This window comes from Helianthus annuus, chromosome 9, assembly GCF_002127325.2.
Source record: "Helianthus annuus cultivar XRQ/B chromosome 9, HanXRQr2.0-SUNRISE, whole genome shotgun sequence".
Classification (NCBI taxonomy): domain Eukaryota; kingdom Viridiplantae; phylum Streptophyta; class Magnoliopsida; order Asterales; family Asteraceae; genus Helianthus; species Helianthus annuus.
Window position 1 is genome coordinate 163,678,112 of NC_035441.2, and position 72,089 is coordinate 163,750,200.

The 72,089-nt window shown below is 38.1% G+C and overlaps 3 protein-coding genes across 3 annotated transcripts; 1 reads left to right on the forward strand and 2 right to left on the reverse strand.

Annotated features, from left to right (window-relative positions):
- The first annotated feature begins 42,077 nt into the window (after positions 1 to 42,077).
- Positions 42,078 to 45,758, forward strand: LOC110879348 (interferon-related developmental regulator 1). Its single transcript, XM_022127792.2, has 13 exons — positions 42,078 to 42,421; positions 42,868 to 43,036; positions 43,203 to 43,283; positions 43,365 to 43,447; positions 43,528 to 43,643; positions 43,735 to 43,845; positions 43,934 to 44,043; positions 44,142 to 44,451; positions 44,551 to 44,628; positions 45,015 to 45,065; positions 45,162 to 45,248; positions 45,324 to 45,401; positions 45,487 to 45,758. Exons 1-13 carry the CDS (start codon positions 42,409 to 42,411, stop codon positions 45,529 to 45,531), a joined length of 1,332 nt encoding a protein of 443 aa, XP_021983484.1. The 5' UTR covers positions 42,078 to 42,408; the 3' UTR covers positions 45,532 to 45,758.
- Positions 45,759 to 52,958: 7,200 nt separating this feature from the next.
- Positions 52,959 to 54,497, reverse strand: LOC110879347 (UPF0481 protein At3g47200). The gene has a single exon (XM_022127791.2). It carries the CDS (start codon positions 54,495 to 54,497, stop codon positions 52,959 to 52,961), a length of 1,539 nt encoding a protein of 512 aa, XP_021983483.1.
- Positions 54,498 to 55,323: 826 nt separating this feature from the next.
- LOC110879346 (UPF0481 protein At3g47200-like) lies at positions 55,324 to 57,153 on the reverse strand. The gene has a single exon (XM_022127790.2). It carries the CDS (start codon positions 57,125 to 57,127, stop codon positions 55,502 to 55,504), a length of 1,626 nt encoding a protein of 541 aa, XP_021983482.1. The 5' UTR covers positions 57,128 to 57,153; the 3' UTR covers positions 55,324 to 55,501.
- Positions 57,154 to 72,089: the final 14,936 nt, after the last annotated feature.

Genomic DNA, 72,089 nt, shown 5'->3' on the forward strand with positions numbered 1-72,089 from the left:
TATACCGAAGTCAAACCGTAGTTACGACGGTTGAATTTTTAGCTATATACTAAGCAAAAACTAAACTCCAAATGTTCTAAACAACTTACAGAAGTTTGAGCACGATTTAGATGGCTAGAAGAAGTCTTGGGAGCTTCAGAAATGATCAGAGAAGTTGTTTTGAGTTATGATTAAGTTGTGAACTTAATATGGCCTTTTATAGTAGTTTTCACCACAACTTTTTGACACACAAGTCCCCCAACTATCCACAACCTTCCAACATGAGTTCCTAATGCTTAGGGGTTGTTTAGGGACCAATTGGCAGGGTTTAAATGCATCTCATGGCGTTTAGAAGGCTGAACAGCCAATTTGAGCATGTTTCTGCATCTGGGCGCCTGACGCGGCCCGCATGGAAGATCCATGCACTTTGTACGCGGGTCGCCTGAGTTCAACATCAGACGCGTACAATTTAGGAGGCTCGCGGCCCGCCTCAACTTAACCCAAAACGCAACGCGGCCCGCGAGAGGGTTATTTTTCAAAGATTTTAAATCTTTTGTAATGATGACTAAATCTTTGTAATAAATAACAAAATCTTTAGTAATTATTAATGAAATCTTTAGTAATCATTAACTTGACCTTTCGGGTTTTGAAGGGGTAACAAAATCTTTAGTAATTAATAATGAAATCTTTAGTAATCATTAACTTGACCTTTCGGGTTTTGAAGGGGTAACTTTGCGATTTGGCCCTTGATTATTTACAACTAAGGGCCTTGTGTTATATACTCGCTTAGTTAAGTCCCTGGTTAGTTTATTTAATTATTCTGAAAGCCTTAGCTTTCATTATTGACGCTTTTAACCCTTCCCATACGAATTTGATCGTAATTTTCTCGTTTTAAAGCGGAACTTCGCGGAATTTATGCAGTATATTCTAGTGAGCGTATAATACTGTTACAAAGCCTCGAGAGCGTTAAAGGGTCAATCAGAGGTATAATTAAACATGTTGACACGGTTAACCCCTGTAGCTTGAAATCTCTCACTTTCTTCCGCGTTTCGCTTCCGTACGATCCATGATTTATTCGTTTGAAGGTACAAGCACCATTTAGGGTTACTACACAGTATATTTACCCTTGCTTGACATTTATAACCCTCGAATTTATATATTTTCAAGGTTTGTCAAAGTTAGTCCTTTATTCAATATCAAATGCCACGTGTAAACTAATGACACGTGTTAACACATTATTGGACACAAAAATTCGAGGTGTTACAGTAATCAAATAGGTTAATATAACCTTCGTTCCAGATTAGGAGCCCCGGTAAAAGATACTCGCACTTGTTTGAGTAGATTATACGGCTGAGTATACAAATCTTGCATTTTAAGCTCAGGTAAATACTTTTAACTTATTGTCACACCCCCAAAATCCACCATGCGGAGTACCACCGCTTGGAGGCGTGACATGACCAGGATCGAGCCACCAATCATATTGAATAATGTAATTAAGTAAATGAAATCAACCACAATACGATTGATGACCAAAGCTGGTTAACTAAGTTTAGTTTAAACAGCGGAAGCATAAACGTAAATCCAAAAACATAAGTCCATAGTTTATAAGCTGAAGTTCAAAACGCAAGTTTAATAAGTTCAAAAGGAATTAAATATTAAGTACGCGACATAACAGTCTGTACCCCACAACGACTCCTTCCTCGTGCAAGCTCCAAGCATTTAGCGACCTGTAAGGCATGTAACAACGAGTCAACAACAAAGTTGAGTGAGTTCACGTTTGGTTGTTTAGTTTTAAGTTGTTTCCGAAAACGTGGTTTGTCTTTCGTTGGCGTAATTGCCGTGGGGGTTACCCCGTAGTTGAAAGTAAGATTAACAAGTTCATTCTTTATTACCCAAACCATATCCATGATTAGTGGGGGCTTCCCCATGTGAACTACTAGACCGTATGATATCGACTACTACGCAAGTAAGTTGTGCCCTACATCAGTGTCTATCATCACTGATGGTTTGCCATAGTCCATTAGTACACGCCCGTCCAACTGGCACGGTGTGAGGTTTGTTAAACCTAATAGCGCTATTAACTAATGACCCGCTCGCCATTGGCCTCGGCGATTAAGTCGATATAAAATGAGGGACTTATGATAGAGTTTTGTCTAGTAAGTTTAAGGTTGTTGTCCTACCCAGGGAGGACGAACGTACGTAGTTCTCCCAAAGAGAATACGCAGGATTAATAATGGCATCCTACCGGAGGAGGATGGCCATACATATCCTACCTAAGTAAGATATGTAGATTCCGTTTTAATTCTTTAACCCATTCCCAAACCACCGGGAATCCCATGCCTTAGAAAGTGTGTGAACTCCCCTGGGTTTGCTCGGTTAGATTCTCAAATATAGCTAACAGTCAAGGTCGGTCAATCACGTCCTAATATGATTACCAGTTAGTCATTTAGTGGTTTTCAGATAGAGCACAAAGTTCCTACACGTATCTATCACATAACATGCATTACTTTAACGGTTTATGCCCATGTAACCTCCCCATCTATTCCCATTCACAAATAAACATACGACATTGCACATAACACTTTTATTGGCACATAACATGTTAGATCATTCACAGATAGCATACTTGACATTTAGACACGCAAATTACTACTTATGTCATTTCAACTTAAATATCCAAAACTAGGCTGTTTTCGAGCATTCTAATAAAATAGTTATCTTATTTCAAAAATTCCCAACTTTTTATAGAAGGTGCTAAACAATCCAAATATTATTGTGTACAAATCTCGGGATCTAATTCATCACCAATATTTTATTAAAAATCATTTTCCGGACTGCACTCAGATTTATCTTTTTCTGACTGCAGTCCACGGAATAATTCATTAAAAATTCATTGTAAGTCGGATTGACAAAATTCCAGTGGGAAAATTACTACGACATCAGTGTCCATCTACAGTACCAATTTCATGATCCAACTCTACACAGAACTCAAGTTATGACAGAAAACAAAATGCATATTTTCAGCAGTAAAAATGCAGCTCTAGCTGCTGTTACAAAATGACACTTTAAAAATAGTAAACGAAGTCCAAAAATTACGATTCCAGTGCCATTAGAACCGTATTTTATAATACATAAATCTAGACTTCAGAAAATACATTTTTCATTAAGTTACAGTTCTGTTACAGTCAACTGAAGTTGGCTGTAATTACCAAACAACCTACTGTTTCAGCTTCTAATTTTCTAACTTGTGTTCGATTGATTCCGTTAACATGTTTAGTGATCACAACAACATCAAACATCAATATTAACAAGTAGATCAGCAAGTAATCAGCAACATAATCAAGACAACTTCATATTATCATCTTCATTATATTTCCACAAATATTTCATTACAAAGTTAGTTTATATGCAAGACTTTGTTCATGGTTCTTTAGTGTTTATGGATTCTCATCATCAAATAACTATTAACCACTCTAATAACATGAAAAATGAACGGATCTAAGTTCTTACCACTAGTTCAAGACTAGAGAAGTTCGAGTGTGGAAAAGTGGTGGTTAATAGCGAATGAAGGAGGTCTTTGAACTTCCGAAAGCTCCTAGCTCCCTTGTGTGACCTTTTACACCTTTGTATGTATGGAGATTGGATGAAGTTGGTTGAATGATGATGATGGTGATGGGGTTTGGGTTCAGCCGAAATAAGGAAAGGAGGGAGAGAGATGAGAGTTGTGATGGTGATGACAAGAATGAGTGGTTAACCCTTGGTGCCTTTTTATAGACCAAGTTTATCCTTTAACCATTGTGCTACATGTTCTAATATCCACCAACATAATCTAGTAAATAATTTAAAGAAATCAAGGGGTGGGGACCACCCTTGAACGGTGTACATGGGGGGGGGGTGGTTTGGTTGAGTTCTAACTAGTTAGTTAGTGCTTTAGTTAGGAAGTTTAAGTGTTTAGTTTGTGTCTTGTGAGTGTTATTGAGGGTTGTCACATTCTCCCCCTGTTAAGAAAATTTCGTCCCGAAATTTAGCACGTGGTTACTGAGGAAGCTAGTTAAGTTGTGTAGGTTTCCTGATTTTCCTGGGGTGTCACATCATCCCCCTGTTGATTTGGAATTTTGTCCCGAAATTCTGCAGTAGCTTCAGTCTCAGTAGTGGTTGTGTTTTTCTTAAACAGTTGGGGATACTTGAGTTTCATTTGGTCTTCTCGTTCCCAGGTATACTTTGGGCCACGACGGGAATCCCAACGAACTCGGACAAGAGGTATCCTGGTGCGCTTGAGAATTTTAACATCTCGATCCATAATCTCTACTGGTTCTTCGACGAATCGCAGCTGGTCGTCGATAGTGAGCTCCTTGAGAGGAACTATGAGGGTCTCGTCTGACAGACACTTCTTCAGATTTGACACGTGGAATACGTTGTGAACTCTGCTGAGTTCTTCAGGTAGATTCAACCTGTAGGCCACCTTGCCAATTCTTTCAATGATTTCGAATGGTCCGACATAACGCGGATTTAGCTTGCCTTGTTTGCCAAAACGAACTACGCCTTTCCAAGGTGAGACTTTGAGTAGCACCCGATCCCCAACCTGGAACTCGAGTGGCTTTCTTCGCTTATCGGCATAGCTTTTCTGACGGTCACGAGCTGCCGCCATTCGTTGTCGTATCTGAGCAATTTTCTCGGTTGTATCTACTACGAGTTCTGGGCCAGTGATTTGGCTGTCACCAACTTCTGCCCAACAAAGAAGTGATCGGCACTTCCGTCCATACAATGCCTCGAATGGAGCCGCCTGGATGCTGGTGTGGTAACTGTTGTTATATGAGAAATCCACTAACGGGAGATGCTTTTCCCAGCCGTTACCAAAATCGATTACACATGCTCTAAGCATGTCTTCAAGGGTCTGGATGGTGCGTTCAGATTGCCCATCCGTCTGTGGATGATATGCCGTGCTCATGTCTAAACGTGAGCCAAAAGACTTGTGCATGGCTTGCCACAGTTCAGAGGTAAAACGCGCGTCACGATCAGAAATGATGGAGGTTGGCACTCCGTGCCTTGATACCACTTCCTTTAGGTAGATGTCTGCTAGGGTAGAAAACTTATCCGTTTCCTTGATAGGCAGAAAATGTGCGGACTTGGTCAGTCGATCCACGATCACCCAAATGGTATCATTACCGCTTTGAGATCTAGGCAGGCCAGTAACGAAATCCATGGAAATTTGCTCCCATTTCCATTTAGGTATCTCTGGCTGTTGGAGTGGGCCTGATGGTTTCTGGTATTTGACCTTGACCCTAGCACAGGTCAAGCATTTACTGACGTAGGTTGCTATGCTGGCTTTCATACCAGGCCACCAGTATGTAGTCTTTAGATCGTGGTACATCTTATCCGAACCAGGATGTACTGAATAACGAGACTTATGTGCTTCATCCATCACAAGCTCGCGTAAGTCTCCATACAGCGGAACCCAGATGCGTCCGTTAACATAGTAGGCGCCGTTTTCCTTTTGTTCTAGCCATTGCCTCGATCCTCGTAGGGACTCAGCCCTGATGTTCTCTGCCTTCAATGCTTCAACCTGAGCATCGCGAATCTGAGCGGGTAGGTTAGATTGGATGGTAAGCTGTAACGCACGTACACGCTTATGTATAGTATCCTTTCGACTGAGGGCGTCAGCCACAACATTGGCCTTGCCCGGATGGTACTTGATAGCACATTCATAGTCGTTCAAAGTTCGACCCATCGGCGTTGTCGCATATTCAATTCCTTTTGCTTAAAGATATACTCGAGACTCCTGTGATCGGTGTAAATGGTGCACTTGGTACCGTACAGGTAATGTCTCCATATCTTAAGCGCGAAAACAATTGCTCCCAATTCCAAGTCGTGTGTAGTGTAGTTCCTTTCGTGAACTTTAACTTGGCGCGATGCATAGGCAATGACCTTGTCACGTTGCATCAACACGCAACCAAGTCCATGAATGGAAGCGTCACAATAAACCACAAAATCATTTGTGCCTTTAGGCAATGCGAGGATAGGCGCGCTACAAAGTCTATCTTTTAAGTGCTGAAACGCAGATTCCTGTGCATCACCCCAACGATAGGTGACACCCTTCTGAGTCAGTGAAGTGAGAGGTTGCGCAATCCTTGAGAAATCTTTGATGAATCTTCGGTAATATCCTGCCAAACCCAAGAATTGGCGGATTTCTGTTGGTGTACGGGGTGCAGGCCAGTTCTTGATCGAGTCAACCTTTGATTGATCTACATGAATCCCATCCTTGTTTATGTCACACCCCAACCAATGGCGGAAACATCGGGATGAGACGAAGTGTGAAGATTGCTAGAGACATTATAACGCTATTTGTGACAATATTTAATAAACCGATTTCATTTCATAAAGTAAATTGTCAACATTACAAGAAATTCAAATACAACAAGTTCAAAGAAGTACATAACAACATAAGCAAAATTGGTACAACATATTAAACCTAAACGTCTATATGTGTATCTAGGCATCAACGCTACTTCTTTTCATAGCATCGTCATCATCAACCTGTAACATGTTTAAAATACAATTCAATGCAAAAGCAAAGGCGAGTATACAAGTTTGATACGTACATAACAAAAGATAAGTTTTAAACAATTCCTCATAGCAAGCATGCGATTCAAGATAAACAATAAATTTGGCATGTGTCTAACATATCAAACCAATAATGAAACGGAAGATGCTCATGACATAACCACAAGTTTACGGGCGGGTCGTTAATCCTATAGCGCTACATATGTCACGGTTAGGCTTGTACGAAGTTAATGATAAGTTTAACACATAAGTATCACCCAAGTTTAAAGTATCATGCAATCACGTATACAAGCACGTTATAGGAATGTTTGTGTGTTTAAGCAAAATGTTCATGTGTAAGTTTTTAATAAGTAACATGTTACACCCCAAAAGTGGTAAAAGTAAAAGAGGGGAATACAAGTATACTCACGGTTTTGCAAGTCTTGAACTTGAGAATCCGATAGTAAGTTGGTTGTTGGATTAGCTAGTTGGAGCACCTTGTCCTTCTACACAAATGAACAAAGTGTATGAGTTTGGGGATTCGGAAGATTAAGGATTCGAAACTAAAGTGACATGAAAATATTATATCAAAATAATCATCTCCACACATAACACTCGTATGACACTTGGTAACCCCAAGGGTTATAATGTTTTCATGAGTTGAACACCCATAAGAATCATAACAAGGTTTAGGTCCTTAGATGATGTCCTACTACTTTGACAAATGAACATAAATTCAACATCAAAGGTTCGAATGTACATAGATATTATTTAGGTTGTATAGTATATATTATTAAGTCCAAATGTTCAAGTATTTCAAGTATGAGGTAGAAGATTGCATCTTCATTTAGGTACCTCAAGATGTGTCATAGAAATCATGTAGGAGATAGGAAGAACAAGCTTCCATTTAGGCACCTCGTATATGTTCACCACTACACTTGTTATAACAACAAACAAGGAGGGCCATGAACTAAGATTAGTACAATAATGTAAACAATCTAAGCTATGAGAAATCATCAAATCATGTGGGGATTTTATGTTGGAAAAAGCCAAGTTGTTCCATAATCACTCCTACATCAAGTTGAAGCTTGAACATGACTTGTGGGTTTAAAACCCTAATCAAAATAGAATTTATTTGAGGTTTAACCTCTGATGTTGTATGTCTCAGCCCCGTTTTTAAGCTTAACTAACCATAGAAGTGGTTATAAGCATAAGCACGTGGTTTAAGTGAGTTTGACTCATGTTTAAACAAAGATTAATGAAAACAAACTTGAACAGTGGACTTTGAAGCCTTTTTGCCGGAGTTCCAGGGACTTGTTTGCTGTGAAACACCCTTAGAATCGAAGCCAAGGTCAAGCCAAGTGTTCTGGAAAAAGAATGAGCGAAAACGGTTGAGAAACGAAGAAGTTATGCATACTTTTGTGAAGAGATGCAATTTTGCTCGAACTTCTGCTTTGGCAGCTTGTTTATGACGATTTGAGAGTGATTTAATTGTGTTTGCAAAGTGAAATGAACTTGGAGAAGGGCTTGTATTTATAGGGAAGAGTTAGGGTGGCTTGTAGGTGAGTAATTAATGCCTAAACCAAGTTTAAAAGTCAAAAAAATAAGAAAAACGGCCCAAAAATCGCGTCTGATGGAATATTTGCGCGCTGGGCTTCCTGGGCGGGCTTGCTGAGGGAGTGTTTAACAATTAAACAGGGCCGGATTTGTTTGAAAAGAAGTCGCAGCTCAGTGGTTGGTGCATTTGTGTTTGGGGTGGCTGACCCGGGTTCGAGTCCTGGCTTCAGCAACCTTTTTGTTTATTTTTTTTTACTTAAAACCCTATATTCCCATTTATTACATAATTTACCTCTGCACTTTAACTAACCATGTTATGTTATTTAAAGTAGAACTAACTAACTAACTTGGTTATCCATTCTTTTAATCATTTAGTTTATTTAAATAATTTGATTAAGTAATTTAACTAGGTTATTTTTTTAAACCTTAAAATCTAACGGAACTAACTGGATTAAAATAAACTTTTAATTAGCAAAATTAACTAAATAACCACATTTTATAAACTTTAAATTAGGATAAGGAGTATCTAATGGTTAATATATTTCACGAGACTTCCAATCTCATTATCAATTATTCTAACGAACATCAAGTGTCGGTAACCAACAAATTAAGGACCCTTGAATAATATTTCGTTCAAAAGGTGTACGAGTTTCACGTATTTGCAAGATTGGAACAAAGTTTCTAAGAATTATGAATATGCAACAAATGTTTCATGAAATTAAAGGTATGAGCACGTAATAAGTATATTTAACACGAAATTAAAGAAATACGAGTTTTATTTATGAATCAAGTCTCCGATTTTCAATGATCACAACGAAAGAACGATTACAAGAGCACAAGACTTCTAAAAATAGAAATACGAGCAAGACTAGCTATAAATGGAAAGTACAAATAAGCAGGGCGTTACAGTCTCCCCTCCTTTAGGGAATTTCGTCCCGAAATTGAGGAAGACTTAGGGAAAAGATGTGGATATTTCGTCTTCATATCACTCTCGAGTTCCCAAGTAAATTCAGTGCCACGCTTTCCTTCCCATCGAACCTTGACAATAGGAATTCGGCTGCGTCTCAATTGCTTGGTTCCTTGGTCCATGATTTCGACCGGTTTTTCCACAAAGTGAAGCGTTTCGTTGACTTGTAAGTGTTCGAGAGGAACGCGAAGTCCTTCGTCAGCTAGACACTTCTTCAAGTTGGATACGTGAAAGACAGGGTGGACATTGTTGAGTTCTTCCGGCAGGTCCAGTTTATACGCAACCTTGCTAATCCTTTCGAGGATTTTGAAAGGACCAACGTAGCGAGGTGCGAGTTTCCCCTTCTTGCCAAATCGAACTACACCCTTCCAAGGGGATACCTTGAGAAGCACGAGGTCACTTGTCTCGAATTCCAAAGGCTTGCGATGTTTGTCAGCGTAACTCTTTTGTCGGCTCCTGGCTTTCAATAAGTTGTCTCGAACCTGTAAAATCTTGTCCGTCGTCTCTTGTATAAGCTCGGGACCGGAGATTTGAGCTTCACCAATCTCGTGCCAACAAATAGGCGAACGGCACTTGCGACCATACAATGCTTCGAAAGGTGCCATTTGAATACTCGCGTGATAACTGTTATTGTACGAGAATTCGACCAAAGGCAAGTGTGTATCCCAGTTGCCGCCAAAATCTATTACGCATGAACGAAGCATATCCTCTAAGGTTTGGATAGTGCGCTCGGTTTGACCGTCTGTCTGAGGATGGAAGGCAGTGCTAAGGTTAAGTTCAGTACCCATAGCAGATTGGAAGGTTTGCCAAAGGCGAGACGTAAAACGAGCATCACGATCGGAAATGATATCGATGGGAATACCATGACGACAGATTATCTCCTTGGTATAGACTCTAGCCAATTTCTCGACTTTGAAATCTTCACGAATGGGGAGGAAGTGAGCTGACTTGGTCAATCGATCAACGATCACCCAAATACTGTCATATCCGGTAGAAGTGCGTGGAAGCTTGGTGATGAAATCCATGGCATTGCTCTCCCATTTCCAAATAGGAATTCTTGGTTGTTCGAGTAAGCCAGAAGGACGTTGATGTTCAGCTTTCACCTTTGAACACATGAGACATTTCGAGACAAAAGTGGCTATATCCTTCTTCATTCCTGGCCACCAATAGGATGTACGCATATCATGATACATCTTGTCAGCACCAGGGTGAATAGAATATTTCGTGTCATGTGCCTCCTTCATCAGGAACTTTCGAAGATTATCACGATTAGGAATCTAGACACGATTGAGATAGTATAAAATACCATCGGATTTGGACACGAGGCTTCCTTCCGCACCACATTGCATCTCGTTGTAGAGGTTACCCTCATTAACAGATGTGTATTAAGCGTTGTGTATGCGGTTCTGAAGATCGTGGACGAGCTGGAAACAACGAATGCTTTGGACATGAGTTTTACGACTAAGAGCGTCGGCTACTACATTCGCTTTACCTGGATGGCATTTGATTTCGCAGTCGTAGTCATTTAGTAGTTCCACCCAACGACGTTGACGCATGTTCAGTTCTTTTTGGTCAAAGATATGTTGAAGGCTCTTATGGTCGGTGAAGACTACACACTTAGTACCATATAGGTAGTGTCGCCAAATCTTCAACGCAAAAACAACTGCGCCAAGTTCAAGGTCGTGAGTAGTATAGTTTTTCTCATGTATTTTGAGTTGTCTTGACGCATACGCGATGACCTTGTCCCGTTGCATAAGCACGCAACCAAGACCAAGTCGGGAAGCATCGCAATATACGACGAAATCGTTGTTTCCATCAGGAAGGGTGAGGATAGGAGCATTGCATAGCATGTCCTTGAGCGTTTGAAAAGACTTCTCTTGTTCGGGACCCCAAACAAAAGGTTTCTCTTTTTGAGTCAAGGAGGTCAACGGGACGGCGATTTTCGAGAAGTTGGAGATAAAACGACGATGATAACCAGCAAGACCAAGAAACGAACGAATTTCGGACGGAGATTTAGGTGCGATCCAATTCTTTACAGCTTCGATTTTAGCAGGATCAACGTGAATACCAAGCTCGTTGACAGTATGACCGAGGAATTGAACCTCTTTTAACCAAAATTCACACTTGGAGAATTTGGCGTATAGATGTTCAGTACGAAGAAGTTCGAGGATAAGACGCAAGTGTCGTTTATGCTCTTCTTGCGTCTTAGAATAGATAAGGATATCGTCGATGAAAACGATCACGAAACGGTCCAAGTATGCTTTACACACGTGGTTCATCAAATCCATGAAAACAGCAGGTGCGTTGGTCAAGCCAAAGGGCATGACCACGAACTCGTAATGACCATAACGTGTACGGAAGGCGGTTTTAGGTACATCTTCTTCGAGAACTCGAAGTTGATGATATCCAGAACGAAGATCGATCTTGGAAAAGCAGGTCCCGCCTTGCAATTGGTCGAAGAGGTCATCGATGCGAGGAAGGGGATATCGGTTTTTGACAGTGAGCTTGTTGAGCTCACGATAGTCAATACACATACGGAAAGACCCATCTTTCTTTTTGACAAACAGAACGGGAGCGCCCCAAGGAGAAGTACTAGGGCGTATAAAGCCTTTATCAAGAAGCTCTTGAAGTTGACTCGAGAGCTCTTGCATCTCAGAGGGTGCTAAACGGTAAGGAGACTTAGCGACAGGCATAGCGCCAGGCACTAAATCGATGCGAAAATCAACAGAACGAGCAAGAGGCGGACCAGGAAGATCGTCAGGAAATACGTCGGGAAAATCGCGTACGACAGGGACGTCACTTATGCTTGGGCTTTTGTCCTTCTTTTCCACAATGTGGGCGAGAAAGGCGAAAGTACCCTTGCGTAAGCATTGGTTCGCTTGGATACACGACATAAGCTTGAGACCTTGAGAAGGTTTCTCGCCATACACGTGTAGAGAATCACCGTTTGGAAGGGGGAGGCGGATGAACTTTTCAGAACAAACAACTTCAGCACGAACTCGCCTAATCCAGTCCATACCTACTATGACGTCGAAACTACCCATTTGCATGGGTATGAGGTTAATCGAGAACGTATGATCGTTGAGAATCAAAGAACAATTGGAAAGAACGGAATCGACAGTGACAGTTTTACCATCGGTGACTTCGACAGCGAAAGATTTGGCAACTTAGAGCGTTTACACATAAGCAAGGATTCGAATTCTAATGACACAAAACTCTTATCGGCGCCAATATCAAATAGACAAGAAGCATAAACATGGTTCACAAGGAACGTACCAGTAATGACGTCGTTCGCATTTTGAGCCTGAGCAGCAGTGATGACAAAAGCTCGACCCTCGCAGGCTGTTGGGCCTGTTGCTGTTGTTGCTGAGGTTGTGGTTGTTGCTGTCGCGGCTGGTGTCGTTGAGGGCAGACGTTGGCCATATGGTTGGTATCACCACATGTGAAGCATGCTCGCACAGGAGCGACTTGATTTGGAGCTAAAAGGGCTTGGTTCTGATAAGCCTGTGGTGAGACGCGGCAGTATGGAGAAGTATGCCCAAGTCGGCCACACTTGACGCACTTTCAACACTGAGCGTTTGGAGGGTGATGGTACTGGCATTGACCACACTTAGGTTGCGTTCCAACATAATTTATGCGTGGAGTTTCCTCGTTGGCAATAGCATGCATGGCTTGTAGGGGTTGTGGGTTTGGCGGAGTGACAACCGCGCAATTTTGGCTTGAAGCCTTCCGCTTCTTGCCTCGGTTTTTCTTAGAGGATTCGGCAGTGGGTTCAACGGTAGCTTGATGGGCGGTTTTTAATGGGGTTTTTGAGGTGTTTTTACGCATGACATGGTTACTGTTCAAACGGGCAGCTAAACGATAGGTTTCCTCGATAGAGGTTGGGCTAGCAGCTTCCATGAGGTTCATGAATGAATCAGGGCAACAGTGGATGTATTTGTTGATGGCTTTTTCAGAAGTATCAACTTGGCTAGGACACAGGATGCTAAGTTGTTTGAAACGAAGGGTTAAACCATCATTGTCGTCCCCCACTTGCTTTAGGTACCAAAACTCACTCTCTAACTTCCTTATCTCATGCGGTGGGCAAAACTCCTCTTTCATGATTCTTTTCACTTCGGTCCATGGCAACGCGTGAGCGTCATCCTCACCCCTTATACCTCGTTCAGAGGTCCACCAATCAAGAGCCCTTGATCGGAATACCCCTGTGGCATTTTGGGTGCGAAGGTCGTCAGGACAACCACTTTGACGAAAGGTGATTTCCATGGCATCAAACCATTAGAGTAGTGCGGTAGCACAATCTTTTCCAGTAAATTCCAATGGTTTGCAAGCCATGAATTGTTTGAAGAGGAAAGGTGTCTTTGGTTTATCCACTTTGGAGTCCACTGAACCATGAGGGGAATTGGTGTCGGTTTGAATGCGGCTAACAATGTCGGGTATAACTCGAGCCATTTGGTCAACCATTTGTTCAGAAATGAGCCCAACTAGCTCTTGTTTGGAGATGGATTTGCTGTTGGAACCTTTCTTTGACTTGGTCTTCCTTGATGAGCTTAGAGATGCCATCTAGAAGTTCGAAAGAAAAGGAAGGATGAGACTTGATCATAAAGTTTAAAACAAGGTTTTAACATGTAAAAGCATGTATGAGTTCATGTATCATGTAAAGTTCACATAAAGCATAAGTTTCAAACATGTATTCAACAAGTATAACACGTATGATTGCGTATAAAGAGTATAAATTTAGTTTGTTCACGGGGATTATTTGTCACACCCCCAAAATACCACTTAGGGAGTGTCCCTGATAGGCGTGTGACGTACCAGCAATGAGCCACTAATTACATGGAACCCATACGTGTTTCTAAAATAAAGTTCTTGAATAATAATTAAACACCATCCAAGTTCAAAAGAAAACCAAAGTATTCAGCGGAAGCAAAACCAAACGAAGTTAAATAGTTTAAACCCAATATAAAGTATCAACAAATCAGAACACAAAACCCTCCAATCGACCCATGAGACTCCAGCTACTCCAGACAGCAAGTTCCAATGCAAACAGCTAACGACCTACAAGCATGCAAACAAGTGTGTCGGACTACGCTGGTGAGTTCAAGGTTTTGTTACCGAGTTTAGTTTATCAGAAGTATATACAAAACAGTTTATCAATTTGATTTGATGTTGTTATTAACTCGATTATCGAAATGGCTACAAGATGTGTTTGCCCAACCCCAATGTCTCTATCAAAACATTGGTCATGCTTTAAGGAAATTAGTTCACGCCCGACCTCCCTGAGACGGTGTGAGGGTGCCAAACCTAATAGCGCTATCAACTAATAACCTCGTTGCCTTTCCGGCAACTGTCGGTAGATGTAAGGGGTCTTATATGATAGATACTGAGTAATAACCAACATCCCAATAACCTGCATTCCCCCTGGAACGTTACCCAATATCCCTTCCCGGGATGCATGCTTGGAAAAGAGCAGTGAACTCACCTTTGGTTTGCTCGGTAAGACTAGTTACTTGTTTATAGTTGGTCGACCAAACCCTAGTATGGTTACCATCATAAATCAGTTGTGTAGCACTTAATCTTTTATTCTATACACATATTACACAAGTAGCACCGCATAATATCACACAAACTATAACATTTGATCATACAACCCAACAATCTATAGCATACATCATGATATTATGTAATAAGTGTCTTAGATCCCTCATACTGTTAATTCACACGGTTTTATTTTAAGTACAAGTTCACAACCCTAAACATCTATCATGTAAACAAATACTTATGCTAGTTCAAAGCCCAAAACCGAGTGTACAACTTGTAATGTGAAGCCTAACACCATCGGCCCAACTTGAGTGCACAATAGGGCTCCAGTGTGTTGTTTGACGTTTAATGTGCAACCCAAGATTGGTTCGTGGCCCATACACCAACGTGTGGCCCAACCAGAAGCTCAGCTCAGATATATAATCTGTGCGATTGGGCTTGATTGTGTGATCCATATACACCTGTGCGATGCCAGTTCCCCTTTCCCAAAATCAATCAGTTACAAAGTAAACTACTAACTCCTTAATTATTGTATAATCAATTTATTTTCATGATTACTCGGTCCACTCATAACCTCTATCAATCCCCAAAAAAAAACACATGTAATCACACAAACTAAGCATCATGCACTCCACATCATAGGACAGTTGTCACTTGTATCGATCAATTCACCACTAACCCCTAACCATAATCAACCGGTAATTATCGAACTAATCGAAGCAGACACGATATACAAATAACACAATTAATGATGCATATTCCTAAATCATGCACAAGACTAATCATTATACAATGGCTCACATCACTATTTGTATTATCAAACAAATAAAGTGGTCGACAACCTATTAATGCCTTCAAGTTATTATTGGACCACTTTATGTAGTGGGTTGCAAGTCTATCCACATGATGCATTCATCTCACAGATCACATATATTCATCAAATATCATCAAACAATTTGGTCATGCAAGGGTTGTCGAACTTATTATATGCGCATGAAGCAAGATCATCATCATAACAAATTCCCTAACATAGGTGTCTTAACTATCATACATGATTCGACCAGTACATCACATTAAACAGTTTAGTGACATCAATTATCCATGCAACGCACATCAATATAAATAGCGATTCATGGTCACAACAACAACAAACATATTACCAGAATAATTAACCATACTAACCGAATTATAGGATGCTGAAATATAATGATGATGACGATCACGATTGGGCGTTCAACTGTTGCCGCACGTAAACTATGAAGGAGTAATAGGGTAGTAATAGGGTTTGTTGTATGGATATTGTGAGATCCTTTTTAAAAAAAGATCACGTAACATCCTATTATAACACCAATTAATCATGAGTGGGCCGGAAGTCTTGATACGCATGTAACTTGGGCCGTGATTACTTTGTTGGGCCGAGATCACATATGAGAACAATTTTTAACATCCTAGTGTGTAATGGCCAAAACATTACCGGGTTTAAAGTGTGTAAAGGCGGCCCAAAAGGTGTACAGCCCAAATGCCAATATAATAATTACGAGTTATCGTACAACTAGATTTAAGGGAGTTATACGAACAAACGTTTAACACAACGAAGGGGGATAACGAGGAGTTAAGATCACAAAGGAAAACATCACTAACCTTGAGAATTCGGGTTGTCACATCATCCCCAACTTGAAAGAAATTTCGTCCCGAAATTTGACAAGTAAGCACCAAAGAGTGAAACGAGAAATCAAGATTGTTGCGAATTTTCCTCAGGTGCCACATCATCCCCAACTTGATTGGGAATTTCGTCCCGAGATTCGCTAGTGTTACCAGAATTAGACTTGTCATTAGGAAAAAGTTGAGGATACTTAAGCTTCATATGATCTTCTCGTTCCCACGTGAACTCCGGTCCACGCCTTGAGTTCCAACGAACTCTCACAATTGGAATACGACTGTACTTACGCACCTTGACTTCCCGGTCCATGATCTCTATCGGCTCTTCGACAAACTGCAACTTGTCATTGATCTTCAGCTCTTGAAATGGCACGATCAGTGTCTCATCGGACAGACACTTCTTCAGATGCGAAACGTGGAAGACATCGTGAACATTACCCAACTCAGCAGGCAACTCAAGCTTGTAAGCGACTTTACCGATCCGCTCCAGGATTTTAAATGGCCCAACATAACGCGGATTAAGCTTGCCACGTTTCCCGAAGCGTACAACACCCTTCCATGGCGATACTTTCAACATAACACGATCACCCACTGCAAACTCTAACGGTTTTCTACGCTTGTCTGCGTAGCTTTTCTGTCGATCACGCGCTGCTGCCATATGATTCCTGATCTGAACAATCATTTCTGAAGTTTCAAGAACAAGCTCAGGGCCTGTGATCTGGCTATCACCCACTTCAGCCCAACAGAGAGGAGAACGACATTTCCGCCCGTACAATGCTTCGAACGGAGCTGCCTGAATACTAGTGTGGTAGCTGTTGTTGTAGGAGAACTCGATCAGTGGCAGATGTTTCTCCCAGCCCTTACCAAGATCAATAACGCATGCCGCAGCATGTCCTCGAGCGTCTGAATGGTGCGCTCACTCTGACCATCCGTCTGTGGGTGATAGGCGGTACTCATATCGAGTTGCGAACCGAACGATTTATGCATTGACTGCCACAATTCAGAAGTGAAACGCGGATCCCGGTCCGAGATGATGGAAGTCGGCACCCCGTGCCTAGAAACTACCTCCTTAAGATAAACTACTGCAAGCTGCGAGAACTTATCTGTTTCCTTGATTGCTAGAAAATGCGCTGACTTCGTGAGACGGTCAACAATCACCCAAATAGTATCGTTTCCAGCCTGAGTCCTCGGTAAACCAGTGACGAAATCCATAGCAATCTGCTCCCATTTCACATGGGTATCTTTGGCTGCTGAAGTAGACCCGAGGGTTTCTGATATTCCACCTTCACTTTAGCACAAGTCAAACACTTACTCACGTATGTCGCTATGATAGCTTTCATATTCGGCCACCAATACAAGACTTTGAGGTCCTGATACATCTTATCAGACCCCGGATGAATAGAGTATCGTGACTTGTGCGCTTCATCCATCACAAGTTCTCTGAGATCACCATACAAAGGAATCTACACTCTTTCCATAATATAATAGATACCATCAGATCTCTGCTCAAGCTGCTTTTTCATACCCCGCAAACCCTCAGCTTCAATGTTTTCTTCCTTTAATGCCTCAGCTTGAGCCGTACGAATCTTATCAGGTTTGAATGAATAGTGAGTTGTAATGCGCGAACATGTTTAGGCTTTGTCTCTTTTCGGCTAAGCGCATCAGCTACCACATTAGCTTTACCCGGATGATACTTGATAGCACACTCATAATCGTTCAAAAGCTCTATCCAACGACGCTGCCGCATATTCAATTCCTTTTGTTCGAAGATATGCTGAAGGCTTCTGTGATCGGTGTAAATGGTGCATTTGGTACCGTACAGATAGTGCCTCCAGATCTTCAACGCAAATACCACAGCTCCTAACTCCAAGTCGTGAGTCGTATAATTCTTCTCGTGCACCTTCAACTGTCGAGAAGCATATGCTATCACCTTGTCGCGTTGCATCAACACACAACCGAGACCCTGTATCGAAGCATCACAGTAAACCACAAAATCTTCCGTACCCTCTGGTAGAGACAAGATCGGTGCGCTGCATAATTTCTGTTTCAAATGTTGGAAAGCATCCTCCTGCTTCGCTCCCCAAGAATAAACTACGTTCTTCTGCGTCAAGGAGGTAAGAGGTTGAGCGATCTTTGAGAAATCCTGAATGAACCGACGATAGTACCCTACAAGACCAAGAAATTATCGCACCTCCGAAGGATTCTTCGGTGCCGCCCAATTCCTAATGGCATCGATCTTAGCAGGATCTACGTGTATCCCCTTTTCATTAACAATATGCCCAAGAAAGTGTACTTCTCGAATCCAGAAATCACACTTAGAAAACTTCGCGTAAAGCTGCTCCTTCCTCAGGAGTTCCAAGATAAGACGTAGATGTCGCTCATGGTCCTCCTCGCTCTTGGAGTAGATCAAGATATCGTCGATGAAAACAATAACAAAGTCGTCAAGATACGGTTTGCACACGCGGTTCATGAGATCCATGAAGACCGCTGGCGCGTTAGTCATCCCAAACGGCATGACAAAAACTCGTAATGCCCATAACGCGTCCTAAAAGCCGTCTTTGGAACATCCTCCTCTCTGACTCTCACCTGATGATAGCCCGACCTTAAGTCGATCTTCGAGAAGAAACTGGACCCTTGCAACTGGTCAAACAAGTCGTCAATGCGCGGTAAAGTGTAGCGATTCTTGATTGTCACCTTGTTAAGCTCACGATAATCTATGCACATCCGAAAGGACCCATCCTTCTTCTTCACAAACAGTACTGGGGCTCCCCAAGGCGAAGAGGTAGGTCGGATAAAACCCCTATCCAACAGCTCTTGGAGTTGATTCGACAACTCCTGTAACTCTCCTGGCGCAAGACGATAAGGAGCACGAGCAATCGGGGCTGCTCCTGGCGCGAGGTCGATCTGAAATTCCACCTGACGATGTGGAGGTAAACCAGGGAGTTCTTCAGGAAATACATCGGGAAATTCACGAACCACTGGAAGGTCCTCAATCCTTCTCTCATCAGACTGCGAGTCAGAAACAAGAGCTAAAAGAGCAGGGTAGCCCTTACGTAAACACTTCTGAGCCTTCATTGCCGAGATAATACCCACCATAGCACCACTATGATGACCCTGAACCGATAAGGATACTCCGCTAGGGAGTGGAATACGCACGATTTTCTCCTTGCAAAGAATTTCCGCCTGGTGCTTGGACAGCCAATCCATGCCAACGACTACGTCAAAACTTCCAAGAGTAACAGGGAGTAGGTCAATGTCGAACACTTGACCCATAAGATCGAGTTTACAACCGAACAGGACATGAGAAGCCTCTATCGATTTACCATTAGCTAGTTCTACTATATGTTTAGTGACAAGAGGCGTAGGACTCAATCCTAAACGACTACTGAACTCCAAAGATACGTAACTGTAATCGGCACCAGAGTCGAATAAAATAGAAGCAAAGATGTCGTTTATCAAAAACGTACCAGTCACTACGTTGCCATCATTCCTAGCTTCCCCAGCTCCAATAGTGAACACCCTCGCGTGTGCACCATTTCCTCCATTGCCCCCATTGTTGTTGTTCTTGTTGTTATTGTTCCCAGCATTGTTGTTGTTATTGGCATTCTGATTCAGCTGAGGGCAATCCCGCTTGAAGTGGCCCTCGTCCCCGCACTGGAAACACACTTTCTTAACACCCTGATTCTGCTGTGGTTGTTGCCTTTGTTGTCGCTGGTGCTGCTGGCTTTGATGCTGCTGCTGCTTTGGCTGTGGGGCTCTACAGTCTTTGGCCTCATGGCCCACTTTCTCACATCTACGACAAGTTCGGAGGCACTGTCCATAGTGATGATAGCCACACTTGTTGCACTGTGGCTTCTTTCCAACATAGGAACCCTGATTCTGATTGCTGCCCTGGCCTTGATTAACTGAAGAAGACTGACTAAAACTGCGGTTGTGGTTGTTATCGGACCTTTTCTGGGATTGACCTGCACTGGTTGCTTTATCAGTATCGTTCCACTTGTGTTTATTATCACTAGCAGGTGTGGTGGCTGTAGCAGTCGAAGTAGTAGCAGAAACACGTGGCGGCAAATTGTTACGTTCGACCTCTTGGTCAGTAATCTTATGTGCTAAACGAACGATACGGGGCAAATTGTCTAGGTTTGCAGCAGTAACGTACCCCTTAACAGCTGGTGTTAAGCCCTTGAGATACAACTCGATTCGCCGGGGTGGAGGTCGAGACAGGTTAGGGCACAAAGTTGCTAAATCATTGGACCTCCTCGTGTATGCTTCAATCTCAGATCCCTCCATTTTCAGATTATAATACTCGTTCTCCAGTTTCTGAATCTCATCATGAGGACAATACTCCTCCCTCATCAACTCCTTAAAGTCATCCCAAGTGGTGGCATTCACCATTTCGATACCCAACATCTGCACCTGGGCATTCCACCACGTCAGGGCACCATCATCAAGCGTGCCCGTAGCATACTTCACTCTGTCCCCAGCAGGACAATTACACATCGCGAATACCGCCTCTGCCTTCTCAAACCATCGCAGGAGTCCTACAGCCCCTTCAGTCCCACTGAAAGTCTGTGGCTTGCAATCCATGAACATCTTGAACGTACAAACAGGTGGAGCAGGTGGATGGTTTTGGTTCGCAGGTTGACCTAAAAAGAAAGAACGTACAACACACAAGTAAGATTCGAGTACACGACACAAGGATAGAAAATAATTGGCACATATCGTACCAGCCTGGTAAGCTGCTAGAGCTTCAGCTACGCGAGTGTTGATCAGGTTGGTTAATTCGGCCTGCGTCATAGCAATGTGGCCACGTCCACCACCTCGGCCTCCTCCACGTCCACTCATGGTTCTAAATAAGAGAAGGGAACTATCTTAAGGGTCGAAACGAGGTAAAAGTCAAGTTTCACATTAAAATCTACAACTATCAAGTTTACACATAATAGGGCAGAATCCTACTCACGTTCGTTAAGCCTCACTGGGACTTACATGCACCCCACTTTATTATTATGTGTGCACCCATAATAATAAGGCGATTTGCATGCTCATTTCAGTGCCTCTTAACTTGCGCTAAAAGTTTCCCCCGCATTCAAATAGCCAAGTGGGTAGTATAGGATTATGATTCACAAAATTCAAAGAGTAGTGTCACAGTATCAAGTCACCATGGTAGCTAATATATCGTTTCGTTCAAACTGTAAGTGTATGACTACTAAACAAGTAATGCATGAAGTAATTAGAAGACGAACCTTGCAATCTGGAGCTGAGTGTCATGGTCGATTTTCGAAGTTTTTTGGTTATAGTCTGGTTTTATATAAACATTTTAAAACCAAGTTCACTAAAACCTGGCTCTGATACCAAACTGTCACACCCCCAAAATACCACTTAGGGAGTGTCCCTGATAGGCGTGTGACGTACCAGCAATGAGCCACTAATTACATGGAACCCATACGTGTTTCTAAAATAAAGTTCTTGAATAATAATTAAACACCATCCAAGTTCAAAAGAAAACCAAAGTATTCAGCGGAAGCAAAACCAAACGAAGTTAAATAGTTTAAACCCAATATAAAGTATCAACAAATCAGAACACAAAACCCTCCAATCGACCCATGAGACTCCAGCTACTCCAGACAGCAAGTTCCAATGCAAACAGCTAACGACCTACAAGCATGCAAACAAGTGTGTCGGACTACGCTGGTGAGTTCAAGGTTTTGTTACCGAGTTTAGTTTATCAGATGTATATACAAAACAGTTTATCAATTTGATTTGATGTTGTTATTAACACGATTACCGAAATGGCTACAAGATGTGTTTGCCCATGTAACGCACCGCTCTTTCCGTAGTTCTATTTTTTTAGTAAAATTGTATTCGCCTCCTATTTTTAGAATTCACAATCGAAATCGGATTAAAAAACGAATTAAAATGGTAACGATGAAATTTTACGCGACTTTCACCGTAATCGACAAACGAACGCGCCCAACGCGACTGCCGACGCCACTTTTCATAAATTGATCCATTTTATTTATTACACTTAAAATAGTATGTACATAATATATTTATATTATGCTAGATATAAATCACAAGAAAAAAAAAGAACAAACCATCCATGCTTGCGGCCTTGATCAGCCATTGGCTGATTTGTATTCTAACTCTTAACTAACACATATTTACTTGTATATTTACTCAAGAATTTTTAAATACTTTTAATATACATCGTGGCGTGCTTGAATTATAGAATATATTATAACTAAATAGAAGTTGTCACACAAAAAAATATATATAAATAAAGCTAAAGCAAACTTGCAGCCGCAAGTTAGCAACTCCCACCCACTCTATCTAAAGCCCAAACTCAGCCACATCTCGGAAATCGTTTGGGTATACCAACGTTTAATGTTTATGCATTAATACATAGAAACCTTTTGGAAACTTGATGGCTTCCAAACATATAACCCATGGCTTCCAAACATATAAACCACCCCCTCCTCTCCAATCAAGAACCAAGCCCCTTTGTGAACCGACTACATTGATGTGTGACCAATTTCGGGAACCTTTAAAACTTCCAAAACTAGCATCTATGGAGTAATATAAATCGAGCACACAGGTTCCATTCAAGCCTAGCCATTTTATCACCACCTCACCCTCACTCGTATGACGTGAAGCCGCCGCCGGAGCCGGACCGGAGAGGAACTGGACGCGGCATCGTTTTGTTCACCGAGCACGTCGCATTGTTTCGAAGTTCGCAGAAATATATTACAAGATCGCATCACTGTTTCGATCACCAGACTCACCGGAGAAACCCGCAAACCATCGGAGTTCAGTCGGGGTGAACCAAGCACGCCGGAGTTTTACGACGGAATCAACACGTCAACTCTTCGGTATACTTTTCCGTTTTCATGTCATTTGTTTTATTTTATTTTTTTTATATTTTTTTTTACACAAGGAAAGCTATAATAAGAAAGCTTGAATTGGAAAAAATGGTGAACTGGTCTGTTCGATGGGTTTAAGGAAGAAGATTTCATATTTTTAGTTATTTATTTCTTTTTTTTTCTTTCTTTTTCATTTACTGATAAAACCCTTCATAACAACTTTATACCCTTTTATCATCCTTTTACCCTTATATTCCAACCTATAAAATCAAAAACATAAGTATATTTTTTCTTAATGTTAATAAATTAATTTGTAAAACTTAAATTATTATTATTATTATTATTATTATTATTATTATTATTATTGTTTGACATATCAAATATTAACACGTTCGTTACATGTATTTTAATTATCTGGGATAACACGTTTGATTCGTTTTCTTTTATATCAATAACCTCTAAACTAATAACATTTAGCGAACTGTTATCTTTTAATAAAATCTAATGTTAATAATGAGTTAAATTATAATATATAATTAATTTGTAAACAACAAAAACTAGGAATTTTATTATAATCATTAACTAAATCGCTACGTGTTATATTTCATATCTAGGATAATCACTCTTGTTCGTTATTTGGATTTCTCTGAATCTTTACTCGTGCGATAATTCAAGAAATTCTCATACGCAACCAATGTGAGTATACTCGATCCCTTTTTGTTTTAAACACTTTTGGGATGCAACATGTATTCTATATCAAAAACACTTGACACTTGAAACTTATTTGAGACATACTCTATCCATTTAAACATGAAACTTGTGATACTTGAGACTTTTATGCTATGTGAACGTTTAATCCCTGTGTGTAGTTCCGCCTTAACAATGGTAGCGCTATAGGGGTAATGCACCTCCCCGTTAGTCTTTGGGGTATTGTTAGGATGAGACATATAACCTCCCGTTAAACTTTGGGAAAGGCACTTAACACATTGGAAACTTGGGCTATCACTTGGACTGCGTTAGCTAGCATGGTGAAACTTGTTATATGTTTTCGTGTTGGATATGAGTCTTTAAACGTTTAAACTATTATGCTATGTATTCAAACTTGTATACTCGCCAACATTTTTTGTTGACATTATTTTAATACATGTTGCAGGTTGATAGTCGCAGGGAATCAAGAATCAAGCTAGGGTGGACTTAGAAACACACCTAGTTAAATAAACAATGTTGAAACTTGAATTGATTGTATTTATGTTTGAATCTTGTATGACATTTTAGCATTTATGAAATTTGATTTAATTCATATTGTCACAATTAGTGTTATGATGCTTTTGAGCGATTTGTTCGTCTCATCCCGATGTTTCCGCCATCGGTTGGGGTGTGACAGCCCAACCCCAATGTCTCTATCAAAACATTGGTCATGCTTTAAGGAAATTAGTTCACGCCCGACCTCCCTGAGACGGTGTGAGGGTGCCAAACCTAATAGCGCTATCAACTAATAACCTCGTTGCCTTCCCGGCAACTGTCGGTAGATGTAAGGGGTCTTATATGATAGATACTGAGTAATAACCAACATCCCAATAACCTGCATTCCCCCTGGAACGTTACCCAATATCCCTTCCCGGGATGCATGCTTGGAAAAGAGCAGTGAACTCACCTTTGGTTTGCTCGGTAAGACTGGTTACTTGTTTATAGTTGGTCGACCAAACCCTAGTATGGTTACCATCATAAATCAGTCGTGTAGCACTTAATCTTTTATTCTATACACATATTACACAAGTAGCACCGCATAATATCACACAAGCTATAACATTTGATCATACAACCCAACAATCTATAGCATACATCATGATATTATGTAATAAGTGTCTTAGATCCCTCATACTGTTAATTCACACGGTTTTATTTTAAGTACAAGTTCACAACCCTAAACATCTATCATGTAAACAAATACTTATGCTAGTTCAAAGCCCAAAACCGAGTGTACAACTTGTAATGTGAAGCCTAACACCATCGGCCCAACTTGAGTGCACAATAGGGCTCCAGTGTGTTGTTTGACGTTTAATGTGCAACCCAAGATTGGTTCGTGGCCCATACACCAACGTGTGGCCCAACCAGAAGCTCAGCTCAGATATATAATCTGTGCGATTGGGCTTGATTGTGTGATCCATATACACCTGTGCGATGCCAGTTCCCCTTTCCCAAAATCAATCAGTTACAAAGTAAACTACTAACTCCTTAATTATTGTATAATCAATTTATTTTCATGATTACTCGGTCCACTCATAACCTCTATCAATCCCCAAAAAAAACACATGTAATCACACAAACTAAGCATCATGCACTCCACATCATAGGACAGTTGTCACTTGTATCGATCAATTCACCACTAACCCCTAACCATAATCAACCGGTAATTATCGAACTAATCGAAGCAGACACGATATACAAATAACACAATTAATGATGCATATTCCTAAATCATGCACAAGACTAATCATTATACAATGGCTCACATCACTATTTGTATTATCAAACAAATAAAGTGGTCGACAACCTATTAATGCCTTCAAGTTATTATTGGACCACTTTATGTAGTGGGTTGCAAGTCTATCCACATGATGCATTCATCTCACAGATCACATATATTCATCAAATATCATCAAACAATTTGGTCATGCAAGGGTTGTCGAACTTATTATATGCGCATGAAGCAAGATCATCATCATAACAAATTCCCTAACATAGGTGTCTTAACTATCATACATGATTCGACCAGTACATCACATTAAACAGTTTAGTGACATCAATTATCCATGCAACGCACATCAATATAAATAGCGATTCATGGTCACAACAACAACAAACATATTACCAGAATAATTAACCATACTAACCGAATTATAGGATGCTGAAATATAATGATGATGACGATCACGATTGGGCGTTCAACTGTTGCCGCACGTAAACTATGAAGGAGTAATAGGGTAGTAATAGGGTTTGTTGTATGGATATTGTGAGATCCTTTTTAAAAAAAGATCACGTAACATCCTATTATAACACCAATTAATCATGAGTGGGCCGGAAGTCTTGATACGCATGTAACTTGGGCCTTGATTACTTTGTTGGGCCGAGATCACATATGAGAACAATTTTTAACATCCTAGTGTGTAATGGCCAAAACATTACCGGGTTTAAAGTGTGTAAAGGCGGCCCAAAAGGTGTACAGCCCAAATGCCAATATAATAATTACGAGTTATCGTACAACTAGATTTAAGGGAGTTATACGAACAAACGTTTAACACAACGAAGGGGGATAACGAGGAGTTAAGATCACAAGGGAAAACATCACTAACCTTGAGAATTCGGGTTGTCACATTATTATTGTGTTTGATTGCGATGACGTGCGAAAAGAGTTTAAAAGTTTGAAATGAACGAACGTTCAAGTATAACATCACATATAAATTGAGATACATAAAAGAGAGGCTCAATAAAACATTGGATTGTTTCGGGTAGAGAAACGTCGACTATTCCAAAGTGGGTCGAAAGTCCTTTCGAATTAGAGAAAACGTGCTTTGGCCTATATGTAAGATACTCTCGTCGAGAAGCGATTAACGGTATCTTACCCTTCCGGTTGCTACACATCTCTAAATGATTGAAACATTCGGGACTTTGGCGAGAATAAAATCGAGGAATGGGACTTAATCGACGAGATGCGGGTTTCACCCCTAACTTGACGATTTCGTACCCTAAATGTGGTTGGTACTCGTCGGTCGAAATAAAATTTTGACACTTTGACGAGGGTCCACTAGAGTTGAAATGGAAATTACCATTAAGTTGTGGATGTCACTCCTAGCTTAATGGTGAAATTTCGTGCAAAAATAGACTAAAGGTAGAATGAGAGTCGTTTACCAAATTGTGGGTTTCACACCTATTTTGGTAAATTCGTCTCGTTGATGTTACAAGAATATCAAATAGCATAAGTGTATTCGTGTTAGCCTTAGGAAAGGCACATAATTTTAATCAAAAGTATAGCTAGGAAGCATGCATGGTAGAGTACAAAAGTTTTAAACAACAAATAAGAGGCAAAATTCCTAGAACTATAGATTAGGGCAAAATCATGGCAATTTTCCTAATTCCCTATAGTTATGGCTCTGATACCAATCTGTCACACCCCAACCAATGGCGGAAACATCTGGATGAGACGAAGTGTGAAGATTGCTAGAGACATCATAACGCTATTTGTGACAATATTTAATAAACCGATTTCATTTCATAAAGTAAATTGTCAACATTACAAGAAATTCAAATACAACAAGTTCAAAGAAGTACATAACAACATAAGCAAAATTGGTACAACATATTAAACCTAAACGTCTATATGTGTATCTAGGCATCAACGCTACTTCTTTTCATAGCATCGTCATCATCAACCTGTAACATGTTTAAAATACAATTCAATGCAAAAGCAAAGGCGAGTATACAAGTTTGATACGTACATAACAAAAGATAAGTTTTAAACAATTCCTCATAGCAAGCATGCGATTCAAGATAAACAATAAATTTGGCATGTGTCTAACATATCAAACCAATAATGAAACGGAAGATGCTCATGACATAACCACAAGTTTACGGGCGGGTCGTTAATCCTATAGCGCTACATATGTCACGGTTAGGCTTGTACGAAGTTAATGATAAGTTTAACACATAAGTATCACCGAAGTTTAAAGTATCAAGCAATCACGTATACAAGCACGTTATAGGAATGTTTGTGTGTTTAAGCAAAATGTTCATGTGTAAGTTTTTAATAAGTAACATGTTACACCCCAAAAGTGGTAAAAGTAAAAGAGGGGAATACGAGTATACTCACGGTTTTGCAAGTCTTGAACTTGAGAATCCGATAGTAAGTTGGTTGTTGGATTAGCTAGTTGGAGCACCTTGTCCTTCTACACAAAGGAACAAAGTGTATGAGTTTGGGGAATCGGAAGATTAAGGATTCGAAACTAAAGTGACATGAAAATATTATATCAAAATAATCATCTCCACACATAACACTTGTATGACACTTGGTAACCCCAAGGGTTATAATGTTTTCATGAGTTAAACACCCATAAGAATCATAACAAGGTTTAGGTCCTTAGATGATTTCCTACTACTTTGACAAATGAACATAAATTCAACATCAAAGGTTCGAATGTACATAGATATTATTTAGGTTGTATAGTATATATTATTAAGTCCAAATGTTCAAGTATTTCAAGTATGAGGTAGAAGATTGCATCTTCATTTAGGTACCTCAAGATGTGTCATAGAAATCATGTAGGGGTAGGAAGAACAAGCTTCCATTTAGGCACCTCGTATATGTTTGTCACACCCCAACCAATGGCGGAAACATCGGGATGAGACGAAGTGTGAAGATTGCAAGAGACTTCATAACGTTATTTGTGACAATATTTAATAAACCGATTTCATTGCATAATTGATTTGTCAACATTACAAAGAAATCAAATAACGTCAAGTTCAAAAGAAATACAATACAACATAATCAAAATTGATACAACGATTAAACCTAAACGTCTATATGTGTATCTAGGCATCAACGCTACTTCATTTTATAGCATCATCATCCTCAACCTGTAACATGTTTAAAATAAAGTTCAATGCAAAAGCAAAGGCGAGTATACAAGTTTAAGCATAAGTATAAGTATAAGTATAAAAGTTTAAAACGAATCCACATGGCAACTTAGTTTATACGAGATCAACCTAAACATGGCATGCAATATTTCTAGCCAACCTCTGTTTACGCAAGAAAGTTTAATTAATTCAACATGACCCAAGTTTAAGGGGGGCGGTGCGTTACTCCTATTGCGCTATACATGTCGAAGGGAGGCTCGTGAGAGCTAATGACTAAAACATATCACATAAGTATGGTCCACGTAAGCATCAAGTATCATAACATAGTATTCATGTATAAGGATTGTTTTGTGCATTGCATAAAGAATAAGTTTAAGTGTAGTTTAATAGTAAAACATGTTACACCCCAAAAAGTGGTAAACATAAAAAGGGGGTTGCGAGTATACTCACATAATTGCTAAGCCTTCCGATTATCCAAGCGTTGACGAGTGTAAAAGATTAGGAGATTGGAACAACGAGGTCACCCTATATGGGCAAACGATGGCGCATGAGTAAACGAAATTTCAAGAGAACGAACGAGAGTGTTTAGCCTAGATATTTAAAATATCACGAACTTGTTATTATTTAATAGTTACATCCTTAACTATTCAGATATGTTATAAAAGAATTAATATAAAACATTAATTATTTAGTTTTTAAAATTAAATTTTATAGTATCTTATCTTATTAAAATAAAAGAACACAACAAATGGAATGTCATCAATATTTACGAAACAGTTGGTAGTGTAAGAATATGTTTGTTTCTAAAACAAGATTTGTATTATCATCTTCATTACCAAACCAACATAATGAGAAACAGTTGGTATTTGTTTTAAAAACTTAACTTTACAATAACAAAATCTTGATTTTATTTAACAATTAACAGGTTGTCACCTTCGTTGGTTTAAGATATGGATGGATTCAACAGAATCCTAAACATAGTTCTAAAATATGACAGTTTCCATTTTATTCGTTTGCGGATAAATACTAAACGAAAAGGAGTGTTTCAACTCTTAGCTTGGATAATAGAATTTCATAATAAGATAGGTATTGTGTTTATATTAGAACGACAGTTATCATAAAGCATTGAACGAGGAAGAACAAGGAGCGAGAACAATATACCGAACGGAATAAGGAGGTGACTCCCGTCGTGCCTTCGGTTGTCCTCCGACGAACTCCGATGCGAACCTTAAACTAGACCACGAAACCCCGATGACGTCCACGAAACTTGCTGACCATGATAACTGAGTTGACCCGATACACCACGAATAGCCAGACACACCCGAGACTGAACGGAAACTGAACCCGAACCGGGTCTCGACAGGCTGACCCGAGACTGAACCCGAACCGAACCGCCACCTTGCATCATCATCACCTTCGACCTCTCACCTTGGTCTTCAGCTCGTCCCGTCACCGGAGAAGCGAAGGGGTGAGAATGAAGGTGTGGGGGTGCGGGTGTTGTCGGAGAACCGCGCCGGCAGTCGCCGGTTATTTCGGTCGCTAGAACACGAACGGTAGGAGGGAGTGGATGTAGTGTGAAATAACACTGATCTTTTGTAGGTGGTGATTGAGTATAATGGGTTTGGGTTGGTTGAGTATTAATGGTAGTTAGGTGATTGAAATAATAAAAAAAAAGACAATTTCATCAGCCTTGAAGGTTGCGACTGGCTGGCTTTAATCAGCCGAAATATTGTTATTTTCTTTGTTTTAGAACATTGACTTATGTGCCATGTAATGTATAATATTTATAATATTTATAGGTGAGGAATTAATGTAAGTTAGGTGGCTAATTGAACAACAAAAAGGAATTAAAGGCAGCCATATGTTTCAAATTTACACAGCTTATTTATTTTTATATTTTTATTTCTTTTTTTTTTATCTTAAGTCCCTAAGTTTGACATAAAGCACATAGAATGTAATTTGTGCATGGAGAATCATAAGTGAAATAAGGAAAACTCAACAGTTGGTCGGCCATGTGATGCCCTCATACTTTCTTTTGTTTATTATTATTTTTTTTCACTTTGTTGATATAAAAGTGTACATTTTGTGAGATAAGTACATATACATATTAATGCTATTAAGTATGCATTACATACACTAAAATAACATATTCTACTATTAATACTAGATAAGTGATTTACTAAGCTTATATATATATATATATATATATATTAATGTTTAATTTATAAGAAATTTAGTATTAAGTTTATATATAAAAAAAGTATAGGTTGTGTATTGTAATATCAAACGTTTGCATAAATTAAACGTCTAAATTCATGTATTTCTTTACGAGAAGCACAAATATGTATCGAATGTATGTATCAAATGTATAAACGGATTTAAATGTATAAAAAAATAGGCACATGAATAATCTTTCTAGTTAAAGTAAGTTTTGAAAAGCGAGGCCTTACAGTCTCCCCTCCTTTAGGAAATTTCGTCCCGAAATTTATTTAAGAGGAATACTTTGAAAAGACATTTTTGGCAAAAAGAATGATTTTCTAAGATTGAGGCTTGGAATTTTTGAAATGTGTGAAAAAAAAAGTATGAAAATTGAGGAACAAAAAGATAGGTTTGCAAAGGAGTTCGTTTGTCTAAAATGATTTGAGGTACCAAACATAATTGGAAACGTACAGTTGCGCATATGGAATTGAACGATTGACTCTTAATAAACGAATGCAAGCATAGGAATGGCATATGTATTGGATAGACGAAAGTAGCGTGCTTAAGGATGAAGTCTCGTCATGGATAATCGGATATAATGCGTTTGTGAGTTGTTTTGTGAGTTGTTTGAAGTTTAAATTAGGTCCAAAAGGTCTGCAAAACACTAAATTTCTCATGGCACGTTTTACGAAATTTTGGTAACATGATGAAAACACATATATATAGGAAGTACCAACGGCGTATTCACCGTGTTTTGACCACATTACGCCCGTTTCGTATTCGGTGTCATGTTACATTCTGTGTCTCACCATACACAGTAGTACACTCTAAGGTTCTCATGCGCTTATCACTATAATCCCGTGTGCACCCGCGATTATATTGATCGTCGCATAATCCGCATAACTTGTACTAGTTATGTATGAATTAGGGTATACATAATTTAAAAAAAAATTAGAATGTGTACGTGTAAGAATGTGGTATCTAAGCAAGTCCATACTTAAGTATGCATGGGACCCACGTAAGCGAATCCCTCGGATTCCACTCGCGTACGGGTACGAACGTATGTATCATGAGTATGAATGAAAATATAAGCATAAAAAGTATGAATATGAGCGTAGGTACAAATAAATAAAAAAAAATTACGTATATGGTATGTGTCAAAACATAACAAATTTAGGCATATAAAACGTTTAAGAAATTTGAGTATGTAAGATGATATAAACAAAAGCGTCGCGAGGTATTGAATAAAACGTGTGTGATGATTTACATGCATAGTTGTTTAAGCGAATGTCGAGTTTATTGAGTCAAAATAGATCGAGTTTGATTTGGAATGTAGAATATAGTTTGTAAATGTAAAGAAACATAAAGGGTATGCATAACGTATTTTGTAATGAATGAAATGCTACTTTTGTTTAAAAAAAAGGGAGTTTACGTATGTTGAAGATTGTCGGTCCCCATGAAGTCTTCTAGCCCACGTGTTTTGAAATTTGAATGACAAATTAAGTGGTGTAGAAAAGGTTTTTGAAAATAACGGGTTTGTTTCATTTGCATCAAAACAAGAATTTTTTATTTTGAAGGTTCTTGTGAAAACGTCGACCCTTAGAAAAGAAATTTAGCAAAAGGACTTAGTGATTGTTTTAAAAAAAAATTTAACAAATGATTTGTTGATGTTGGAAAGCCTCTTTGGTAAAACGGTCGTATGATATCTATAGTATCCTACAAGTATGTGAGAAGGTTGGTTTGAATTCCGTTTGAGAATGAAAGTCCTTAGTATGGTGATATAACGTGAGTGTGTGTTTTAGTGATTAAGTCGAATATGATGTTCGTGGGTAAGAGATTGATTGGGCCAACTAAATTGATAGGTAGCATTTCGTAAGGTTTTGAAATTTGGGTAATAAAATGTTTTAAGACATGATTAAGAATCTCGTGTATATGAGTTGAATGAAAATAGATTGTAGAATAAGAAGTACGTTTGATAAAACAATGTATTTTGAAATCGGTGTAAGTATGTATTTTGAATAATGATAAATGATTTAGGTATAAAACATGATCGGGTTTGCATAATAAAACACTTTGAAAGAAAGTTTTGGTAACGATCACCTAGGTAAGGGAATCACCCCTAACTCGTTGGTGAGGTCGTTTTAAGGAAAGAGGGAGTGGAGTTAATCGTCAAGGTAAGGAAATCACTCCTATCTCGATGATATGTCTCCATTTGTTGTTACAAGAAATAGGAATAAAATTATGTGAAATCATGCATATGTATAAATGTATGAAAAGATTTAACATGTTGTGGGTGTGTGTGAGGGGTAAATATCGAAAGTAAATTCGAATCTGAAAGATTGCATTGTATAAAATAAATAGTAAAACACATGTTCGATTAAAATTTGGGATGGTTCCAAAACGGAATGTTGACTAACCAAAGTGGTCGAAAAGTCTTTCGAATTTGAGGAGCATGCTTTGGCCTAATAGGTGAAATACTCTCGCCGACAAGTCGGTTAACGGTATTTACCCTTCCGGTTACTACATGTCCCTAATTCAACTGAAATTTCGAGACTTGGCGGGATTAATGAAAACCAAAGAGTGGAACTAGTCGACAAGGTGCGGGTTTCACCCCTAACTTGGCGATTTAGTATCCTAAGTGTGGTTGGTACTCGTCGGGTCAAAAGTTAATTTCGACACTTTGACGAGGGTCCACTAGAATTTGAAATTTGAATTTCTCCATCAAGGTGAGGATTTCACTCCTAACTTGATGGTGAATTTCGTGTAAAAGAAAAGTAGATGGATTGAGGGTCGTTCACCAAATTGTGGGTTTCACGCCTATTTTGGTGAAGTCGTCTCGTTTGTGTAATACGAGTGCTTTGATGTTAGTATAAATGAGTAAAAGACGTATATTCAAAATAGTAATAACAAGTATAAGCATAATAAGTATTGCAAGAAATAATACGAAAAAGGCATTTCAAGGATAGCACATAAGGATGGAATAATGCAACAAGTATTAACAAACAATGCAAGTATTAACACAAAAGTGACATATATGTTTAAAAGGCCAAAAGCAAATAAATAAGGAGTAAATAATGTATCATGCAAGTGGTTCAAAGAAATCTTAAGAATAAGGATCTAGAACTATAGACTAGGTAAAAGGCATGGCAATTCTACCTAATTCCCTATAGTTATGGCTCTGATACCAATCTGTCACACCCCAACCAATGGCGGAAACATCGGGATGAGACGAAGTGTGAAGATTGCAAGAGACTTCATAACGTTATTTGTGACAATATTTAATAAACCGATTTCATTTCATAATTCATTTGTCAACATTACAAAGAAATCAAATAACGTCAAGTTCAAAAGAAATACAATACAACATAATCAAAATTGATACAACGATTAAACCTAAACGTCTATATGTGTATCTAGGCATCAACGCTACTTCATTTTATAGCATCATCATCCTCAACCTGTAACATGTTTAAAATAAAGTTCAATGCAAAAGCAAAGGCGAGTATACAAGTTTAAGCATAAGTATAAATATAAGTATAAAAGTTTAAAACGAATCCACATGGCAACTTAGTTTATACGAGATCAACCTAAACATGGCATGCAATATTTCTAGCCAACCTCTGTTTACGCAAGAAAGTTTAATTAATTCAACATGACCCAAGTTTAAGGGGGGCGGTGCGTTACTCCTATTGCGCTATACATGTCGAAGGGAGGCTCGTGAGAGCTAATGACTAAAACATATCACATAAGTATGGTCCACGTAAGCATCAAGTATCATAACATAGTATTCATGTATAAGGATTGTTTTGTGCATTGCATAAAGAATAAGTTTAAGTGTAGTTTAATAGTAAAACATGTTACACCCCAAAAAGTGGTAAACATAAAAAGGGGGTTGCGAGTATACTCACATAATTGCTAAGCCTTCCGATTATCCAAGCGTTGACGAGTGTAAAAGATTAGGAGATTGGAACAACGAGGTCACCCTATATGGGCAAACGATGGCGCATGAGTAAACGAAATTTCAAGAGAACGAACGAGAGTGTTTAGCCTAGATATTTAAAATATCACGAACTTGTTATTATTTAATAGTTACATCCTTAACTATTCAGATATGTTATAAAAGAATTAATATAAAACATTAATTATTTAGTTTTTAAAATTAAATTTTATAGTATCTTATCTTATTAAAATAAAAGAACACAACAAATGGAATGTCATCAATATTTACGAAACAGTTGGTAGTGTAAGAATATGTTTGTTTCTAAAACAAGATTTGTATTATCATCTTCATTACCAAACCAACATAACGAGAAACAGTTGGTATTTGTTTTAAAAACTTAACTTTACAATAACAAAATCTTGATTTTATTTAACAATTAACAGGTTGTCACCTTCGTTGGTTTAAGATATGGATGGATTCAACAGAATCCTAAACATAGTTCTAAAATATGACAGTTTCCATTTTATTCGTTTGCGGATAAATACTAAACGAAAAGGAGTGTTTCAACTCTTAGCTTGGATAATAGAATTTCATAATAAGATAGGTATTGTGTTTATATTAGAACGACAGTTATCATAAAGCATTGAACGAGGAAGAACAAGGAGCGAGAACAATATACCGAACGGAATAAGGAGGTGACTCCCGTCGTGCCTTCGGTTGTCCTCCGACGAACTCCGACGCGAACCTTAAACTAGACCACGAAACCCCGATGACGTCCACGAAACTTGCTGACCATGATAACTGAGTTGACCCGATACACCACGAATAGCCAGACACACCCGAGACTGAACGGAAACTGAACCCGAACCGGGTCTCGACAGGCTGACCCGAGACTGAACCCGAACCGAACCGCCACCTTGCATCATCATCACCTTCGACCTCTCACCTTGGTCTTCAGCTCGTCCCGTCACCGGAGAAGCGAAGGGGTGAGAATGAAGGTGTGGGGGTGCGGGTGTTGTCGGAGAACCGCGCCGGCAGTCGCCGGTTATTCCGGTCGCTAGAACACGAACGGTAGGAGGGAGTGGATGTAGTGTGAAATAACACTGATCTTTTGTAGGTGGTGATTGAGTATAATGGGTTTGGGTTGGTTGAGTATTAATGGTAGTTAGGTGATTGAAATAATAAAAAAAAGACAATTTCATCAGCCTTGAAGGTTGCGACTGGCTGGCTTTAATCAGCCGAAATATTGTTATTTTCTTTGTTTTAGAACATTGACTTATGTGCCATGTAATGTATAATATTTATAATATTTATAGGTGAGGAATTAATGTAAGTTAGGTGGCTAATTGAACAACAAAAAGGAATTAAAGGCAGCCATATGTTTCAAATTTACACAGCTTATTTATTTTTATATTTTTATTTCTTTTTTTTTTATCTTAAGTCCCTAAGTTTGACATAAAGCACATAGAATGTAATTTGTGCATGGAGAATCATAAGTGAAATAAGGAAAACTCAACAGTTGGTCGGCCATGTGATGCCCTCATACTTTCTTTTGTTTATTATTATTTTTTTTCACTTTGTTGATATAAAAGTGTACATTTTGTGAGATAAGTACATATACATATTAATGCTATTAAGTATGCATTACATACACTAAAATAACATATTCTACTATTAATACTAGATAAGTGATTTACTAAGCTTATATATATATATATATATATATATATATATATATATATATATAGGGGACCGCTAAAATGAGAACCACTTCCAGTTGTAAGAACCATAGGAACCACTTTATAGCCTTTAGATCAACTTGATGGATGGATGAGATTAAAAGTAACAAAAACTAATATTAAATAAAATTTGTCTTATTATGTGTTTTATATTTTAATCAAAAAGGGTAGATTGGTAAAATAACTCTTTTTTTGTCTTTTTCACTTTATTATTTTTTAATTCCTTTTTGTTTTATTGTATTACTTTTTATTTTTTAAAAAGATTTCTTTATTAAACAAAAATTTTGAAAATCAGATTTTTTATATAAAAAAAATTTATGCGCTTTTTTTTACTACCCTTTTTTTACGCGCGTTTTTTACGACCCGTTTTACGCTCCGTTTTTTCACGCCGATTTTGCGACCGTAGTTTTTAAGTGCCGTTTTTAGGCCCGGTTTTAGGCGCCGTTTTTTGCCGCGCCGTTTTTTGCCGCGCCGTTTTTTACGTCACGTTTTTTACAAGCCGTCCCGTTTTAGCGCGCCGTTTTAGCGTCAAGTTTTTTTACAAGCCGTCCCGTTTTTTTGTCGTCCCGTTTTAGCCGTCCCGTTTTCTTCCGTCCCGTTTTAGCCGTCCCGTTTTTTTACAAACCGTTTTTTTAATGCCGTTTTTTTTAATGCCGTTTTTTTTAACGCGCCGTTTTTTACGTCACGTTTTTTAATGCCGTTTTTAACAAACCGTTTTTTTAATGCCGCTTTTTTTAACGCGCCGTTTTTTACGAGCGTTTTTTTACGAGCTTTTTTTTACGAAACGTAAAAAAGTTTTACGTTAACGTTTTTTACGTTTTACGCGCCGGTTTTTTACGTTTTACGTGCCGGTTTTTTTCATTTTACGCGCCCGTTTTTTACGTTTTACGCGCCGGTTTTTTTCATTTTACGCGCCGGTTTTTTACGTTTTACGCGCCAGTTTTTTTACGTTAACGTTTTTTTACCTTTTTTACGGAACGTAAAAAAGTTTTGCGTTAACGTTTTTACGTTTTACGCGCCGGTTTTTTACGTTTTACGCGCCGGTTTTTTACATTTTACGCGCCGGGTTTTTACGTAAAACTTTTTACGTTTTACTAAAAAAAATTACGTTTTACGTAAAGCTTTTTACGCTTCACGTTTTTACGTTTTACGTTAAAAAAGTTTACGGTTTGCGTTAAAAAATTTACGGTTTAATTTTTTACGTTAACGTTTTTTTACGTTTTACGCGCCGGTTTTTTTACGTTTTACGCACCGGTTTTTTACGTTTTACACGCCGGTTTTTTTACGTTTAACACGCCGTTTTTTTTACGTTTTACGCAACGGTTTTTTACGTTTTACGCGCGGTTTTTTTTACGTTTTACGCACCGGTTTTTTACGTCAACATTTTTTTACTTTTTATGTTTTTAAATTTTACGTTTTATGTAAAACTTTTTACGTTTTAAGTTTTACGTTAAACTTTTTACGTTTTACGTAAAAGTTTACGGTTGAACCTTTTTTTCACAAAAACTTTTTTACACGAAACCCAACATTTACGTTTAAAGTTTACGTTTTACGTAAAACCCAACATTTACGTTTTACGTTTTAAGTTTTACGTTAAACTATTTACGTTTAATTTTTTTTTTACAAAAACTTTTTTTACGAATAAACGAACGCACCCAGAAATCGCAAACTCAGTGAAGCGTCTCAGGTATATTGTTATCGTCATCGACGCCTAAAATAAAAATACAAAAAAACCAACAAACAAAGTTTTGGCTCAGATTTTTCGATAATCAGAGGCTGCAAAGTGGGGTTGCAGGTTCAAAAACCTACCCTCCACCATCGTTGCCGCGCCATCGTCATCAAAATCTAGTTTTTTTTTCATCATCGCCACCCAAAACCCACAGTTCAAAAATTCAATATCAACACACAGTTGATTCCCCACTTGCAACAAGCCACACTTCAAAATTTCAAAAGAAAAAACATTATACAAGATCCATAAAAACAACCACCACAGATTGTATGAAACCCCACTCATCAAAACAACTACCACAAATATGTATGAAACATTATACAAACCATCACAGATTGTATGAAACTCTACCCAACAAAACAACCACCACAAACACCCTTCAACCAACTCGTCTCCCCCCCACCCACAAACAACAACCACCGTACCCCCACCACAAAAAGTCATTCACCCCCATTGAAACAACATCAGCCGGAGAAAGGAGAAAAAGAAAACATCAAGTAAACATTGCTACCTTGTCGGCATCCCACCACCGCCGTCCTATTTCTCTGCCGGAGCTGCAACGCCACCGCCGCCGCTGCAACGCCACCGCCCGCCGTCCTCTTTCTCTCTCCTCGGACTCTCTTCCTCTCTCCTCGGACTCTCTCTCTCTCTCTACAACGAGTGTGAACAAGTGTGAGAGAGAGAGACAAACAGGGGTGGGTGATGCCGGTGGTAAAGGAGTTTGAGACAGAGAGAGAAACAGGGGTGGGTGATGCCGGTGGCGACTACATCTAAAACTCCGGCGTCGGTGTGGTGTCGGTGTGGGTGTGGTGCCGGCGTGGGTGGGGTTCAGAGGGCTGAAGGTGAGGAAGATGATGATCTCTTCATCTTCATCATAGATGAAAGAGATAAATTCTCTGAAAGTTTTAGAAAAATTGAAATGAAATAATGAAGAGAGAGAGTTAAATGAAAATGACTAATAAAGAGAGAAGACAAGACAGTTGAACATTGAAAAGTGAAATATGAAGTAAGTTACCTAAATACCCTTTTGGTTGTCAAAATCTGATTGGTGGAGAGTGGTTTTCACGGTTCTTACAACTGGGAATGGTTCTTATTTTAGCGGCTCCCTATATATATATATATATATATATATATATTAATGTTTAATTTATAAGAAATTTAGTATTAAGTTTATATATAAAAAAAGTATAGGTTGTGTATTGTAATATCAAACGTTTGCATAAATTAAACGTCTAAATTCATGTATTTCTTTACGAGAAGCACAAATATGTATCGAATGTATGTATCAAATGTATAAACGGATTTAAATGTATAAAAAAATAGGCACATGAATAATCTTTCTAGTTAAAGTAAGTTTTGAAAAGCGAGGCCTTACAATGTTCACCACTACACGTGTTATAACAACAAACAAGGAGGGTCATGAACTAAGATTAGTACAATAATGTAAACAATCTAAGCTATGAGAAATCATCAAATCATGTGGGGATTTTATGTTGGAAAAACCCAAGTTGTTCCATAATCACTCCTACATCAAGTTGAAGCTTGAACATGACTTGTGGGTTTAAAACCCTAATCAAAACAGAATTTATTTGAGGTTTAACCTCTGATGTTGTATGTCTCAGCCCTGTTTTTAAGCTTAACTAACCATAGAAGTGGTTATAAGCATAAGCACGTGGGTTTGAATGAGTTTGACTCATGTTTAAACAAAGATTAATGAAAACAAACTTGAACAGTGGACTTTGAAGCCTTTTTGCCGGAGTTCCAGGGACTTGTTTGCTGTGAAACACCCTTAGAATCGAAGCCAAGGTCAAGCCAAGTGTTCTGGAAAAAGAATGAGCGAAAACGGTTGAGAAACGAAGAAGTTATGCATACTTTTGTGAAGAGATGCAATTTTGCTCGAACTTCTGCTTTGGCAGCTTGTTTATGACGATTTGAGAGTGATTTAGAGTGATTTAATTGTGTTTGCAAAGTGAAATGAACTTGGAGAAGGGCTTGTATTTATAGGGAAGAGTTAGGGTGGCTTGTAGGTGAGTAATTAATGCCTAAACCAAGTTTAAAAGTCAAAAAAATAAGAAAAACCGCCCAAAAATCGCGTCTGATGGAATATTTGCGCGCTGGGCTTCCTGGGCGGGCTTGCTGAGGGAGTGTTTAACAATTAAACAGGGCCGGATTTGTTTGAAAAGAAGTCTCAGCTCAGTGGTTGGTGCATTTGTGTTTGGGGTGGCTGACCCGGGTTCGAGTCCTGGCATTAGCAACCTTTTTGTTTTATTTTTTTTTACTTAAAACCCTATATTCCCATTTATTACATAATTTACCCCTGCACTTTAACTAACCATGTTATGTTATTTAAAGTAGAACTAACTAACTAACTAACTTGGTTATCCATTCTTTTAATCATTTAGTTTATTTAAATAATTTGATTAAGTAATTTAACTAGGTTATTTTTTTAAACCTTAAAATCTAACGGAACTAACTGGATTAAAATAAACTTTTAATTAGCAAAATTAACTAAATAACCACATTTTATAAACTTTAAATTAGGATAAGGAGTATCTAATGGTTAATATATTTCACGAGACTTCCAATCTCATTATCAATTATTCTAACGAACATCAAGTGTCGGTAACCAACAAATTAAGGACCCTTGAATAATATTTCGTTCAAAAGGTGTACGAGTTTCACGTATTTGCAAGATTGGAACAAAGTTTCTAAGAATTATGAATATGCAACAAATGTTTCATGAAATTAAAGGTACGAGCATGTAATAAGTATATTTAACACGAAATTAAAGAAATACGAGTCTTATTTATGAATCAAGTCTCCGATTTACAATGATCACAACGAAAGAACGATTACAAGAGCACAAGACTTCTAAAAATAGAAATACGAGCAAGACTAGCTATAAATGGAAAGTACAAATAAGCAGGGCGTTACAGTTTACTACATGGCCTAGAAAGTGGACTTCGCGAAGCCAAAAGTCACGTTTCGAAAACTTGGCATACAACTGCTCTTTCCGAAGAAGTTCCAAAATAAGCCTCAGATGTTGCTCGTGTTCCTCCTGACTCTTAGAATAGATCAGGATGTCGTCGATGAACACTATGACAAACTTATCCAGGTAAGTCTTGCACACTCGGTTCATGAGGTCCATGAAGACCGCCTGTGGATTTAATATTACAAGCTCGAATGTAATTATCTTTTCAGTACTTTCTAACAATTGGGTTTCTAGTAATATTTTATATTCCAAGAATTCCACTGTGCTATTCTGTGTATGTTTAATTATGACGATATCAATCTTACGTCACGATACTCCCCACCGGGTTGAGCTGTAAATATCGGGGTGTGACAATATTATGCAATTTTTTTTGATTTTATTTATTAAACATTTAAATATAAGATGAATTGACCAGAATACCCTTGAGTAAATAAAGCTAACTGAAAATTTTAATCTGATTAGTGCTAAAGGATGTAGAGTGTAACGAGTTTTGCAAATAAAGGATTATGACTGTAATTATTAAAGTTAAAGGCTATTCGTTGCAATCTAGTACAAACAAATACGAAAATTGTGATTACCCTTTATCCCAAAATACCCTCTAGAAAAAAACAAGTCAGCTGTTTTGTTCTTAATCTAAAGTTAACTTAAAAAATTAATAAATATGAAAATCGGTCGTAGTTTTGCGGCCGAAAATAGGTTAGTACAACGCGTAGGGTAACTAATCTACCAAAACTGCGGCCTTGTTCCAACACCATAAGCAACCTTGGATCATCACAAGATCTCCCCAATCCAACGGCCAGTATCTCCCCGTATCCCCCGCACCATTTAGGTCCTCTTCTTTTCCACACGCCATACCGAATATTCCGGACCATTCATCCTCAATATTACTTACGGCAATCACAATTTTTGTGTCATCACCCTCTAAATTCGATATCTGTTTGATGGATTGTTTCTCTTTCGCATATTCAACAAACCTTCACTTCATTACTTCTGTTTATTCCCACTTGTGTTTCAAAAGTTGTTTTGTTTGTAGTCAACCTTGTAGTTCCTTCTAGCGATATTTCAATCTGAGCTCTCATCAATGGGTAAACAACGTAAGTAGTTCTTTTAGATTATTTGATTTTGTTTTTCTTATTGGTTGTTCGATTTTAGGGTTTGTTTGATTGCATATGTTTAGGGATGAGCTCTGTGTACCGACAGTAGCGATCCCGAAAACCGTAAAAAGTGGGTACCGGTACGGTAGGGTATTCAATGGTAAAAAGTGGAAAAATACCGTACCGGTACTTACAAAGTACCGATCTCGAAAATCGCAAAATAAGGTACCGGTATAGTACCGAAAGTGCTGGTTACGGTCTAGTACCGGTACGATTTTGGTACGCGTTACCATTTGCTCATCCCTGGTTTTGTTTAAATTAAATATAATTTGGGTTTTCTTTTATGTTTTGAAATTTGTTGTATGGTTCTTTAGTTTGTGTGTGCTGTTGAAGTAATTGAAGTTTGATGAGAGGTTAACAGGTTTGGTGTTGATTGGATTTTGCAGGTAGTTCACAGCGTAAGAATGCTGCAATGCTCGACAGTGATGACACGGATAGTGTGAGTTCATCGTCGACGATTCGGTCGGATTTTGTGATGAATTTTGCTGTGGAGGATGTGCTGCTTGAGAAAGAAAGTGTGTTGGATCAAAGTTTGGATGCTTTGTATGAGAAGAGGTGATTGTTTGTTTGTGTATTAATGTTTCAAAATTGATTGTTGTTAATCTTAATGGTTAGTTAAATTGATTGTTGATGGCCTTTTAGATGTGTTTAGAAATATGACTGATTTGAAACTATTCGAAATTGGAAACTTGAATTAATTGTGATTTTTCTGATTTTAAAGAGGGTCCACGAGGGAGAAGGCATTGGTGGATATTATCGAGGCTTTCAGTAGCAGCTTACCACACGAATTTGTTGAAAAAAAGTAAGGCTTTTTTTTGTGATATAATTAGTTTTGTTGATCATGGTGGGTTGAAATTTGAATGTTTGTTGTTTGTTTTCATAGATTTGCAACATTGCTTCATCAATGTTTGAATTCTGTAAAGAAGGGCTCTGCAAAAGAGATAGCTTTAGCATCTCATGCCATCGGTATTCAACTTTATTTTTCTTCATCTTTTATTAAGTTAATATATTAATTAAGGTCTCTAAACAGTGTTCAATGTGTATAGGATTACTAGCCCTAACTGCTGGCCCGGGTGAGAAAGCACAAGAAATATTAGAAGAGTCGGTTACTCCCATCTCTGAGGCTCTGAGATCTCGTTCTGAAGCATCAAAGACAGCATCGGTATATCTACAATTATACATTTTCTGGTGTCACTTTTTGTTCTTGCATTTTAGTTGTTACGTAACAATTTTTTTATAAAATTTATTTGTAGTTACTTGAGGGATTAGCTGTGATTGCGTTTGTTGGTGGAAATGAACCAGAAGAAACTGAGAAATGCATGCAAATAATGTGGCAAGTGGTGCACCCGAAACTTGGCCCCAATGTATGTTTCCCTTTTTATTTTAATTTTAATTAATATAACCATTGCTAAGTGTTAACACTTCATTATTTCAAAATCGTCTATGTTTTAGGTGGTTGCCACCAAGCCATCACCAGGAATAATAACAGCTGTCGTATCAGCTTGGTCATTTCTTCTTACAACGATGGAGGGGTGGACACTTGATCCTAAAATCTGGCAAGAGTACGTAAATTACAAATTACATTCTTGCCCTTTTAGTTCGTTCTCATTGGCTCTTCCGTTTTGCACACGCTAACCTGTTAACGTTGTTAAAATTCCAGGTCGGTTTCTTATTTTTCGACTCTTTTAGAAAAGGATGACAGATCGGTGCGAATTGCAGCCGGTGAAGCACTTGCTCTGATATACGAGATGGGGAGTTTGGAGAAGTTTTGTGGTTCTTCTAAAGTTGTTAGTGACAGTTCCACCAATGGTGATATTAGTTCCCGTGATGTTAATCATATACACGGTTTGAGAGCCAAAGTGGTTAATCAAGTGCGGGACCTTTCTGCTGAGGCGGGCGGGAAGGGTTCTGCCAAAAAGGATCTCAATAATCAGCGAAACACTTTCCGAGATATTTTGGAATTTCTGGAGGTATTTCTTAATTAATTTTTTTGTATGGCTAATGATCAGTATACATGTTAAACGATACTAATTACATTTTATTTTTTTGTTATTTTTTTCTATAACTAGGATGGTTACGCCCCCGAAACCTCGGTGAAAATCGGTGGGGAGACACTTACCACTACTATGTGGTCCCAGCTAATCCAGGTTCGGTTAAGTGGTTGTTTTTTTGTAGGTATTGTCATGGTTGTAAAAATCGCTAGGTGCTAGTCGGTCGGTGGGATACCGACTAGCAATTAATCAGGATTAATCGGATTGGAAACTTATATGTAGTTTTTCAAATATATATATACACACAAACATATTTAAAATTTTATATATAATATTTCAAACTTATTAATCTGATTGGATTGATAAGTATATTTTTCAAATACTTTAAAGATTTTGACTGGATTTTGACCGATCTGATTGCCTTTGATCAATTATTGATTTTAGGCCCGACTAGGTGAAATTTAATCGATTAATCCCGATTTTTGCAACAGTGGCTCTTGTTACCCATTTCTATTTTGTTCTAATTTGTATCTTTTTGACAGTTGAACTTTATAAAGCGATTTCTCAGTGGAGGATTTGTCAAGCACATGCAGGTTCGGTTATCACATTTATATTTTAATAATTAGATCTTAATGTTTGATTATATTTTAATAATTAGATCATAATGTTTGATTTTTTTACTTAAACAGGAAAATGGATTTCTTCATGAAGTGTTTAACTTCACACCAAAGAAAAAGAATCTATTGGGCGCAGATCGCGTTTCAGGGACAGACAAGGTTTGTTCCTCTTTAACTCATGCTAGATATGTATAATAATAAAATCCCAAACTCAACCAAACATTTTTATTACAGAGGATGTACCGATCTCCTAACTCTATTCTTAACAAGGCAAGGACCCAGTTTCTGAACAAGCAGCGAATGATGTCCCAGGTAAGTCGACTCCATAATCTCTACATTTTGTTTGTTTTCAATATAAAAAACATTGTAAATATTGTGATAATGTTTTCGGTTGCAGGATAGAAACGCCGGGCACTATGCATCTGGGTTTGGCGAGGATTAAAGATTGCAGCATCAAAATATGTTGGCGTCGGCTAATCATTGCTCATCCAAGATGATTTATATTACGATTATTGGGTTTAGTTAGGAATTCATTTGTGCAATTACAATGAAAACTTTAGATTATTGTATCTTATTCTTATATACTTGCATTAATTGCTTACAACCTTATAAATTCTTGTGTTTGGAACTGTGAATAATCCTGCTTAGACTGATCTTTGATTTGGTTCTGCTTCATTTCGCGCACTGGTTATGAATGATGAAAGCGTGTGCTTATCCGAATTGGCTCCGCTTAGCTTGTATTATTTTACTTTTAATATGCTTTATTTTAATATACATAAAATATATTATAGATATCTATGACATATTTGGAGTGAATTATGATGCTTATGAACTTTTATTGCATTAAGATTTGAAACTTACTTGTGTTTGATTGAACTTGATTTTGACTTGTAATATAGTAGGTTAAATTTATTTTGGATATAATTGAATGATATCTTAGACTATTGAATTTAAAAAAAACTATCTATTAATATTTATTTTTAAATTCGAGCCTGTTGGTGCATGCGTCTGTCGACTTCGTCTTGTATCGAGTCTTATTCTTTGTATGTTAGATCAGGGCACGTCATTCGAGACAATAGGTTTTAGGTTAATTTCGCTTGAAGGTATCATAAGCTAATTCCGTGCGAAATTAGTTTATGTATAATTCCGCTTGAATCTATGTAGATTTAATTTCGTGCGGAATTAGATTCCGTGTGGAATTTAATTTCGCGTGTGACTTGTTCATGCGGAGTTAAGCGGCTATAAATACCCCTTCATGCGAAATCTGTTGTAACTGTTCATGTTTCCGGTACCGAAGTGCTGTCGAAGTGCCGTTTGATTGTAAACTGGTTTATATCAATATATAAGGCAAATTAAAGTGAATTCAGCTGTTTTTACAAGTCTGTTTCTTAGTTTCCGCATCTGAAATAGACGAGAGCTCTTCTGATTGACTCGTTTGGGTCACGACACGATCCTACAAGTGGTATCAGAGCTCAGGAGGAGGAGTTCTGCAATTTTCAGCTTGATTTCATCTCATTTTCTTACTTCTACACCTTCTTTTCTCATTTAAACTAATTGTGACGGTTAAAATGACCTGAATTTCACACATCATAAGCGTAACAGTGTTTAAATGAATCCTTGAGAATATTGGACTTTAATTCAAAATAAATTTGATAAAATCAGTAATTCCGCATAAACTTCAGTTCGATCATATGATGACATCACCATAATTCCGTTTGAAAGTGAACCTTAATTTCGCAAGGAAATACTTTGTGGAGTTAATTTCGCTTCAAACTGCATCTAATTCCGCGCGGAATTAGTATTTCGTGTGTATAATCCCGTGCCAAAGTTAATTCTGTGTGAAGCTGAGTAATTCCGTACGGAATTACCTAATTTCGTTTGAAAAGTATAATTCCGTTTGAATTTTAATCTCGTTTGAAGTTGTCTGGTGCAGGTAATTTCGTTTGAAGATATTTTCGCTTGAAGTGATACCGTGTGAAACATTAATTTCGTTTGAAAAGTGTTTGTTTTGATAACCGTGTTACCGAAGCATGGCAGAAGAATTCTATAATGCGTTTGCGACACCCGTTGCTCCAGTTACTGCTACTGAAACATTGTATAGTGAAAACGAGACGGGAACTTACCAAAAACCGCCAAAGCTGATGTATATTGAAGATTTTAAAGGGTGGCAGAGTCGGTTTGAGAACTGGGTGCAAGCATACAAATTTGATGCATGGTGTGCTCTAGAAAAAGATTACGAAAAACCGAAAAACGAACGTGGGCTTGAAAAAGCATTTAGTGATTTTTTCAGATGGTGATAAGTTTAAATACACAAGTGAAAAGATGATGATCAACATTCTCCAGCAAGCAGTTAAAGAAGATATCTTTGTGCTACTTCAACATTCGGGTACTGCAAGGTCAATTTGGAATGCATTGATTCAAAAGTTCGAAGGAAGTGCTGATATGATCAAAAACAAGAAGACATTGTTGAAGAAATCATTTGATACGTTTACAGCTTTCGAAGGTGAATCAACAAAAACAACCATCGACAGATATTGTCATCTTGTTCTAGAAATGGGAAGATTGGAGATAACGAAAGATGATGATGAGTGGGTGGATAAACTTGCTGATGCGTTACCACAGAACAAGTGGGGAACGTATTTGTTGATCTTAAAACACACAAGAAAATTTGAAAATATGAATCTGGCACAGTTTATTCAGAAGATTGAAGAGCATGAGTGGGATATCCAGAAAAAACAATTATGAAGAATCCAAATGCTCAACAAGATGTCAGTTTATATTATCGAGGAAACAAGTTTGAAGTTACTACTCCTGGTCCAAAGATCCAAACTGGTTTTAATGCTGATGGATCCTCTAGTCCGAATGTTAGCACTACAACTCAAAGTGGTGGATATTCTTCATCATTTTCAAGTTTTGATCCAAACAGCAAAACATCAAGTCCTCAACAACAAAGTTCTACAAATCTTCAATGTAATGTTACTTTGAACATTCAAAATGGTCAGAATTTGTCTCCAGAAATAGCCAAGCAACACATGGCATCACTTGTTGCTATGTTGGAATCTTATGAAAATTTGATTGCTGGCAAGATTGGAAATCCGATGCTTACAAAAGAAGATTATGATCAAATAGATGCTGAGGAACTTGAACTGATGGATGTGAAATGGTGTTTGGCTAGTGCATGTAGAAGGGCAGAAAAGTTTCAACAAATTACTGGTAGAGATGAGTTTCGGGGTTTGGCTACTTCTCCGTTAGGATTTGACAAGTCAAAAGTTACCTGTTTTCGTTGCAAAGGAAAAGGACACTTTAAACGAGAGTGCAAAAATCAAGAAGCAACTGAGAATCAAGGAAAGAACAATTATTATCAGAAATCAATTTTTCATCAGATTGCTCAACAACCGCAAACTGCACATGCTCGTGCTATTGAAGAAGGAGAAAAGAAAGCTTTACTTATTCATCAAGATGATGAAAAAGTTGCAGAGGGATTTAGTTGGGACAAATACATACCTGGTTTAGCTCTTGTTGCAAAAATTCTGGGTGAAGATGAGACTAGTCAGAAAAGAATCTCAATTTTTCCAGATCTAGGAAGTGATATTGATACCGATGATGAGGAAGATTATCTTAACAAAGCTAGAAAAAGTATAGATCCTGATAGTTTTAATTTGTTTTTTGCAGATAAAATGGAGATGCTGAATCAGAGAAGATTGCCCGATTGAAGAGAGAACTGGAAGCAGCAAAAATGATGGCTGATGAAAAGGCAAAGACAGAAGCTGGAGAAACAAATGTTGAACCAGTAACTGAAAAAATAGTTGAGAAAATCGTTGAAGTGGAGAAAGTGATAGAAAAAAATAGTCGAAGTAGAAAAATTAGTCGAGGTCGAGAAAATTGTTGAAAAAATCATTGAAATAGAAAAAGTTGTTGAAGTTGAGAAACTCGTTGAAGTCGAGAAGATTGTCGAGGTTGTAAAGACAGTTGAGGTTTCTAAACCTTGTAAGAAATGTTCAGAATCTTGCAAAAATTGCGATGAGAAAGATAAGAAGATTGTTGAAGTAGAGAAGATTAAAGAAGATTTATTATCTGATGTGAAGTATGTGAAGGAATCGTATGATGTCCTGAACAACACAGTAAATGGTTTGAAAAAGACAAACTCAGAAATTGAAGCTGCTATGACAAAGATGAACTCAACACTAATGACAAAGCAGAAAATCATTAATGAGTATATTGAAGATTGTGCACAGTTGAAGAAAGAAGTGGAACTTGAAAAGATTGAGAGTGAAAGAATCAAAAGGTTACTGTTGAGTTATACAACATGTGATTATTTGATTGATCGTGTATATCCTACTGTTGCAGGTCTTGAAGCATTCAAGGAAGAAAAGACTGAAGATACTGATACTGGTAAGAAACACAGTGTCAAGTATAACAAGTGTCCGCCTCCAATCTATGAGAGTTATTCCCCCAGGAATCCTAATGAGGAGCGTCTAAAAAAGGCAGTGAACATAAAGTTAAAGTCTGAAACCATTGATGAGTTACCAGACAACATTGATGTCACATTCACAGCGTCTGACACTGATCATGAGTCTGAGTTAGTATAGAAAGTTGTCGATCAGGTGTTGGATATGGATGAAGAGTCAAAGTCGGAGTTTAAATCTGAGAGTTCGAGTTCGTCAGAAAAGAGTCCGAGTTCGCCAGTCAAGAGGGTTTATAATAAAGAATTCTTGTTATCAAAGAATAATTTAAATGATGAAATGTTTAAGGTTGCATATACCTTGAATAATTCAGACAAATTATTTTCTGATGAAGAATTTCCAATAAGAAGTGTCAAAACTGAAATGATCAAACATGTTTTCAAATTAACAGAAATCAACATTTCTGAAATAAAAGATTTAAATCTTGATGGAAAACCTAACAAATACACTTCTTCAAGAATTCAACAAAGAGTAAACAGAAAAATGGGTTACGGTTGTGGTTATGGTTTTCAAAAGAAACCAAACCATAATGGTAATTACAAAAAGAAAGGTCTTGGTTTCATTTCTTCAGAAAATTATAAAAATGAGAAAAATATTAAACCAAAAACAAAATTTGTTGCAGGTGGAAGTTCAGAGGATGAACAGAAGATACCTTTCTGGAAACAGTCAAACCAGGAGTTCTTGCTGAAGTGAAGAAGAATGTGAGAAAGTTTGCTGAAAGAGTTGACAGAAGAACCTGTTTCAAATGCCAAGAAGTTGGGCATATAGCTTGGAATTGTCCTAAGTCCAACTAAAAAGAACATGGAGTTTCTTCTAACTTTGATTCGAGAAGAAAATTTGTTGATAAGACAGAACAAACTTTGAAGAAGGATAAAATGTTTGAAAATTATATTTCTGAAAAAGGTGAAAGTTCAAAACGGTTTTACAAAAGAAAAGGTGATATGAACAAGCAAAAATGGGTTGTTAAATCTCAGAGTAATTATGACAATGAATCTAATTCCATAAAATCAGAGGAGTCATTTGTTGAGAAGAAGGTTGTGAATTCCGTTCCAGAGGTGAACGATGAAAATTCTCCTCCATTGTCAAAGGAAAATCTGAAGTCGAAAGTTGGAAAAGTTGAGATCTCAAATCAATTCTTCACTGGTAAAGGAGAATTTGATGTTGAGAAAGCTTTCAACGGAAAGTAAAGCATATTTTCGGTAAGATGGTTGACAGAAAGGTAAAAGGTGCCAAAGAGTTTTACAAATCAAAATGTTGGTGGGATAGATGTGTACCAAAATCACCCAAGGCTGGTCAGGCTTGGGTGGACATTATGTTTGATTAAAAACCTGACTTGCCGGAGCTCCCAGGTTGGTAAGCGTGGAGCATGAATCGGCACATTTCTTGAGAAATTCACGAAAAGTGATTTCGTCCTACAAGTGGTACAGAGGTTTGTTCTTTCTAGTGATTCATTAAGGTCATTAGGTTGAACTTGATGTAATCCTCATGCAAGTGTTTGAAAACAAAGTGATGATTTTATCCCCGAACCTACAAGTGGTTAAAACAAAACTTATTTTCCAGAAAAACTATTTTGATTAAAACAAACTTAAGTGTTTTGAAATCTCAATGGGAAAATAGTTTGTTGATAGGGGGAGTTCTGATTGTTTATGCCAGGTGAATAACGATTTGAGGTGATTCGATATTAGTTGTCAACTTACTTGTATAGTTTGTTTTCAAAATTTCTTTTAAATGTGTTTGCATTTTAGGGGGAGTAAAAATTTCAGAAAATCCAAAAACATTAGAAAATTTGAAAAAGACAAAAACATGATAAAATCAAAAACGAGTTTTGTTGTGAAAAGAGGAAATGATAGTACATCAGTGGACTATCACAACATGCTAAAGAAATGGAAAGTTAAAAATGTGATAAACAATCTCACTGTGGATGTGCCAGTAGGTTTTTACACATTCAGTAGATTGTATTCGAGATATAAACCTAAATTTCAAACTTGCTTATATCGTGGGGAACATTTCTTGGATATATGGGTAACCCCCGAAATCTTGTTTGAAAGGTCCCTCTTTCTGAGATACTAGGTCTTTATACTCAGTGATATCTGGGGTATTATCTCGGGACTTCTGATTTTGCGGAAGCAATGGCCTAGTCCCCGTATAATACTTTGCAAATTGCTTGAAATATAGCATCGCCCTCAGTACAAAAAATGATGAAACATTGCAAAATGCTAATCATGTGCTGTTGAAGAAAAGATTCTCTAAAGGGAACACACCGAAAGTCGAGCCGTCATCTCTCTGCTGAACGGAAGTTCTGACCTGAGCTCTCACGGTTTCGCATTTAAGCCTTTTTACAGATATCATCTAGGTATACTCACCTGTAAGACTGAATATTGCAATTTTGATTTTGTGAAAGCCAGACTACGATCCCAGTACAAGTTGAGGGGGCGTCTGTTAAAGAGAGAGAGTCTGAAGATGCCAGAGAGTGGTAGAGCATCATCCGAGGGGAAGAACCAGTTAGAGTGTCTGGAAGCCCGAAGACTGATAAAGACTGAAGACGTTGAGACTCGACACTTAAGACTCGTCAACATTCGAGGGGGAGTCTGTTGGTGCATGCGTCTGTCGACTTCGTCTTGTATCGAGTCTTATTCTTTGTATGTTAGATCAGGGCACGTCATTCGAGAAAATAGGTTTTAGGTTAATTTCGCTTGAAGGTATCATAAGCTAATTCCGTGCGAAATTAGTTTATGTATAATTCCGCTTGAATCTATGTAGGTTTAATTTCGTGCGGAATTAGATTCCGTGTGGAATTTAATTTCGCGCGTGACTGGTTCATGCGGAATTAAGTGGCTATAAATACCCCTTCATGCGAAATCTGTTGTAACTGTTCATGTTTCCGGTACCGAAGTGCTGCCGAAGTGTCGTTTGATTGTAAACTGGTTTATATCAATATATAAGGCAAATTAAAGTGAATTCAGCTGTTTTTACAAGTCTGTTTCTTAGTTTCCGCCTTTGAAATAGACGAGAGCTCTTCTGATTGACTCGTTTGGGTCACGACACGATCCTACAGAGCCTAACCGAGCCGAGCCGGCTCGGTTAAAAACCAAGTCGAGCTCGAGCTAAGATTTTTAGCTCAGTTTCAAATCCGAGCCGAGCCAGCTTGATTTATAATCGAGCCGAGCTCGAACTTGCTCTGGCTCGGCTCGGATCGGATCGGCTTGTGAACATCCCTACTTGCACCAGAGATGCACATGAGGTATTATTTTGATTACAGTAACAGGAAATTCATAGACAATGAAACACAATAATCAGAAAAAAAGTAACAGGAAATACATAGATAATGAAACACAATAATCAGAAAAAAAGACACTGAAAACAAATGTGAACATGGACTTTCTTCACAGCATTCAAAACATAATTACTAACAGCTCATGAAGAAGAAATTCGGGTCATCACATGCTTTATAACCGAAGAACCATTCCAAGATCTGAGCTTCATTTTCGACAGGCACCGGTGCATTCTCAGATGGCTTTGAAACTCCGAATGGTATAGCAAAAGCATCTGCCATGGAACGCCAGAAACCAGTTCGGAGCATGTGAGCTCGGTTACCATCATCTCCGAGCTCCCAAACTGTTTGAAGTATGGTAAGGTAAAGGACTAGAATTGCAGCTATAGTTGCTACTGATACCCAAACATTGTAAAAATATTCATGCTTCAGTTTTGCTCTCTTTTGATGCCACCCATCATTGCAGTAGCAATTGATCTCCCAAAGAACATCGCGTAAATATGAGTCATCGGCAGCCCCAGCTACTTCTTTACAGAGCTTGTTCACCAGTCTTGCTGCGTGTTTGTTCCCACCTAGAGTATGCTGCAAAACACCGGAATAATGAAGCAATCCTATGTCCTCACCAGAGTTTATTAATCTATCAAGAAAGAACACATAAGCAGTTACATGTGGTTTGCAGCCAAAGTGGCATTGCTCAAAGGCCACCATGTTTCTAAACAATGTGAACCTGTAGTCATCCATGCTCACTGGAGCAATCTTTAGAACCCCCTTTTTAAACCTTACATCTAACGGTTGACAGTTTTCCGCCTTCTTGACTTTGACACCAGACTCTTTCAAATCTGATACTGAACGAAACATGTGCGGCTCCTTAACCAGAAACTTATTTTGAGAAACTTCAGTCGGGCAGATGCTGGCCCGAAAGAGTTCTAAAAAGTGGCTTCCTCCATCTCCTTCTACCCCCAAAGCACCGTTCTTGGGAGTATCTAAATCTTTGTACATCATTGGTTCGAAGTATTGAAGCGCAAGCTCTTTCAAACCTAACTTTTCTGTGGCTTCGCAAGTACTAGAGCTGCTTGTTGTTAAGTCGTATACTTTGTTTAAAACGAACATAGGTAGCTGGTTTTCAAGCATGATGAGATCACGCTGGAGAACGGGTAACATCCACCTCTGTATCTGCATTGACTTCTTACTGAAATCGATCTCCCTAGTCTCTCTAAGAAGCTGTATAATGAAGCAGCTATCGACGAGCATCATGTGTATGAACTGGTCGCTGTTCATCTTCAAATCTTCAGAGTAGAAACTACGAGCCTGCTGTTCCATTTGCTTCAGTTCCTCGCGTACTGCATTCGGATTAGGATGATCGGGCTTTCTTGGATTAAAGAGGCCACGAAAGTAGCTCCCTTTTGTTTTCTCCATGGCTTGTAAATGAGGTGCTCCATGATGGTAAGGACCGACTGAGACAATATTGGGTTCATAAGCCTTGGGCTCGACTGATCTTAAATGATCTGGAACTCTGTAGATGGAAGCACCATTGCTGGTTTGATTTGTCAAATCTGGAGGCTGAGCAAGATTTGCAGACTCGACAAGGGTGTGGGATGCTCTTCTGGCAATGCATTGAGCCCTCCTCCATCTACATATGGTTTGCAGAGGAATCTTGATGAGTTTGGTTCCCATGTTTTGGTCATTGATATTGCAGTCAACATTCTTGCTGTATTTGAAGCTGTTAAAGTCATCCTCCACACCACTACACCAATCATCAAAATTTGTAAAGTAAATCTCTACTATATCTGAAAACGACAAGAAGACTTAAAAAATGATTTTAGAACTATGATTACTATAATTATAGCATTAAAATACGACCAAGACTTTAGAAGCTATATAATGTGATTTATAAAACAATATCATTCTTCATGTTTTTTTACACATAATAGTTTATTTGTACATTTCTAATTAGTACTAAAATAGTTTATTGTCCAATCAAGATTTAAAAGATTTTATTGACAATTTTCATTACGCTTTTGAAATGATGTTACCAAAGAGTGTTCACACACTAAAGTACAGATTAGTAGCATAGTGCTAACTAATATTCAAAGTAATTTGTTTACACACGACTCTTAAATAAATAAATATATAAAATATTATAGAGCCAGGTTTTAATGTTCTATTATGTAAAAAGATAAAGTAAAAGATGGAATAATTAATGTTCGGTAGTTTGATAGGAACATACAAGGTACTATTACATTTACATTATCAAATTTTGGTTGCAGAAGGGGTTATAATAGTTATTCTATGTACTCTCTCATTAATTTTGGTTGCAAACATAAAGGACAAAACTCTTAATGAGGTACGTAAGTTAGGGATTGATTTGTGTAATTAAAATGAACGCGTGGAATTATTTAATACTTTCATTGGTTGCTTATAAATTTGTTTATAGAGCTGAAGATGATCCTGCTTAGATTGATCTTCTGTTTATTCCTGTTTTTCTTTTTCAATGGATATGGAAACGAAAGCCTAGCTTAATATAGTTGGAAATCATGTACAACTTGCATTACATTCACACCTGGCTGGTGTACTTTCCTGAGAAAGAACATACATGAAACATAACACATGCATTATTTTCCTTGCAATAACCGGACAATCATGGAAAATGAAATCGAAAAAAATGATCTTCCTGCATATTAACAAAACACGAAGAAGAAAGGATTCATGTCGTCACGTTCTTCATGACTGAAGAACCATTTAAAGATCTCAAGATCATTTTTGACAGGCACGGATGACTTCTTAGATGGCTTAAAACCTCCAAATGGTATAGCAACAGCTTCTGCATTTGGATTAGCACCTCCAAATGGTATAGCAAGAGCTTCTGCATCGGGATTGGCACGCCTAAATGGTATAGCAAAAGCATCTGCCATGGAATGCCAGAAACCAGTTCGGAGCATGTGAGTTCGGTTACCATCTTCTCCGAGCCCCCAAACTGTTTGAAGTATGGTAAGGTAAATAACTAAAATTGCAGCTATAGTCGCTACTGATACCCAAACATTGTAAAAATATTCATGCTTCAGTTTCGCTCTCTTTTGATTCCACCCATCGTTGCAGTAGCAATTGATCTCCCAAAGAACATCGCGTAAATATGAGTCATCGGCGGCCCCAGCTACCTCTTTACAGAGCTTGTTCACCAGTCTTGCTGCGTGTTTATTCCCACCTAGAGTATGCTGCAAAACACCTGGATAATGAAGCAATTCTATGTCCTCACCAGAGTTTATTAGCCTATCAAGAAAGAAGACATAAGCCGTTACATGTGGTTTGCAGCCAAAGTGGCATTGCTCAAAGGCCACCATGTTTCTAAACAATGTGAACCTGTAGTCATCCATGCTCACAGGAGCAATCTTCAGAATCCCCTTTTTAAAGCTTACTTCTAACGGTTGACAGTTTTCCGCCCTTTTGACTTTGACACCAGACTCTTTTAATTCTGATACTGAACGAAACATGTGCGGCTCCTTAACCAGAAACTTATTTTGCGAAACCTCAGTCGGGCAGATGCTGGCCCGAAAGAGTTCTAGAAAGTGGCTTCCATCAACCTGCAAAGAACTCTTCTTGGGAGTATCTAAATCTTTGTATATCATTGGTTCGAAGTATTGAAGTGCAAGCTCTTTCAAATTTAAATCTTCTGCAGCTTCACAAGTGTTAGATCTGCTTGTTAAGTCGTATACTTTGTTTAAAACGAACATAGGGAGCTGATTTTCAAGCATGATGAGATCACGTTGGAGAACGGGTAACATCCACCTCTGTATCTGCATTGACTTCTTACTGAAATCGATCTCCCTGGTCTCTCTAAGAAGCTGTATAATGAAGCAGCTATCGAAGAGCATCATGTGTATGAACTGGTCACTGTTCATCTTCAAATCTTCAGAGTAGAAACTACGAGCCTGCTGTTCCATTTGCTTCAGTTCCTCATGTACTGCATTTAGATTAGGACGATCGGGCTTGCTTGGATTAAAGAGGTCATGAAAGAAGTTCCATTTTGTGATCTCCATGGCTTGCAAATGAGCTGCTCCGTGATGGTAAGGACCGATTGAAACAATATTGGGTTCATAAGCTTTGGGTTCGACTAATCGTAAATGGGCTGGAACTCTGTAGATGGTAGCACCGTTGCTGATCTGTGTTGGAAGCTGAGCATTGAGCTTTTCGTGTAGCACAGCTGCCAAATCTGTAGGCTGAGCAAGATTTCTTGTGTGGGTTGCTCTTGTGGCAAACCTCCATCTACATATGGTTTGTAGAGGAATCCTTGTGAGCTTGGTTCCCATTATTTGATCCCTGATATTGAAGTCCACTTTCTTGGTGTTTTTGAAGCAGTTAAAGTCAACTTCTACACAAATTAAAATCTATTAAGCGAATCTTACTTGGTTGAAAAAGACAACTAGACTTAAAAAATGATCCTTGAAAATACCAATAAAGAAAAGACCTAGACCTTTTGAAAAGGGGAAATTATCAAAATGTCATTTGACCAAGTGGTTTTATCAAAATGTCACTCTCAGAGTCTCAGGCGTCCATGGAGAGACGCAATAACAAGGGGATGCGTCTGGATGACCATCTATTGCGTCCTTTAGTGTGGTGCTGACACGTGTCCGGCAAGGTTATTGCGTCAGCGGCAGACTCCTCCAAAGGGTCAGGCAGACTCTTCCAAATGGTCAGACAGACTCTTCCAAAGGGTCGGGCAGACTCTTCCAAGATATCTTTAAAATACTTTAAGAAAATACTTTAAATAGTTTAAAAAAATACTTTAAAAAAATTCTTAAAATATTTTTTTAAATTTATATACGTAAAGTATTTTTTTAAATTAAAAAAAATAATTTTAAAGTATTTTTAAAGATATTTTTACGTATATAAATTAAAAATATTTGTTTAATTTAAAAAAATATTTTAAGTATTTTTTAATTTTTTTAAAGTATTTTAAAGATATCTTTACGTATATAAATTTTAAAAAGTAACTTTTTCTTTTAAATTTAAAAAAATATTTTAAGTATTTTTTAAAAATATTTTAAGTATTTTCTTTTAGTATTTTAAAGATATTTTTTTTTTTTTTTGAAAGGTGAACTTCTTTAATCCTTGTCGTCTGTGGGACTTGAACCCAAGACTTTCCCATTCCTAACCTAGGTGTTTTAAAGGCTTTGCCTTTACCAATGGACCACCACCCCATTGGTTTTAGTTTTTTAAAGATATCTTAAAAGAGTCTGCCCGACCCTTTGAAAGAGTCTGCCTGACCCCGTGGAAGAGTCTGCCTGACTCTTTGGAGGAGTCTGTCGCTGACGCAATAACCTTGTCGGACACGTGTCAGCACCACACTAAAGGACGCAATAGATGGTCAGCCAGACGCATCCCCTTGTTATTGCGTCTCTCCATAAACGCCTGAGAGTGACATTTTGGTAAAACCACTTGGTCAAATGATATTTTAGTAATTTTCCCTTTTAAAAATACCAATAAAAAAAGACCAAGACTTGAAAGTACCAATAAAAAAAAGACCAAGACATTAAGAGCTACATGTGCTTAGATGTAAATATTATTTTATAAAACAATGTCAATCAGTTTTCTGTGTTTTTACACAATAATTTGTTTTCACATTTGAAAGTAGAACTAAAATAGTTTACTGATGGTTTCATCACCAATTTAGATATATAATTTATCTACAATTTTCATTACATATAATCTCTTACGATGGTCTGAAACTAAGAATCTACAATTTTCATTACATATAATCTCTTACGATGGTCTGAAACTAAGAATGGAAGCATACTTCTAGAGAAGAAGTCTCTCTCTCATCATTAGCCTGCCCTCCCAGAAGACCCCCTATTTGAACATTTGACATAATAAGATCCTTGTATCTTATCTGCAGCGTAGCTCGGGAATTGGCAGATTTTCTGGTGGAGAAGCTGAATAATGGGTGTCCAACACAAATCAGCAACGAATAATGTCATTGCATTTACAAGGTTCGACGTTCAGCTGAACCCAAAGATATCTCATTTCAATCTGTCCTTACCATCACGGAGCAAAAGCCAAATGTTATTAATGAATCTCCTCTTATTGAAATAGGGAAATTGGCCTGTAATAATCGCACCTAGACCTTATTGGCCATTAATAATCCCACCTCAGAATATTCCCCCCACCAGTCCCACCTTTCACATATTTTTCCTACAATGGTCCCCCGTTAAAAAAACTTAACGGAGTTAAGCTTTTTTCCAAATTACAAACATATTTTTAGGGCTTTTGATTAGAACGACGATACGAGTCCATTGATGTAAAACTTGCCTCGAAACGGTGCTTCAAACGATGAAAACGGCGCTTCAATTCGGGTGTTTAACTTTCCAATTAACCAAAATCAAGTCACTTGGAGCACCATTTCGAAGTAAGTTTTACATCAATGTACTCGTATCATCGTTCTGATCAAAAGCCCTAAAAAATCTGTTTGTAGTTTGGAAAAAAGCTTAACTCCGTTAAGTTTTTTAACGGTGGACCATTGTAGGAAAAATAGGTGAAAAGTGGGACTGGTGTGGGGAATATTCTGAGGTGGGATTATTAATGACCAATAAGGTCTAGGTGGGATTATTACAGGCTAATTCCCCATTGAAATATTATCAAGATGGTAAATTTTTGTTAAATTGCCAAGTTTAGCTCAAAAGCCACAGATAATTCACAAGATAACATAATGTGGTCGTCATATTTGTTAAATTAAATTAGCAACTTTGTGGTAAGGTTAAGAAGTCAAACCCACTAGAATAAATCAACCAAAGGATTTCCCACCGCACATGGTAGGTTGCTTGCCAAGTTAATCAAGTTATTACATTAAGTAATTACTAAAGAACCTTCTTAGTTGATCTTAATTAATGGAAAATTAATAATCTAAATGAGTGTGAGAAATTGGATAGTGTTGGTTCACATGTGATGGGAAAACACTTGGTGTGCTCAGTTCCTAGACACATACTTCGTGCTTGGCAAGATGGTCGGTTGGCAATTTTAAAACCGAACTGCAGAATAGGATCCAAAGGTGTTGGGGACTCAAGAGTGACTAATCACCTGATCATTATCAAGCTGAAAACAAGGAAACGGAGAATGGTTCTTGAGGTTAACTAATCTACACACACTAACACAGTTTAGGGATAAGAAAATGGAATTAAGTCGTTTGATATCAATGATCAATGCCCTTGTGTGTGCGTTACATTGTTAATTTATAACTACAAAATGTTATTTTTACTGTTTTCTTGGTTGGTATGTGATACAAACATACTAATTCAAATCTGGATACGCTGAATTTTAGGAGAGTCAAAGTCAAAAGGCTGAATTTAGGGGCTCAAAGTTTGGAAGTAACTTTTTTAATTTTCATAAAAGTATTCTATTTCAAGTTCTAGTTTTGGATGGCTTGTTAATTTTGATTATCAGTGTTTGAATAGCCCCTCTCGAATCGGGCCGACTATCTTAGTATTTTTAACAAAAATCAGCCATTGATTTTCTAGTTCCTAATAATGGTTCCATTGCCGATAAACTCGAAGAAGATGAGTAGCGAAAGTAGCGCATTAAACCCATATCAGATTGCTTCTCAATTGGCTGTGATTGCAACCAAACTTGACACCACAGTGTCGCAATTGAGAGGCGATGTTGCAGAACTCAAAATCGCAATGTTTGGAAAACCAACCAGCAACCAAGCACCACCACCCGCACCATCTACACCTCACACTCTCCTCGATTTCAGCACCAACCAGCATCCCAAAACACTCTCCCTGATTGCAACCAAACTTGCACCAAACAGTTCACTACTCACCTTCTGGCCTAACCAAAACATTAAATATGTTCGTGTTTGATACTTTCCATTGAAACCCACGACACAACATAAAGCATCATTGAAGACCATGTACTTTTGAAAGTGTTATAAAACTTGTTCATACATATTCAAGTTATAGTTTTATGCGGTTCATTGTTTGCTAATATGGTTCGGGGACCAACGCGAAAGACTCTGTACGAATGCGCAGCCAGATGGCGCGAGTGGCGCCCACCCTGCCGCATCGTTGAAATTGTAATACATGCCATGGTACGACTTGAATGGCGATCATGGTGGGACCATCCTTTAACCACTTACGTCGTGGTGCCTTGTAATTTAGTCGTAAGCCATATACACTTCAATTATCCCATCCAGAATTTCCGACCACCACTCTTCATCATCCAGATTGTTATAAAAACAGTTACCATGAGTTTCTCGTTTAAGCATTAATTAGTCGTAACAATGTTATTTAGCAGAAATATAACAACACTAGTTGTGGTAGAAAAATGAGATGGAAATATCGTTATCTCATATGTCACAACTAAACGATACCCTTATTTACCAGTTTTTACATTTTTCTAATGCTATTTTCAACGTAATTAATATTATTATGTATTGTGATATGAGAAAAATGCACATTTTTAGTATATTAAGCCCACTTTTTATTGGGTTTGTTAGAAATATATTTGAAATAAACGTAACTTGGTTTATTTTCTATTTGTAGGACAAAACGAATCTAAATCGAACAAAGAAAGCAATTTTGTGCGAAAATCAGAACAAATGCTGAAAATGATCTAGATATGCCCCCGTACCTCTCAGGCACGCCTCGTGTCTCAAGTCCAAAGGTAACATCATCTTCTAAAGACCGTCTTTGAGATCCAGGGAGAAAAAGATCCAGGCACACCCCGTGTCCTGAAGTCATGGGTCGTGCCTCCTTCACTAAAGAGAAAACAAACATCTTGGAAGATTTTGAAGATCTAGTGGGGACCACAAAGTTGACCACTGGTCGTGCCCTGAAGGCACCCTTAGTCAAAAATCACCAGACATGGGTCGTGCTATCAAGGCATGCCCCATGCCTCGCTATCCAGCAGCCTATAAATAGAGCTTCTTGGCCACCATTTTCAAACATAATTAGCATCGTAGATCCGAGTTTGGGACTTATAATTTGGTATCAGAGCATTCATAGATTTTGGATTGGGAGTTTTAAGTTTTATTTGTGGGCCTTTTATACGGATTGATTCGAGTTTATTTTTAGAGAGATTCAAACCGGGTTTGAAGTTGATACAATTTAGAGTTGATTTTTACTTGAAAAGGGTAAAATGGATAAGATAATTGGTGGCACGGCAACATTTGTACCTTTAAGTACTAATGAATATAGAAAGTATAGTGCGTCAATGGTTGTTCAAATGGGATTGATTGAAAGAAGTATACCAACAACGACGTTGTCATCTCAAAAAGTTTGTGAACAAAGACTTCATAGGTTTATAAGGGCAAATGGGGAATCATTGACTGCTCAATACATAAGATTCAATGTACTGGTCGAAGAATTCCAAGATTCTGGTTCTGAGATAGTGGAAAAGTTTTTAGAATCTCAACCAAGAAATGGGTCTCATATTGTTAGCAACACCAGAAGTCAAGAAAAATATGAAATATGTTTCATTGAAAGTGTTATACGAGAAGCTTCTCAAGCATGAACGGGTCATAGATTGGAACGAAATTTTTTTAATGGAGTATGTAGTTATAATTCCAACGGGAATTGTATACGTACCAAATTGGAGGTTCGGGCGTCATCTATCAATCAAGAGTTACGACCTCAAATGTCAAAGTATCATGTAAATAATGAGCAAGTGGATGCTAGATCTGGAAGTGATGGTGATGAAAAGACTGATCAAGAGAAGGAAGCCTCAACGGATGCAGGTTGCATGTGGATGGAAAAGGGTAGAGCTCTTGCTCAAGGCATGTCATTGAAGGTAATCGATAAACTTTGTTTAAAAGAATGCTTAAAATAAGTAAATGATATGTATGGCTGTAACTTTCTTCTTATCAAAACCAAAGAATCCACTTTAAGAATCAATGATGAAATGAAGAAAAATGAGCTAGCGTACAAATGAAAACTTGATGATTGTCTAGAGGAAATTAAAGCCTTAAAAAGACATGATTTTGGAAAAGTTGCTCTCATAAAAGACCTCACTGAAAAATAAACAAAAGCTACAAATGTGGTAACAAAGCTTCAAACCATTATAAATAAGTGGAACGTTGGCAAAATGGTTTTTGATAATTACTAAAAGTGAACAAAGACTAAGTTACATAAAATCAGGTATTAGTTATATGGATAGTTTTGGTTTTGAGCGTGTATTGTGTCCTCCTCCTTTGATGAACAATTATCAGCAAGATCATTAATAGGATGAGGTGTGGGTATTGGTGGATAATTTTCTGGTTTGATACCGGAATCTTGGAATTCTTCGACCAGTGCATTGAATCTTATGTATTGAGCAGTCAATGATTCCCCACTTGCCCTTAAAAACCTACGAAGTCTTCGTTCACAAACTTTTTGAGATGATGTCGCTATTGGTATACTTCATCCTATCAATCCCATTTGAACAACCATTGACACATCATACTTTCTATGTTCATTAGTACTTAGAGGTACAAATGTTGCCATGCCACCGAATCACCAATTATCTGATCCATTTTACCCTCTTCAAGTAATAATCAACTCTAAACTGTATCAACTTGAAACCCGGTTTGAATCACTCTAAAAATAATCTCGAACCAAAACCCGGTTTGAATCACTCTAAAAATAAACTCGAACCAATCCGTATAAAAGGCCCACAAATAAAACTTAAAAAACTCTCGATCCAATCACCGGAACGAGTGAGCGTACATTCGGAGTATTTGGGGGAATGGGGAATTATGATATTCAGAACGCCAACGGGTTTGAAGACGATGGTTGGAATTAGTACAACAATAACAGAAACTTCTACAACCAAGGGGGTTTCGAAGTTAACAATGTTAGTAAAAAAGAAAGGCTGAATAGAGAAAAATGCATATGTCCCTAATTATCATATTATGCTACTATTTTGTGACATCTTAGTGGTATAGCGATGGCACCTATATAGTTGTTCCCACTATTCATTCACCAACAATCACCATATTATACAAGAGAATCTTCTTCTCATAACGTTCACCATATTATACAAGAAAACGTTCTTAACCGTCACCATTCTTGAAAATCAAATTCTTGATTTTTCATTCATCATTCGTTCCACTGGACATTACCACTTCTTTCTTCGTTACTTCTATTACATTCTTGAAAGTTCAAACATGTCTAGTACTTCCTAAAACTCTTAGCTTGACCACCAAGAACTAGTGTTATCAAAACCCACTATTTCATGAACATATTCTTTTATGAAATACAGAAAGTATTTGTTTTCAAAATTTGTAAGATTTATGGTATCTTGATTTGGTCGGTATTTGTGAAATTGATGAAACTGGAAAGAAATTTGGGTATTGTTGAGAAATGGATTGTGGAAAAGTAAATTGTTTTGTTTGCATTAAAATCGTTTGAAATCCGGTATTGGCGCAAATGGTGTATTCGCTGATTAATGCAGATTTGGATTTAGGCATTATGTGGCCTTTTGAGTTAATAATTTGATTTGATTTAGTCATTATGTGGGCTTTTGAGTTATTGGATTTAGGCATTATGCTTCTTTAGAGATAGGCAGAACATAAGGTTCAGTTATTGGATTTAGGCATTATGCTTCTTTAGTCTCAATGTTGTTTCATGATAATTATGGTTTTTGTAAATGTATTCAAAGTTTTAATCCATTTGTTATACACTTCTTTCTTCTTCTTCTTCTTTTTCTTCTTCTCTTATGGTTTTTGTAAATGTATTCAAAGTTTTAATCCATTTGTTATACACTTCTTTCATCTTCTTCTCCAGGAAGAAAGTGAATGAATATATGAATTGATTTTTTTTAAATATAATCAACAGGATCAAACTATCTGCGGAGGGAAGATTCAGACATAATATCCATTTTTAGAGAACAGAGTCTCATAACTGAAACGAGGATGAAACGAGCTAATAAGCAGTTTGCAAAAATCCTTACGGGCTTTGATACTTCATAATGTAACGTATTTTGTAGTGGTCGGTAAAACAACTCTCCTAAAATCCTTAAAACACCCCTATATGTCCTAAAATACACCCCGTATACGAAAAACGGCCTCGAAATACCTTTATTTTATTAAAAATCAAATAAAACATAGGGTCTCGCGGCCCGCGATGGAGAAAGCCTAGATCGGTCGCGGGGCGCGACAGCATGACACCAGGCCACCTCTGGTGCTGCCACGTGTCCCCCATCGTGTCGGGCCTACCTGTTGAGTCGCCAAGCCTAGGCCCTAGCCTATGGTCCTCGCGGCCCTCAAGGGACTAAACCCAAGGGCGTCGCGGGGCGCGACAGACCTCGAAAATTCGTATAAATAAGGCAGGGGTGGCATAGTTTACTATCGCTCAACTTCTTTTCTCTCTCAACTATTATAGCTTAAAAATTTTGAGTATAATACCCCTAAATAGCGAAGCTTTGTCTCGTTGTAAGTATTATAACCCCCGGTTACGTATTAGTTACTCTGCCCGATTGATCTAGAGCTCCATAACGCATGTCAAGGCTCTGCCTGACTCAGTCGTTGGAGTTCTGTCTGGGGGGAGGGTATAGCTAATGTAAATTGGGTTATTATACTAACGCGTGTGCATTGTTTAATTTAATAGATTATAACTAGGAAGTCACCAGGAATTATCTAAAACAGCAATGTGAGGAATTCCTCTTTCTGCAAACTGTTTTTACAAAACCTCAATTGTTTTAAATTATGTTTAACAGTGATTTGAGTATTTGTGATTTTACAATTACTGTCGGTATGTTGGGGTTTTGTATACATTACTTGTTACTACACTGTGAGTAGTAGCATGACCACAAGTCAGGATTGATAGTACCGTGGGTGGTAATTTGATAGATGTAAACAAATGTAATTGCGGATGCCCTCAACACTGTAAAAATGATAAAACTCGTTTTGATTAAACTGGGATTCACTCGCCAGTATTTCTTGCTGATAAAACTTTTTAAAACGCGTTTCAGGTAACAGGTAACAAAATGTGAAAGCCAAATAGAAGCCAGCTGCAGAGCACTGAAAGCTTGGAAAAGTGGCTATAAAAGTTACCTAAACAAGAAAGACGTCTTATTTCAATAAATTAGGGTTTATCCCTACAAACTTGTTGTAATGGAAACTTGGGTTTTCCCATGTATTTATTATTTATAAAAGAATGGTGTTTTACTCTTATAAACTATTTTCTAACTACGGTCCTGATGCAATTTCCACTGCCAAATTAATAAACACCGATACCACTGATACTGTCCTCGTGGCCGCCCGCTCCCGGGGTAGGGGTCGGGGGCTGCGACAGTCGGCCTATCTGGCATGTCACACATTTTTGGAATTGCGGTGAACGATTAGGAAGGCTTAGGGTTGCTAGAGAAGAGGACGGGTACTTGCATATGTTCGACCTCCAAGAACCAGATTTGAACATGGCGTCACACTTACAGGATGACGAGACTATTGAGTTGGTGTTGGTTTGGCGATCCGTTTCAGTTTTCCGGATTGCCGCTCCAAGGGGGCTCACTAGCGGCTTTATCTTTTTTTAACCTCTGGAGTAATGGGCTATTTCGGATTCCGTTTGAACCGCCCAGGAGGGTGAATAGTCATTTAGCTTATCAAGGGTTACGATCAGGGGCGGATCTATGTGGTGGCGAGGGTACCTCGAGATACCCCTCAACTTTCTTGGCGAAGTGTAATTTTCTTTTAATCTCCGTTTTTATATATTGGGTACCCCTAAATAAATGTCAGGATATCCTGAGTGTAAGTGATGAAAAAATGAAATGAAATTTTACGTTTGATGGAAACGATAATTTTCCGGTCGACAGAACTTGTAGGGTGGCATGTTAAAAGAAGGTAGAAGATGAAGTTGTCTTAATATACTATAATAACATGAGCATTGAATGAAAAGGCTACGAGTATTGAATGAAAAGGCAAGAATAGTCTGCGTAACTCAGGAAATAATATTTATTTGTTTTAACTTTTTTTTTCACTTTGTTTATTTATTGTTTACCTCCACAAAATATTCGTTGAAAATGATATGAACGCACATTTTTCACACATTGTATTCTTTCATTTTCTATTGCCTCCCTCGCGTATGTATAATACCAAATTCATTCGATTTCTAACATGATGAATATAAGAAAAAAAGAGTTATTCAATATGTTAGTTATCTATAGTACTTGGTAGTTTTTTATAACTAAACAAAAAAGTTTAGAGTGAAAATAATACAGGACATTAAATATATTAATTTGTTCATCGTAATGGCGAGGCTCTACGGTGTTTTATCCATGGAACGGGTCAAGAAAATCAAATTGGATGGTCTACTTCCATGTTTGATCTCGTTGACGATCTAACTGAAGAAGACTCCATGCATCAATATGCTCTAGTTCTTCCCTCCGCCGAACCAGCTTCAACATTTTTCACTACAATGAGAAACAATCGTTTCGTCCATACATCCCGAGCAAATGAACATATTCGTGATAACGCCTTTGGGAGTGTAAACCGGCCCCTTCCACTTTCGGGTCAGGAATATCCCCACCCCCACGTACGTATATACACCTGTAACCAGGGATATTTGGTTGGGGTTCAGTTCCGACAGTTTTTCCAACTTGAGCAGGTTGAGAGGGTTGTACTTTTCTACATAACAGTCCTGGGTGTTCTGTGCCAATTCATTTCCGAGGCCCCACTTACTATGGTTCCCACTGGAGCTATGCACCTATCACGGTGTCTGAAGATGTGGTGAATTTTTCCATGATAATAGCTCAAGGTGAAAGCTTTAGGCATGTGAACATCCGTTATAACACACAAGGAAAAGCATGGACTTTGACAATTGATCATGTTCTAACCTCAAGTGATGGTGTGAGTTTGGTGTTTTATACATGCTTACAGATCATGCCTCAATAGGGTAGTTGTTGGTATTGACTTTTATCAAGTAGTGTTTGCAGTGTTCATATTGTTTTTGAAAACTTGAAACATGGTTGGTTAATATTGTATGTTTAGTGATGAAGCAAGACTATTGCTTTTAAAGGAGTGATATGTGCATTTCATAGTTCATTTGTTGTTTATTATTTGCAAACGTAACCATTTACTAGTGTGAGTTGATCTGGGCGGAATCGATGGTGGATCATCTTTTTAGTTGGAGGTGGGGGATGAACACATGTGGACAACTGATGAATTTGGAGCGGGGAGCAGTTTTGTCATTCTTATTTTAAAAAAATTCCAATTCCTTTCACACTCTTACAAACCAAACACAATGCATAACTTCATTTGACTAAATTCCAATTCCACTAAATTCCAAATCCTTTTAAGATTTCAATTCCATCATCGAAAAAAAGTTTTGCAAACCAAACGACCCCTTGTAATGGAAGTGATAAGTCAAGTGTGCTTATGAGGGAATTGAGAAAATTTCAATGTCACACATATGACCACCATGATCCGCCACATCATCACCGTGTCACCCACCTCAAATCCACCATCCAAAACCAGTACCCTAGCCCCGGCCAACCATCACTCGCCACCTCAAAAGTGCTCAAAGTATCCATTAACTAGTAAGTGGTAGTGGCGCCTACCCTAGCCTTAAACGTATACCCTTTAAACCATGGACCCAACTATTTTACCCCCCACACACTTTTAACCTCAAACTCATCAAACAACCCAACCCCCATCCCTTACCCGTAGCTAGTAGGCAAAGCTGCTTAAGAACTCGGTACCCGCATTGGTGGCGGCCAAGTTGTGGCACTATAACGAAACCGGGGAGGGTACCCGCATGGGTGCCCCGTCCCACCTAAGGGATTGGTCATAACTCAAACCACTATCCCCTTATTTATTTTAAAAAAATTTGCATAAAGGAAAAGAAAAAAAGGAAACATTGGAAATTGGAAAAGGAGGCCCATGGTAATCATGGTTCAATCCACGAGAACCACCATCAAGGGAGAGAAGAGGGGGGGGGGGGTGGCAATTGATGACCCAACCATGGTCATTGAGTTACAGTATTACTAGTCTACTAGTTTTGTGGTACTAACGATTTTACTATAAAAAATCACTTTTAGATGACCTATATCTTATTATCTTGTATTTATGGGCTTATGGCACATGATCTTTGAGATCCACGGTGTCACGGAGTTAGTCCTTCAACTCATGTGCGGCTCTTAGTCACCGCGATCTGAATATTGGCGGGCTGTGACATTCTCCCCCAACTAATCCGTCGACGTCCTCGTCGAGCCGCCATGGCACTTCTTGATCTCGTCCTGGAACTGCCATAGTGAATCCTTCGTTTCCCAACTTGCTTCACTATCGGGTAAGTTCTTCCACTTGATCAAGTACTCCTTATAGCTTGGCACTCCTCGACTCGGATGGTGCAGTCAGATATGATCTCGACAACCTATCGATCAAAAGACGTTACAACAGCTGTTGGTGCCCGTTTAGACACTCCTCGATTTAAGTCTTCCTCGTCGACATGGTAAGTCTTGAGATAACTCATGTGGAAGACTGGATGAATCTTTAACTTAGGCGGTAATTGTAGTCGGTATGATACTTTGCCAACACGAGCAATTACTAGAAAGGGTCCTTCATATTTCCTTACGAGTCCCTTATGCACGCCCCTTTGTGACTTGAATTGTTGTGGCAAAAGTTTCACCATGACTTGGTCCCCGACATGGAATTCCACATGTCGCCTTTTATCATCCGCCCAGTTCTTCATTCTTTTAGCCGCCTTGTTAAGGAAGTCCAAGCCAAGTTTGCTTGTTCATGCCACTTCTTTAGACTCTTGAAAGCAGCTGGGCTATTACCATCATAAGATGCGGCTAAGGCATTAGGAGTCAATGGTTGATGTCCCGTTACAATCTCGAAAGGGCTTTTCTCGGTTGCTTCGCTTCGCTGCATGTTATAAGAAAATTGTGCAACATTTAAAAGTTTAGCCCAATCTCGTTGGTTAGCATTTGCATAGTGTTGGAGGTATAATTCGAGTAATGCATTGACCTGCTCCGTTTTCCTGTCGGTTTGGGGATGAAAGCTGGTTGAAAAGTTGAGTTCTGTCCCTATAATCTTGAAATTGGCTGAGGGTTCTGTTTAACACATGGCCCTTAAAACAAATTCCGAGTCTCCCATGAGAACTCGTTTTGTTTCCTAAGGTACAATAGTCGAAGCAGTGTGTACTGCTGGAGCTGGCTCGAGGACCCGAAGTCTACCTTGAAACAAGACTAATCAAGAGAAGGAAGCCTCAACGGATTCATGTTGCATGTGGATGGAAAAGGGTAGAGCTCTTGCTCAAGGCATGTCATTGAAGGTAATCGATAAACTTTGTTTAAAAGAATGCTTAAAATAAGTAAATGATATGTATGGCTGTAACTTTCTTCTTATCAAAACCAAAGAATCCACTTTTTAAGAATCAATGATGAGATGAAGAAAAATGAGCTAGCGTATAAATGAAAACTTCATGATTGTCTAGAGGAAATTAAAGCCTTAAAAAGACATGATTTTGGAAAAGGTGCTCTCATAAAAGACCTCACTGAAAAATAAACAAAAGCTACAAATGTGGTAACAAAGCTTCAAACCATTATAAATAAGTGGAACGTTGGCAAAATGGTTTTTGATAATTACTGAAAGTGAACAAAGAGTAAGTTACATAAAATCAGGTATTAGTTATATGGATATTTTGGTTTTAAGCGTGCATTGTTTCCTCCTCCTTTGATGAACAATTATCAGCAAGATCATTAATAGGATGAGGTGTGGGTATTGGTGCATAATATTCTGGTTTGATACCGGAATCTTGGAATTCTTCGACCAGTGCATTGAATCTTATGTATTGAGCAGTCAATGATTCCCACTTGCCCTTAAAAACCTACGAAGTCTTCGTTCACAAACTTTTTGAGATGATGTCGCTATTGGTATACTTCATCCTATCAATCCCATTTGAACAACCATTGACACTTTATACTTTCTATGTTCATTAGTAGTTAGAGGTACAAATGTTGCCATGCCACCAAATCACCAATTATCTGATCCATTTTACCCTCTTCAAGTAATAATCAACTCTAAACTGTATCAACTTGAAACCCGGTTTGAATCACTCTAAAAATAAACTCGAACCAAAACCCGGTTTGAATCACTCTAAAAATAAACTCGAACCAATCCGTATAAAAGGCCCACAAATAAAACTTAAAAAACTCTGGATCCAATCACCAGAACGAGTGAGCGTACATTCGGAGTATTTGGGGGAATGGGGAATTATGATAATCAGAATGCCAATGGGCTTGAAGACGATGGTTGGAATTAGTACAACAATAACAGAAACTTCTACAACCAAGGGGGTTTCGAAGTTAACAATGTTAGTCAAAAAGAAAGGCTGAACAGAGAAAAATGCATACGTCCCTTATTATCATATTATGCTACTATTTTGTGACATCTTAGTGGTATAGCGATGGCACCTATATAGTTGTTCCCACTATTCATTCACCAACAATCACCATATTATACAAGAGAATCTTCTTCTCATAACGTTCTTCATATTATACAAGAAAACGTTCTTAACCGTCACCATTCTTGAAAATCAAATTCTTGATTTTTCATTCGTCATTCGTTCCACTAAACATTACCACTTCTTTCTTCGTTACTTCTATTACATTCTTGAAAGTTCAAACATGTCTGGTACTTCCTAAAACTCTTAGCTTGACCACCAAGAACTAGTGTTATCCAAACCCACTATTTCATGAACATATATTCTTTTATGAAATACAGAAAGTATTTGTTTTCAAAATTTGTAAGATTCATGGTATCTTGATTTGTTCGATATTTGTGAAATTGATGAAACTAGAAAGAAATTTGGGTATTTTTGAGAAATGGATTGTGGAAAAAGTAAATTGTTTTTATTGCATTGAAATCGTTTGAAATCCGTTATTGGCGCAAATGATGTATTCGCTGATTAATGCAGATTTGAATTTAGGCATTATGTGGCCTTTTGAGTTAACAATTTGATTTGATTTAGTCATTATGTGGGCTTTTGAGTTATTGGATTTAGTCATTATGCTTCTTTAGAGATGGGCAGAACATAAAGTTCAGTTATTGATTTAGGCATTATGCTTCTTTAGTCTCAATGTTGTTTCATGATAATTAATTATAGTTTTTGTAAATGTATTCAAAGTTTTAATCCATTTGTTATACACTTCTTTCTTCTTCTTCTCTTATGGTTTCTGTAATTGTATTCAAAGTTTTAATCCATTTGTTATACACTTCTTTCATCTTCTTCTCTAGGAAGAAAGCGAATGAATATATGAACTGATTTTTTTTAAATATAATCAACAGGATCAAACTATCTGCGG

Coding starts and splice junctions, on each gene's coding strand:
- LOC110879347 (XM_022127791.2), bottom strand. CDS start 54,497: ATGGGAACCAAACTCATCAAGATTCCTCTGCAAACCATATGTAGATGG.
- LOC110879346 (XM_022127790.2), bottom strand. CDS start 57,127: ATGGGAACCAAGCTCACAAGGATTCCTCTACAAACCATATGTAGATGG.
- LOC110879348 (XM_022127792.2), top strand. Junction 43,284..43,364: donor CACGAATTTGTTGAAAAAAA/GTAAGGCTTTTT, acceptor TTGTTTTCATAG/ATTTGCAACATTGCTTCATC. Junction 44,452..44,550: donor ATATTTTGGAATTTCTGGAG/GTATTTCTTAAT, acceptor TTCTATAACTAG/GATGGTTACGCCCCCGAAAC.